This window comes from Acipenser ruthenus, chromosome 11, assembly GCF_902713425.1.
Source record: "Acipenser ruthenus chromosome 11, fAciRut3.2 maternal haplotype, whole genome shotgun sequence".
NCBI classification, from domain to species: domain Eukaryota; kingdom Metazoa; phylum Chordata; class Actinopteri; order Acipenseriformes; family Acipenseridae; genus Acipenser; species Acipenser ruthenus.
This window is the reverse complement of record NC_081199.1, coordinates 11,669,968-11,742,056: the sequence shown is the minus strand read 5'-3', so window position 1 is coordinate 11,742,056 and position 72,089 is coordinate 11,669,968. Positions and strand designations below refer to the sequence as shown.

General features: G+C 36.8%; 1 protein-coding gene across 2 annotated transcripts; it reads right to left on the bottom strand.

Annotated features, from left to right (window-relative positions):
* Positions 1 to 24,535: 24,535 nt before the first annotated feature.
* LOC117973349 (T-box transcription factor TBX5-like) lies at positions 24,536 to 65,031 on the bottom strand. 2 transcript variants are annotated; one of them, XM_059033357.1, is made up of 9 exons: positions 64,915 to 65,031; positions 58,162 to 58,328; positions 56,272 to 56,366; positions 53,066 to 53,185; positions 52,420 to 52,567; positions 45,079 to 45,231; positions 35,052 to 35,143; positions 31,444 to 31,667; positions 24,536 to 28,772 (listed from the first exon to the last, which is right to left on the bottom strand). In XM_059033357.1, exons 2-9 carry the CDS (start codon positions 58,303 to 58,305, stop codon positions 28,186 to 28,188), a joined length of 1,563 nt encoding a protein of 520 aa, XP_058889340.1. In that variant the 5' UTR covers positions 58,306 to 58,328; positions 64,915 to 65,031; the 3' UTR covers positions 24,536 to 28,185. The 2 variants fall into 2 exon arrangements, with proteins under 2 accessions (XP_058889340.1, XP_058889339.1); XM_059033356.1 differs by lacking the exon at positions 64,915 to 65,031 and adding an exon at positions 61,428 to 61,803.
* Between the last annotated feature and the right edge of the window lie 7,058 nt (positions 65,032 to 72,089).

Sequence of the window (72,089 nt, the reverse complement as noted above, 5' to 3'; positions counted from 1 at the left end):
TTTTTGGCAGGGCCAGGAATTGAACCCATTTCTGCCAACCACCACCAAAACTATAACACAATACCACACTTTATTTAAAAGCAGGGCTCTCACCCCACCACATGCTTATTGGAGGCCTGTAACACATGTGATTAGTTCTAATGAAATGCACACATTTCAAATTAAATATGGACCACCTGCTGTTGCATATCTTCTTCCTGGAACTGCTTCAGATATTGAAATGGCATGATACCTGTTTTTGCTGTCCAATGCACTTCACTATGTTATACTTGTGGTCAGATTAGCAGGCTTATTCAGTTGACAATGCTTCAGTCAATTTCACCTTTTTAGCATCTCTGAATGCTGATGGAACTGTTGACATCCTTAACCGTCCATAATCAATCATGAATCTGAGGTAAAAGTACAAGTAGTCAAGAAGGGAAATGTTTCTAATAATGGATCAGATTGTGTTTGTCTGTATCTGTTTGTTACAGTCTACACAGGGAACATGATAACTGCTTTGAATGTTCAAACATGACAGACTCCTTAACCCCTATAGACCGTTCAGATTTCTACATGTACAGTATTTGAACAAGTATGTAACATTTTAATTATCTAAACAGCTGAGGATCTTAATTCTGCCATCTATTAACTTATTAATTGGTTTCCATCAAGCTTTCACAAAGGACAAACTTTACATCCAATGAACTTTACAGAAAGATATTGTCACAAGTGGCTAATTTAGAGTGTGGGGTGGTATATCATTTATAATTATTATGTGTAGGTATCTCTTCCTTTGTGTAAATTGTTATTATTCTTTAAGATATCGTTTGAATTTTGCTGTGTGATTTCTTTTGATTAATGTACTGTGTGCATATTGTTTATCTTTTTGTTTGTTTCTCAAATTTATAATTGAGTACAATTAGTCATGTACCTTTCCCAGGATCCAGACTTGATTTGCCACAGGTGAATGTCATTCTGCATCAATTGACAGACTGCTATAAAACCGGAACCAAAAATACAGAGAGGAGTAGAGATGAGCAGGAATGAGAACAAGGGTGAGCAGGAAACCGGCCATGCTTTTTGGACTTCAGCAAGGAGATTGCAGGAGTAAACGATGCAGACACTGAACAGGAAAAACAAGTGGATAAAGAATCGCTTGAAAAACAAGGGAAGTATCATTATTTTTGTCACTGTTTGACAACGAATACTAAACTTTTGGCAAACTAAAAGGACTAGGATTGTTGTTTCACTGAATCAGAAACGTATCACTGCTGCAGTAAATTAAAGCATTGCTTCTAAAATCTACTGAAAGCATCCTGAGTGCTGTGCTGTGGAAGGAAATAGAAGATATCTGAGGAAACAGCAAAGACATCTCAACCTGTTCCAGCACTCTGATCATCTGCACTGCCACACCCCCTCAACCTGTTCCAGCACTCTGATCATCTGCACTGCCACACCCCCTCAACCTGTTCCAGCACTCTGATCATCTGCACTGCCACACCCCCTCAACCTGTTCCAGCACTCTGAGCACCTGCACTGCCACACCCCCTCAACCTGTTCCAGCACTCTGAGCATCTGCACTGCCACACCACCTCAACCTGTTCCAGCACTCTGAGCATCTGCACTGCCACACCACCTCAACCTGTTCCAGCACTCTGAGCACCTGCACTGCCACACCCCCTCAACCTGTTCCAGCACTCTGAGCACCTGCACTGCCACACCCCCTCAACCTGTTCCAGCACTCTGAGCACCTGCACTGCCACACCCCCTCAACCTGTTCCAGCACTCTGAGCATCTGCACTGCCACACCCCCTCAACCTGTTCCAGCACTCTGATCATCTGCACTGTCACACCACCTCAACCTGTTCCAGCACTCTGATCATCTGCACTGCCACACCCCCTCAACCTGTTCCAGCACTCTGATCATCTGCACTGCCACACCCCCTCAACCTGTTCCAGCACTCTGAGCATCTGCACTGCCACACCCCCTCAACCTGTTCCAGCACTCTGAGCATCTGCACTGCCACACCCCCTCAACCTGTTCCAGCACTCTGAGCATCTGCACTGCCACACCCCCTCAACCTGTTCCAGCACTCTGAGCATCTGCACTGCCACACCCCCTCAACCTGTTCCAGCACTCTGAGCATCTGCACTGCCACACCCCCTCAACCTGTTCCAGCACTCTGAGCATCTGCACTGCCACACCCCCTCAACCTGTTCCAGCACTCTGAGCATCTGCACTGCCACACCCCCTCAACCTGTTCCAGCACTCAGCATCTGCACTTGCACACCTCCTCCACCCGTGCATGCACTTTGGACTGTAAATATTGTTTACTATTTTGGGACTGCAAGCCCACCGTTTCATCCCCGATACCATTTCTGGTAGAGGATAGTTATTTAATATAAACGGGATGGTTATTGTAAATATCCTCTTTGTGGACATTGTATCATTACTGCACCACTAACATCCTGACAGTAAGTTATTGAGAATCAGATTCTGGGGAAATAAACTGTCGCCTGTCTGTCCGTACATCCGTCCACCTGTACGTCACACATCTGTGCATTTATCTGAAGAACCGCTTATCCAATTGTCATGAAACTTGGCAAGGGATTGATGTTACTTACATACTTGATAAGTTTACAGATAATAACCTAGGACAACTAATTAATTAGTTCCAGTGTCTTATGAGGAAAAACTCATTTACTGGTCTGCAGTTTTAAGTAGAATAATTAGTCCTATATGACAATCTTACAGCAGTAGTTAATAAAGAAATCGTCAGATTCATCAAAAGACATTGAAAAAGGCTTGTATTTGAAATGCTTGTAACTCAATTTAAGTTTATTTTAGTATTTCAAAATTCAGCACTATTTATTGTTTAATAGTTAGACTTGATAAAAGAATATCGTATAAACAGAATATTTAGTAAAATAACAATACAACATTTTCAATAAACTGGAACTACTAATCAGTTGTTAGACAGATTTGAAAAATCAGACTAATTGTGCATTTATTATTTCCATCATAATCATATAGATCTTGGTCCACTAACCACGGAATTAAAACCAATACAGTGTGAACAATCCATATTATTGGACGCAGCTTCCAATTGACCCAAAGCACACTGCCTCACACCTGGGGACAATCAGACACACCTGGGGACAATCAGACCATTGTCCTCCCTGGGGGAAGTGGTAGGCTTGGGTATCGATCCCATCACTGTTCTCAATACAGCTCCTTGGCCCTTCAGCTGTGATTTCCAATACTTCCATCATCTCCGTTCCCCGGAACACCATGTCATACAGGGTGTTTGCAGGGGAGCCCGCCGGGCCCCAGTCACAATAAAGGGGGGCGACTCACTGCGGCTTTCAGTGACCATGTTTGTTCAGCTTCAGATGCCCCAAGTCATTAGATTATAGACCTGCTAACTCACTCTACTGCTCTACCTGCACCCATGCATACATATAAAACTTTAGTGACCGATGTACAGAGCTTGCTTATTTCAAGGAGAGCCACCAGTCATGCCATCTTAACCCAGCTGAAAATTCCCAAAACTTCTGCTGATAGGAGTTGGAAATTAGAACACATATTTAATGGCCTCTCAGGTATCCCAGACAAGGTGTACAGTAAATAGACCTGTTTTTTCATAAACCAGTTTAAGGAGCTCTTCAACCAGCAGGACCAGCTGAAACGAGCAGCCATGGTCATTGATGTTATTTCCCTCATGGATAAACTAAAATATATTTTTTCCTCTTCCTGAATTGAATTTATTTTTTGACTGAAGGTTTTTGTGATACTTTTGTATTGTATAAAATATTAAGTAAAAACCTTCTATTGGGGTGACAAGCTTTTTTTTTATCAGGCTTTTTTATTTATTAATGAAAATTATAATACTTGTATGTATGCACAAAAACAATACAAATTACATTAATTATAGTAGGGGGCAAACACACACACACACACACACAAATCCCCATTGTCAATGCTGCCAATGCTTCCTCATTGAGTACTCAATTGAACATTGCTTTTATTGTTTAAATTGTGCTCAGAAGTGCAAGCGAGTTCTTTTTCTTCTACTTGGGTTTCTTCTAACAAAGCAACACTTCAGAAGTCGAAGTCTGAGGTCGACATTGTTACGTGCCTCCAATTGTCCAAGATCAGAAGCCATTGACTGCAAGTGTGTTCGATGCATTATGAAAAAACAAAACAAAAAGAAATAAAAACCATGCAAAAGACTGGGTCAGAGACCTGTGCCTGATTTTACTCCAAAAGTTTGCTGGCGTTCTGCGTTTATTTTCCTGAATTTTTCAGTTTTAGGATGGAAAAAATGTTATATGCTTTGACCCAGAAGTCACTACCAGATATCCTGTTTTAAGATTAAAATACATGTGTGCAGCTTTGAGACATTTTATCTAATGGAAGTGCAAAACAATGAAGGTGTATGACAAGATTTTGTTTACTCAGCTGTGTGTAAAAGTGAGTTTTAAAAAAATTAAATGCGACTTATAATTACCAGTGACAGAATACCATTGAAATGATACAGAAACAGTTCTCACAAAACTCACAGGGCCTTTTCTGCAATGTATTCCATATGGATGAAAAATGCAAGTGGATGAGTGTACTGTACAGTGTAACGTGCCTGGGAATGTACCTTTCCCACAGCCTGGAGAGAGGGGGAAAGAGCGCTTATCAGCTTCTCTGGAGAAAACAGCTGGAAGACATTTACAAAAGGAGACTAGAAATCTTCCAACTTCAAGCAGGGCAAGACACTGCTGTCTCGCTGGATCAGTTAATCTGATAGTGATGATAATGGATGAAGTCATTCTGACATCAACAAAAATATATTCAAAGCCAATATCCTTGGTATATATCAAAGCCAATATCCACTATTCCAGTTTTTAGTACACTTAAAATACCTTTTTCCATCTATATTTCCATGTGTTTAAAGGGCTTATTGAATGAGAAAGGGGTGATAACCAAGGCTTTAAAAGCAGTTTAATATTTACGAGCTAGCAGCATTATCAGTGTACGTATGACAGAAATACATATAGTTTTGGTTCCGGGTAGTTATTCACTTCCTTTGCTTAAAGGGAATATTTATAGCTCTGATAGTTTAGCAAACATAAGTGCACCATCATTGTGTGCAAGATTGTCCTTACTCCAGTGCATTGCATAGCCTTTAGGATGCAGTTTGAACATTAAGATGATAATACATCACTCTGCTCTTGCAAAGTAAACACATTCAGCCTCCTAGCCTTGGAGGACTGGGCAGGTCCAACACGAATGACCTCTGATGTGTTACCCCCACCATAGAGTTAAAAGAACTAGTTGTAAGATAGTTTTAACATTACCTATAGCAATTGTTACTAAGGGATTCAAAACAATCCAAAATCAGCACAGAAAAAAGAATCATGGATTTTATTATCGTTCAATCCTGTGATTTAAAAAAAAATGCATATAGTTTTAATTTAATGTCATGCTGTTTAAAATGAATACCAATCTTAAAAAAACATGACTCAAATACCATACCACAAGTGTTTTCATAAAGCATTTTCATATGCATGGCCCCGGGGGGAATACTTGTATCTTTTGACTTGTAAATCAGTGTTTTAACACACTTGGGTCAGAATCTGTAATTATTGACCTACAGCTTTTGTTGCTCCACTCAATTTCCAGCTGTGACCTCTGGTCCTGGTTCTGTGCTGGGCTGTGGTTAACTTTGTCAACTCCTTTTCAGGTCATGTTTAAAATAAATAGATTCCCTCAATCTTCAGAACTCATTCCTTTCAACCCTGGGGATAGTCTGGTTGCACTTCGCTGAACTCCAAAGTCTTCTTTTCAGTGTGGGGACCAGAACTGAACCTAATATCCTCTAGTGCAGTCTCACCAGTATACAGAAGACACATACAATTGAATCGAAGGAACGCTTTAATTGTAGCATTCAGTCAGAGACTGTCTTGATCAAAACTAATTAGGTGGCATAAAGGTTATTGCTAATTGTGATGATGAATTAGTGGCATGGTCACCATCTTGGAGTCTGTTTGAACTTCTTGAACCTGCAGCCGCTACAAACACATGCTGGAAGTGAACCAGCGACCTGAAGGTGAAAGGTGTCCCATGTGATTTCCGAACACAAAGCTAACTTGACTCTTATTTATAATGATCCTCTGAAGAAGGGTGGTGTGGTGGCCTGCCTCATTAAAAAGTCTAAGGTAGATTGATTTATGCACAATCCTTCTAGGTAGCAGTTAAATCTGGATAAATGTCTACCGGCTAAAATGACCCTTTTCATCTTGCTGTTCAAGTATTTTTTAAAACAGATTTGGTTTCTTGAATAATAACTCTTTCTTTTTCTGTTTTGAACTCTGATTACCCTCCACTAGAACTTTTATTTATTAATTGATCTTCTGTTATTGATGGTATATGACTCCTATATAGTATGTTTTAATTTGCTTTGTTGTTAATAGTTGTCTTGCTATATGGGAATCACCATAATGCACAATTTATAAATGTTTGTTTTGCCTTTGCATTACAGTTAATGTACATGTTTACAAGTATTTGGAAACTTGGAAGCCTTAAATAATTTACCTTCCAAAGCATCTGCACCAGGAAGAGTAACAACTTAAGAAATGACACCAGGGTAAGGGATTAAAACCAGCAAACCACACACCTGTCCTGGATAGTTCATTTAGTTATTACAATGGGCAACAAAATGATTCTTTTGCAACACTGTGAGTGAGAGCATCTGTGCAGACAGCCCCTGTAGTGTTGAGAGACCAACAAAATCCTCATTGGTGGGTCTTGACAACATAGAGGGCAGCAGTGTGGAGGGCAGCAGTGTGAAGTAGTGGTTAGAGCTCTGAACTCTTGACCAGAGGGTTGTGGGTTCAATCCCAGGTGGGGGACACTGCTGCTGTACCCTTGAGCAAGGTACTTTACCTAGATTGCTCCAGTAAAAACCCAACTGTATAAATAGGTAATTGTATGTAAAAATAATGTGATATCTTGTAACAATTGTAAGTCGCCCTGGGTAAGGGCGTCTGCTAAGAAATAAATAATAATAATAACAGAATACTGGTCTCTTCCACATTACCAAAAGAACAGCCCTGAGAGAGTCCAACGCAGAGCAACCAGACTAATCCCAGGGCTTAAAGGAATGAGTTCTGAAGATAGGCTGAGAGAACTGAATCTATTTAGCACAGACAAAGCAGAATCAGGGGGGACTTGATTGAATCTTTAAAATCTTAAAAGGAGTAGATAAAGTTTACCCTTACCAATACTTTAAGCACTGTAAGACCAGGGGATACACTATTGAAAATGAAGTGGAGATTAGGACAGAGGGAAAAAGACACTTCTTCACTGAGAGAGGTGAGGGTATTGAATGGGTTACCTAGCCACGTTGTTGATGCTGAATATTCTTATGTTCTTAGCCATTGTGCAGACCTAGTCCTTGAAAGGCAATGGTGGTTGGGAGGATGTTGCTTTTTACTTTAGAAGCTTATATCAGCATTAGCACAGTTTTTTTTTGTTTTAATGAAATACATTACTTCCTGTGCTTTCCTTTTCTGATAGCAGCCAGGTCTTTTAAGTTATTCTGACCTACAGCAGAGGAAGTGATGAGGTGCCAGGAAGCAAAAGACACTTTTCATATTTTTTTTACTTTTATTATCGGCATAAAAGTAAAAGTGCAGAATCATGAGAAGGGTGCCAGGGATTATGTTTCTAGTGCTGATAAGGAGTAAGATAATGTGTAAGTAAGCCTTGATTATCGCTCCCTCAGGGACCCTGATCCACTGATCGTGTCTCTCTGTCACACTCTACGTGGTGAACACGATAACTGCCTTGATGTTGTACCAAACTTCACTAAACTTGTATCATGTACTCTTTTAGACATTTCAGATTGCAGTTGGTTATAATTGGATAAACTCCAATGTAAACTGTACATTTATTTATTTATTTATTTATTTATTTATTTATTTATTTCTTAGCAGACGCCCTTATCCAGGGCGACTTAGTCGTTTAAAAAAAAAAAAAACCCTTCCCTCTCATGTTCTTTGATTCAAGTAGTGTGCGATAATGAGGACCATCTGAATGTCCCTGCACTGGTTTTAATTCTATAGAATAATATTGTGAAAGCCACTGAAGAACCTCAACCAGCCCTCTAACAATCAATCTGTGAGAATAACTAATATATGGAACGGTGAACTCTGAAATATACAGTAACTACCTGAATAATGTTCCAGTATTTTTCCTCTCTCCCTACATTAATTTTCTTTCATAATATTCCCAGAAGAGCAGCCGAGTTATCAGTGTTCAGTAAAGGTTGTTTTGGTGGAATAGTTTGCATGCCTGCCTTTCCATGATGGTGCTGCATATTTACGAAGTGAAAGGCCTGTGCAGTTCCCTCTCAATCAGGGTGATGTATGAGCTTGTTGATTGGTTGGACACATTACATGAACCAGAAGATGTGTTATCTGATGAAAATTGCTTAATTTAATATCCTGCTCCAACCAGTCTTTCGCTGCGCTTGGGATTTTGCCAGGGAATGATTTTACTTACCTGTCAACAGGATGAAATTCACTCTCGTTCACGTAGAGGGAGAAAGCACTGTCTTCAGCTTGAGCGAGGGTGGCAATGCATTGGTACAATAGCTTACCATACTGCTCCAAATCTGACCTTTTTTGCTTTAGTGGTGAGCAGAAATAGGGATCTGTTCAATTAATCTAAATGAGGGACGATAATTAAAATAATATTATAGTGGGTCCCTGAGTGGCTCGCCTTGTAAAAGCATGGTAGATGTCATACAATAAGGGGGTTGCATTCTGGCTGTGCCAAGTTGCCAGTCTTCATTAGGAACTCTACAGGGAGTGTCATGTTGGCTTTGGCACAAACCATCAGGGACAAACCATCAAGGACAGTTTCTCCACTTTAGCAGACCCTAATGGCATCCAGTGAGCTCAAGTGAACAAATTCAGGGCATTTGCTCTCGAGCTCCTGGGTGTAAAGAAGTGATTGGCTTGGTCATGGGATCGGTTGATGTCCACTGATCTTCAGTTTTCCCGAGATGCTGTGGGGAACTGCTGCGGTGAGGGAAAAAAGGGATCTATCAAAAACAATCCTGAGAGAAGGCTCATATTTCCCATCACTGAAGTAGTTTAAAAGGCAAACAGATTGCTGGGTTTAATAGTCATAAGCGTATGGTACAAACGAAAGGAGGTTATGATGAGGGTTATTAATGCACTTCTTTACACAGAGCGAAGATGCTGCATAGGTCATTGCATTCCCACTGGCTAGAGAGCGAAAATCAACTGGGGTTGCCTGGATGACTGCATTGAGCTATTTTCTTTCCTTTGTGTGTAGTTCAGTGGCTTTTACAAAAGCATGTGTTTAGCTTATATGTTGATTATGGTATACCATTGTTTTGTCTGCTTTTGAAAATCAATCAAAATTATTGATCACAAAAATAAGAAGAAATCATCCAGCAACTAGAATTAGAAAGTGCAAAAAAGGAACATGTTCCCACGTGGAAATGTTGCCAGACAATAGGTTAATAGGGTGTCCCAGTTCACAACCGTTGCTCTCCAAGTCAGTGGAAGAGAAAGAGGCAAAGAGGAACTGAGAAACAAACGAGCCTCATATCAATAATACTGCCGATACCGGATTGCAGTTTCACTACTGCTGTTCCATACTGTCATCTCACCAAAACCACAACAGAAACAAATTGGCCAGAATATCCATCATTGAAAAAGGCTATCTTCTTTAGCATTAAGGAAGAATAAATAGGATGTACAAAATGAAACCATTTTCTCACCCATGTATCATTGTTTGGTTGCCAATTCTTATTTTGTTTTTCATCACATCCTTGAAACTTATATTTTACAGGTTTCAGCTAGGTTCATAGCATAGACCTTTACAAGATGCTTCTAGTTAGTTCCACAGAAGGCTTTTCATCAATGTGAGTCTAAGGGTAAGCGAGTGAGAATATTATTATTATTATTATTATTATTATTATTATTATTATTATTGGTCTTGCTTTCAACACCTGTGCGACTTTCCCTGCTGACAACTTCGTTGTGGTGGGCTAGTTGAGTTAATTGCTGCTGCCAACGAGATGCAAACTTTTTAAAATATGTTTCTAGGATACCAAAGATTATACAGTGGCAAGACAAATTGAGCTCAGATTGGTCATCCTTCCATTAGCCCCGTGATGTTATCCCAGCATAATATCACAGATCTAATACCAAAAACCTCATCACTGAAAACCTAGACACTCATATCAATCCGCCACAACTGTCAATAACACAGAAAATAAATTACACAATTCCTGAAGTGAATTTTACCTTAAACAATTTAACAACTGTGTAAACCTCATTTGGCAAAGAATCTTCAAACACAGAGCAGCCAGGAGACCAGACAGCACCTCTCAATGAGAGAAAAAACATAAAAGAAGACACCTGGAGATCGACTCTGAGTGACTAGACAAGATAGAATCTGACAGAAAGGAAGCATCCAGGAAACAACAAACCAACTGGGCAGTCAAAGTTTTTTATGACTGGGTTAGTGAGTGTAACACAAATATATACTTGAAAACTGTCACGATAGAACACCTTAACACAGTTTTACGACAATGTTATGCCTGTCAGAAATTATGTCAGAAATAGCTTTGGTATAATACCATATAGTATAAGCAGTTACGTGGGGCTCAGAGCGGGCTTAATAGTTAATACTTTACTACAGCTGTATATGGAAATATAATGTTCTTTATGATGCCAGTGTCTGGTTATAAAGACAATAAAAAGAAAGATACTATATGGTAAGAAATAGCAGAACAATTGGAAATTGATGATATGTCTATCTCTTTATTTCACCTTAATTTTAGTCAAAGTGATGGGGAGCGCCACACACTGGTTTTGTGTTTCTGTAAAATTACGTTTCTCTGTTTTAATAATGTTGACCAATAATAATAATAACATTCACACACTAAATGAAGATTTTATTAAAACTGAAAATCAATTAAAAAAAAGTATATTAAACTAATTTTATCAGTATTTACAAAGAAATATGTGTAGATGTATTATTTTTGAATAATTTACATATTAAACCAGATCACATATAAACATTCACTGTTAAATGTCATTTTTTTAGTGTGTGGTGTACCCAGACTATTTCTTTGTTTTATTTATTGTATTTCATCTCCACAAAAGGAGCAAAAGCAGACATTTTTTTTTTTTCATGACTAGCTACAGTTGTGGTTTTTTTTTTTACTCGTGCTATATTCGTGTCATTTGCTTTACTCCCAGTGTACATAACCCTTAAGCCTAGGTCAGTGGCGTAGCTGTTAGCCATGTGCAAAAATCTTGATCCCCCCCCCCCCCCCCCCCACCCCCCAAAACAAAATCTAGTGGTCTAGGTTAAGGTTTTTCATCAATCCCAAGGTTTTTCAGTAGGGGTCTCACAGGTATGAACACTTAGGGGTTGACATGTCTGGACATGAATGAACCTGCTTGCAGAGGGAGGGGAGGGCAATCATTGGAACAGTACACCCCTTGTGGAGACTTGGGTTCAGAATGGGCTTTGTGGCAGTGAAAACACAGCCTTAGTTTATATCTGTCTTTAAAATACGCTTAAATAGACAAAGCTAATATAATAATTCCAGTCTTTGTACAGTGTATCTCACATCTTCCTATGTGAAAGACGCATACATTATGTTAAACGTGTTTTTTAACAGTATTTCTTTCATAGCGCTTTGTTTCACTTTTTTGGCCTCATCTTGAATAGTTTATCTGGGGTAGGTTCTAGCTGGACATCGGTGTTTCAATGACTCCTTAAGTGTTTTATAAAGAAGGAGGGTCAAGGCCACAGGGGAAAGGGTTAATGATCTTCTCTTCCTGCTGGACAGCAGGCCTTTCAGGTTTGATAAGAGGTTTTGGTGCAAGGCAGGTACCACAAAGATCAAAGTTTTACCCAGAACCACGCAACCCTGTGGCAGGTCAGGTGTCAGGGTTGAAAGGTGTTCTGCTGCGGAGGCTGGCTTTGGTTCTCTGCTGCTCTTTACTTTCTGTCCATCTTCTTTCAAAGAGAGATGCCTGGGAGTTGTCAGTAATGCTGGTCTGCTGTTCTGCGTAGCTTCTGGTGGACAGATTTCTTCTCCCCTTTTTATTTCAATTAACACAGATACAGTAACATATAAGGGTCTTGATTGATATAAACATGTATTAGCGATTGAGGGGGGCTCATTGAAAAGCAAGTTTGTTATACAATATTTGTTAGCAACTTGCAAGCTATTGCAATATGTGACCTGACCCTGTGATCTATTCCTCCATATACAGCATCTGCATTTTTCCTCAGATCTGCTATATGCTTTCCTTGGCATGCAGTGATGCAGTCAAGTGGAATAAATGTCCTTTTGTATGTAGACAGCGGGTTTGGTGCCTCTGCCACATACATGGGAAATGGGAAAACCCAGCGGGGAGCATGACAGCTGAAATTGAAATGGTAGAAATGACAAATGCCTGCTTCCTAACGCAAGTTGTCAGGCACCAACTGGGGAGGGAGGGAGGGAGAATTAAGCCTTTTCAAATAATGAAGACAGAATAAACAAAACAGAGGTCAGAGAACCATTGGCAAACTCAGATCACAACATGGTCTCATTTGAAGTGCTTTTTAAACCCCCCAAATTAATGACTAAAGCTAAGGTTTACAATTTTAAAAAGGCAAACTATGAAGGAATGAAACAGACTAACAGAAGTAGATTGGAGTAAAATACAGAAAACATCCACAGAAAAAGGATGGCTATTTTTCAAAAATGTAGTACAATTAATAGATCAATTAAAACAAAATTATTCATAGAAAAGAACTACACAGAAAGAGTACTTGAAACTGCAAGCACAAGTCAAAAAGGAAGTTAGAAAGGCCAAGAGAGAGATAGAAATGAACATTGCAAGGAGGCTAAAACCAATTCCAAAAAGTTTTTTCCAATATTATAACAGCAAAAGAACATTCAAAGAGGAAGTAAAATGTCTAAGAGATACAAATAGCAACGTCACAGATAAAGAGAAAAAAATAGCAAATTGTGACTGAAATACAATGATTCTTGGTTGTAAATCCCCCCCCCCCCCACCCTCCCCCCCCCGACCTGTGAGGGCGCTAAGCAGCGAGAACAAAATTCCCTGGACGGGCTGGTCTGACAGTTCTTTCCCAGGGTTCAAGGGAAGTCGACCAGCTAGGAAGGGGACGAGACTCTGTTGCAATAACACATTGACCCGGAAGCGAAACGACGTGGCAGCTGCAGATTGGAGAGGTGGTTGCACTCATTTACCAAGGGGTCATGTGTGACAGCACAAAAGGGGACGGAGAATCGCAATATGTTCCTTCGCATTGGTTTTGAAATACAAAGGTCCGAGAAGGAGTGTGAGAGACCCGGGAACTAAAAAGTGTATCGTGAGTGTTGTGTTTTGTTTATTTTTGTAATTGTCTTGTCTTGTTTTGTACGTTACTAGACAGCTAACACAGTTCCAGAGCTGTCGCCAAGGGCCAGCACTAACCCAGAACAGAACTTCACCATTGTCATAAATATAAACTTGTATCACCCACCACGAGCACTAGTGCACGCACCCAGGACTGGTGACCGTGTCCGTATTATTGTGGGGCGGATATTGTTTATTATTTAGGACTGCATTTCCCCTGTTATTTACCCCGTGCAGTACACATTGGTGTGTATTGCCAGGGGATTATTGTTTGGTCGCCAGACCTGGAATATAAATAAAAAGCACTTTCCAGACCGGATTACAAGGCTCTGTCTGTTTCATTACCGCACTGCATCACTCCTGCACCTGTTTCCACTCAGCCACACAAATATATTAAATGATTACTTTTCAAAAGTTTTTACAAAGGAGGATATGGACAACATGCCCCATGTGTCGACCTGTTCCTATCCAGTTTTAAACAACTTTAGCATAACAGAGGCAGTGTTAAATGGACTATGAGTCCTTAAAATAAACAAATCCCTTGGACCGGTCGAGATCCTCCCAACAGCACTCAAAGAAATGAAAGAAGTAATTTACAAACCGCTAACCAAGATCATGCAACAGTCTCTTGAGACAGGGGTTGTACCGACAGACTGAAAAATTGCAAACGTAATACTGATCCACAAAAAGGGAGACAAAACTGAAACAGGTAACTACAGACCAATAAGCCTGACTTCTATTATATGTAAACTTATGGAAACTATAATAAGATCGAAAATGGAAAATTACCTGTATGGTAACAGTATCCTGGGAGACAGTCAGCACGGTTTTAGGAAAGGAGATTGTGTCTAACTAACCTGCTTGATTTTTTTGAGGATGCAACATCGACAATGGATAATTTCAAAGCATATGACATGGTTTATTTAGATTTCCAGAAAGCTTTTGACAAAGTCCCGCATAAAACATTAATTCTCAAAGTGAACGCAATAGGGATTCAAGGAAATGCATGCACATGGATTAGGGAGTCGTTACATGTAGAAAACAGAAAATTACTCATTAGGGAGAAACTTCAAAATGGAGATAACCAGTGGAGTACCACAGGAATCAGTATTAGGTCCTGTGCTCTTCCTAATCTACATTAATGACTTAGATTCTGGTATAGTAAGCAAACTTGTTAAATTTGCAGACGACACAAAAATAGGAGGAGTGGCAAACACCGTTGCAGCAGCAAAGGTCATTCAAAATGATCTATACAGCATTCAGAACTGGGCAGACACATGGCAAATTACATTTAATATAAAAAAGTGAAAGGCATTGCACACAGGCAATAGGTCCCTTATAAATACCATATGGGAGACACTGAAATTGAAGAAGGAATCTATGAAAAAGATTTATTATTATTATTTATTTCTTAGCAGACGCCCTTATCCAGGGCGACTCGTAAATAAAAATACATTTCAAGAATCACAGAACAAGTATTAATACAATTAAGAGAAAGATAAAATACAATGACTTTGGTTCTAGCACGTACAAGTATATGACAAAATACGATTCAATAACGGAGCAGATAACAATGTCAGCGATAGTTACATCAGGATATAATTAAATAACACTTGTGACAGATTACAGTACATTGTAAAGTACAGGATTAAATGCAGTAAAATAGGGAGCGCATTAAGAAATAGTGATAAAGTGTCCAGAGGGAAAAGAGGAGTTCTACAGGTGCTGTCTGAAAAGGTGAGTCTTGAGGAGGCGCCGGAAGGTGATCAGGGACTGGGCAGTCTGACATCTGTAGGAAGGTTATTCCACCACTGCGGGGTGAGGGTGGAGAAGGAGTGGGCTCTGGAGGCAGGGGAGCGTAGAGGAGGTACAGCCAGTCTTCTAGTGCAGTAATCAGCCAGTAATCTACTCAGTAATCTACTCAGTCAACTATGTTGACTCAGAAATGTCTTCATCTAGAGAATGTGCGGAAGCTATAAAAAAGGCCAACAAAATGCTCGAATATATAGTAAAAAGTGTTGAAATCAAGGGAAGTAATGTTAAAACTTTCCAATGTGTTAGTAATACCTCATCTAGAATATTGTGTTCAGTTCTGGTCACCTTGCTGCAAGGCTAAAAGAATCAAATCTATTCAGTCTTGAACAAAGAAAACTACACAGCGATCTTATTCAAGCATTCAAAATTCTTAAAGGTGTTGACAATATCAACCAGGGGACCAGGGTTCAAAAATGGAGATTAGATAAAGGGGCGTTCAAAACAGAAAATAGGAGACACTTTTTCACACAGAGAATTAGGCTGTTCTTTTATAAACAGTAAAACTAAAAGTGGATCTTTGTCTTACATGGCAGCCACATATAGGAATAGAATATAAGGTATTATTTATTTCATTTTTTACTCATTTGTAAGCTAATATAAGGTTAACCCTTATACAAGTTTAACATGGTAAAAGCATAGCAAAGGGTAATAAAGCATAGTGAAAACATAGTAAGGCAGAGGTAAGCATTGTACCGGTAAATCCTGAAGAGGTATATTAAAAAACAGTGAAAGATGGCAAACTATGGTAAATGCATAGTAAAACCATGGGAACAGAGTATGAAAACTGCAAAATGAATGTACTAATTTACCATAGTAAACATTTAGAAGTGAGTGGAGGGAGTCTGGAAGCTGTACCCTATTTATGAGCTGTGAGTGTCCATGTAACCTGTACACATGGTACTTGCAGTTCTGTAACTCTGTTATATACTTATATATTATTATTTGTTTGTTTATTTAGCAGACGCCTTTATCCAAAGCGACTTACAGAGACTAGGGTGTGTGAACTATGCATCAGCTGCAGAGTCACTTACAACTACGTCTCACCTGAAAGACGGAGCACAAAGAGGTTAAGTGACTTGCTCAGGGTCACACAATATACTGCTTTATTTTTAATTTTCAAGTTAAATCTATCTATATGTGTTCTATTTATAACCAATCTTTATTTAGTCCATTGTTATTTCCATTGAAAAGAGGGAAGAGGTTGATGAAGAGAATACCATTATGGGTGATGATTAGTGGCCAATTGTGATGTCACTGTTTCAAACTGAATTCCACTTGAATTGTTAAAGCAGGTGTTGTTAAGCATACTGATATTGTGGAATAAAGCAGAGTAAAAACTCAATATGGAACGGGTGATGTCATGAATGGGTTTTCTGTGATGTGTCGTGGAATACAGCAGGTGTAATGTGCACTCTGACTGGCTGAAAGATCCTCTGCTGTCTAATTCAAGATATCCTCCTGTGATGTGCTGTAACTGAATGCTGCTGCTGTTTCCTGAGAACACCTTGTAAACATGATGTTTCACCATGTCAAGGGCTGATTTCAGTACAGAAAACACCACTCCTTAAACAGCTGGACTCATAAAACCACATCTTTACTGCTTGAGCAGGAACCTTTAAGCTTAGGTCATCAGATCATCTCTTACGCTTACGATACTCTTCACTATAGCCAAGAACGGTAGGGAGACTGCAGGAGTGTTTTATGAGTGGTATCTCCAGGGAGTGAGAAGGGTAGTCAGATCCATGTTTAGCTAATCACCTGGCTTACTGTGAGACTACCAGATAATGGGAGCAATTAGCAGTGACTGTAGAGAGGTTTATCAGGATCATAAAAAATGGAGACCGCTTGAACTCCTTCCAATAAAAACAAATGGAATAAATAATACACACAGTCTGACATTTTCACATTCAAAATTTACGTTAATGATGAGATTCTGACATGTTGCAATTTGCCTTTTAAATCAGCAAAAAAAAAATTAAAGGCACATCTTCTAATAATAATAGATATTTTGACTAATGGGGTATGAGATAAGAGACTACCACTAAGCATGGCTTTCTCAATACCGCTGGATTTTTTTACAGCACTGGGGAATCCTCTTGGATTGTCGCAGTCCCCTGTTTTCAGGGGTAGTCCCTGGATAACCTTGAAGAGGTGAGCAATGGATTCCAAAGTGGTGTAAAATGCTCCATTAAATTCCAACATAAGAACATAAGAACATTTCAATGAAAGGGCTCATCCGGTTCCTAGTAGCTGACTGACTGATCTCAAAACTTAGGTCAAGTTGGGTCTTGATTTTTATCCTGGCAGGGTATAGGCTGATCAAAACCAACACCTTAGTTTATGTCTTATATTTGTATTTTGGATATCGGTTTTACCACCAGCACAAAACTATAGCTAACAATCATATGTTTAGTAAATATACAGCTATGGCCAAAAGTATTTCAGCACCTAGAATTTTAGGATTGAGACATAATTTTTAAAAAATGTAAGAACATAATTTGTATCTTTTATTTAACATCATGTCATCAAAGAAACTACAAAATGATATTGCAAAAGTCTAGCGGAAGCCATAATAGTAGTACAGTTGACACAAAAAGTGAGTTTAACCACTGTTTTTACACCCTGTTTAGCACTAGTGGGCATACTGTACCTAAGTAACATTATTAATACAAGATTAGGGTTAATCAGGTTCTGTGAAGCTAGGCGATAGAAAATAATGTCTTTCCTGAGTCAAAATGAAAATGGTTCTGGGTCCCTAACTCTACTGATAATCTTCCAAAAGCCTGTAGCAGCTATTGCCTCCCACCTTTTCAATGCCAAATACTGATTTGCTGCCCTTTGTCAATTGGTGAGAAAAAACAATTCCATCACAATGTTCTATTGTTTTCTCCTGCATGGTAATTATACATTTGCATTTACCATAATTTACCATGGTTTATCATACCTCTCTAGTCTTTAAAATGCCTATGCTTTACCATGTTTTCACTATGCTTTTTATACAGTGTGTTAGGCTTTTACTGTGGTAAACTTTTATATGTGTAATATCATCACATTTTTAAGTTGAAGCACAATTCTAAATTTGTATGCAGCAGGCATGGAACAAGCCTATAAAAGTACTATTTTGTATCATGCAACAATCCTTTAGATCTGTGGAAATTAAATGAAAGTAGATTTGTTGCAATGGTTAGGAGCTCTTGGCTTTGTGAAGAAAGCCTGTGAGGATTGTATGTCTCTCAGGGGTTAAGACACTAAACCAAGCTAATCTAATTCTGATCCCAGGGCCTACTGAGTAATGGATGTGGTCAGCTGCTTGCTGTAAAGAAAGAAGTGTACCCCCCCCCCCCTGCATCTTGTCTGTAGGAGAAACATTCATGTTGCTTAAGCTGCCAGAGCCCCTCTCCCGAGCCGCCTGTCGAAGATCAAAGCACCTACTTCTATTAAGCAGGCCTGGGAGGCAATAGCAATACATTTTTCTGGCTTCTTTTTGTTGTGATCGATTGAGCATAATCAGTTAAACTTCACTGTTGCGTTTAGTATTTATTTTTATGTTTGAAATTGGCACACATTATCCTTCAAGCACTACAAAACTTATGTCTGCTTTCCCTTATAAAGTTTAGTAAAGCACAGTGTAAGCATTATAAAGCACAGACACATGGGAAAGCATTTTAAAAACATGGTAAACTATGGTAACTCATGGGTAAATCATAGAATAACCACAGGTAAAGCATGGGACAATGACTGTGCAAATTTACAATGATATTGTATAGGAATAACCCCTTAAGATAGCTTCCATTATCAGCCAGGAGATTTAACTTGGGTGGGTTCTATTGTAGTATGGAGAGTGCTGGATGTAGATCATTATAATAAACATCAAGTATTGCATTGATTAATATGGTATATTTTCATTCAGTAGTCTATCATGCTGTACACGTCACCATGATACAAAGCTATAAAGATAATTTGCAGTGCTATGTAAGATATACAGTATTTGTCTACTTTAGAACATTTCAATACTGTATAAGTGACATACAGTTCTGGCATTTGCAGTTTGATTTTGTATTTTTAAAAGACATTTTACTTAAGGTATTGGATGACGCCGGGGGGCTACTAATGAAGAATACATTTTACTGCTGGTATCTACTATGTTGGATTGGATCTGGACTTCATTTGGACTGTTGCACTGCAAGTGATTTGGGTAACCAGCTCCCTCCACTCAGTACAGCACGGGAATCCCACAATGTACTATTGTCTAGCTATCACTGCATCAGTGTATTCTTGGTTGTGAACTTGTCTTTTATTTGATGGATCTGTTTTAGCTCAAATGTGGAAAACTCAGCAGTCTGTACAGTGCTTTACCTGCATCATACATCATGTAGTGAGGCTGTTAAAAAGGCAAATAGAATGTGGTTACATTGCCAAAAATGGGGATGCAAGTCTAGGGAAGTTAGTACACAATGCTGTGGTTATAACCCCACTTAGAATACTTTGAGATGGTACAGAGAACTTCATTGCCAACATTATGAAACTGTTCAGAGGTGGGGCATCATTTGGGCGGGGTGGGGGGGGGGCGCCCCTGCCAAGCTCGCCAGAGGGGCCCCCAAACAGCAGTTTCTGTGGGAAGTTAAACGTTTTAAAGGAAAGTGTTCATGCTTCGGGACATCGAAAGTGCTGCGACTAGCCTGACAATGTAACGCTGTTGAATGAAACATTCTCCTTTTTCTTGCCAAAAGCTGCAATGCTACTATGTTTTAAAATTGTCTGCCTAAAAAGCTATAGCAACAGCCTCTGCCAAGTTATTGCAATAATTTGCATTTGTTGAAATTCTATGAAATTAATGATAGCAGCTGTTGTGTATGTTGTGTTACAAAAAGCAAAAGAGAAGGTAAGTTTGACTAATAATTCTGTTTAAGTTTTTATGATGTGTTTTGGGAACTTGTCAGTGAAAGTGCTTAGCTTATAAGATCTATAATGTCACAGCAACTAAGCAAATAGCAAAATAATAGCCAGGGCCAGCGTCAGCACCCAGGTAAGCGCTTGGGGCTGCGACGCTAGAGGGGACCCCCACACACATACAGATTTAAAAACTATTATTTCTGTAAAGTGTGTGTTCTGTTTTATGTTATGTGTGTTACCTGTAGGCTAAAGTAAAAAGAAAGTGTGCTACAGGTATTCATTTGATTTGTGTATAGGCCTACTGTACAGATGTATTATTATTATTTTAATTAGATCTTGTCTCAAGATGTCTGGTTTAGCGAGGGACTACTGATTATGAAAACCTTTTTGATAGAAAAATGTATGGTGTGGTCCAGTGGTTAAGGTCCAGGGCTTGTAACCAGAAGGTCCCCGGTTCAAATCCCACCTCTTCCACTGACTGACTCACTGTGTGACCATGAACAAGTCACTTAACCTCCTGGTGCTCCATCCTGTGGATGAGAAGTTCACAGCCAACCTCTGTAAAGCGCTTTGTGATGGTGGTTCACTATGAAATGTGCAATATAAAGATATTATTATTATAGGTGACAATTGCGGAAATCAATGCTGTCATGTCACATCACCGTGCCACGTGTGCGAAGTGCACTGAAGCTTGTCCTGGTTTGAACACTTTGTGCATCCCATCACAACAATAGGAGGGGCTGTAAAATATGACAAAAGTATTTGGAAAACATATTTTCTATTGAAATAAGTCTATATTCACCTTCAAGAAACGTATGTTAGTGAATAATACAAAAACATTATGAAATAGTTATTTTCACATTTAATTGTTAATTGTATGATGACATTTACTGCTTTGTCTCTGCAGTTTTTCAGTACCAATCAATGATGAGAAAGCCTCTCCCGACAATCTGAAAACTTATCTGTGCATTTTACATAGGCTAATAATTATGCTTATATTAAGGGAGACTAAATGGTATTCTTTCATATGTAAATAAGTGACAACATGTAATTTGATCAAAAAAAATAAACTCCAGTATTATTTATTATTATTTATTTCTTAGCAGACGCCCTTATCCAGGGCGACTTACAATCGTAAGCAAATACAGTACTGTTGATTCAAAAAAATAAACTCCAGCCAAGATCAGCAAAGAAATGAGCCTTTCGTAAAATGCGTAGTTATCTAATTTAGATTGTCAGAAGCCACTTTCTCATGCTCATTGATTGGCACAGAGAGATGGAAAGTGGAAATCAAATAGGGAAGATGCAGTTTCTTAGGCAGAAAAGGGACTAGATTAGCAGCAGTAATCAGCAATAAAAATAGGAAATATCGGAATTTTATATTATTGAATAGCTATTGTGTAATGTAATAACTATACTTGTGTAGAAATTAAATTACAATAAGATAATTTATTCACAAAAAAAGTTTTGAAAATAAAAGATTCCACTCTGAATATCACCATGAGTCTCTGTATTCACTTTCAATATGATATTAAATCAAACATTGCCAAAGTGAAAATACAAACCCTAGAGATTCCCTGCAGCTTGGAAGTTATTCATAATATTTCCATACTGTCCCAGTTTAATGACTTAAAAAGCTGGTCACCTTAGCTATGAAGGAAAGGTTAAGATAATCTTTTCAGCCTAGAAAAAAGAAGGCAAGCAGCATTCTGAAAGTGATATTTACAGGTGAAGTTAACCCAAGTTACAAATTTAACACACAAAGTAGCACAAGAGGGCATAACTGGAAGCTGAGTAAAAGTTTAGATCAGAAGGTTGGAAGAGTTATAAATGCATCGAACAGTCTGCAAAGTAGTGGCATCTAAAACACCAGAAACATAAACAAATAGATTCTGTCGAATAAATTGTCCAAATAGGGGCAAATAATGTCGTAGGAAGGAAGTCTTGTCTTATTCACATAGAGATCTGCATTTAATTCTCAAAACCCACCGACCCTCAGATAAGGATGATTCAGAAACAACGCATCAGAGAAAAAACATGACTAAGAAAACATATTTTTGGTTCCAGTTTTGCAAGGCTGACAGGAAAACAAACAGTGGTCATAAACATGTGAACTTAGTGATCATATACCGGTATGTACATTTTTTTTATTTAAAATTAGCCACACATCAGGGTCTTTTCTCTCATATTATGTAACCAGGAAAAAAAAATACCAAACCTTTTTAGAACCTTTTTACAGAAGTACAAGTATAAAGGATCAGCCAATCGGCTAAAATCTTCAGAGAGCTAAATCATTTTCCCAATGCAATTTCCTACTAAAACACAAACTATAAATATATAAAACATATATTATTACATGCAGCTTATTGTTTTTATCTCTACGTGTAGATGAATATTTTGAATGATGCTCTATACACACCTGGTTCAGCAGTCTCTATTTAATCACAGTAATTCCATGGCTCTTACCTGCTGGGCACTTCTATTCCTCCCAAGTGTACAGTTTCGAAAGAAACACATCATCATAAACATGGACCAGAAACCACATACAACGTGGTTTCTGGTACTAGACTAGATTCAATCTCTGTTTGCAAGCCATTCTTTCAACTTGTGTTTCACTTTCTTGGTCACCTGGAAGGTGGAATTGTCCCCACCCCTTCAATGACTTCTAACCTGTCATTAACCAGCTGCTTTCCCCAAACGACCCAGAAGACCCAGGAAGTGCTAGTGTAACAGGTTTCTTGAGAATGAGGCATACAAACTGAGAAATTCCTTTAACCTAGTATTGTAAAAGATATTATGTTTTATAAATGAAAATACATGTTTGTTTTCTTTCAAAACTGCATATTTGAGACCTATGTGGCTAATGGAAAACAGCAAGAGTGCAAAGAAGAGCAACCAGAATTATCCCGGGTTTAAAAGGCATGTTGTATGCAGACAGGCTAAAAGAATTGAATCTATTCAGTCTTGAACAAAGAAGACTACGCGGCGATCTGATTCAAACATTCAAAATCCTAAAAGGTATAGACAATGTCAACCCGGGGGACTTCTTTGACTTGAAAAAAGAAAAAAGGACCAGGGGTCATAAATGGAGATTAGATAAAGGGGCATTCAGAACAGAAAATAGGAGGCACTTTTTTACACAGAGAATTGTGAGGGTCTGGAACCAACTCCCCAGTAATGTTGTTGAAGCTGACACACTGGGATCCTTCAAGAAGCTGCTTGATGAGATTCTGGGATCAATAAGCTACTAACAACCAAACGAGCAAGATGGGCTGAATGGCCTCCTCTCGTTTGTAAACTTTCTTATGTTCTTATGTTCTTATATCTATATCCCCTTCAGTCACGATTTTATTATAGATTTTTTGAAATTTTAAAACAGTTTGTGTAAACTCTATAGAGTTTGAGAAGTTACCCTGCTAAGACTTAAAAAAAAAAGATACATAGATAGAAAACGTAACATGGTACAATAACTCACGCAGTGAAGGGCATATTTTGCTAAAAAAACGGGGGTGATATCAAAGCTATAGTAATTACAATTTTTAAAAATGCCTGTAAAATCAGATTGACAACATATTGAGAATATTTGTCTGCATTAGATTAATAAAAATGAGTTCCTGTGTGAGCAGTGAAGCAATTGATTTGTGTCTTGTTTCTTCTTTGAAGCAGAGAGCTGGGGCTGGGCTGCTGTTTGTTGTGTCTACTGATTCATCACATGAACACATGAACTCTGACTCATCGAGGTCACAGGCACAGTACTGTACAGCCAGATCTGAGGATAACTATTGATGCTTCTCAAATGCGTTAACAAGTGCACTTGGTAAGAATGTTCCTTGATAACTAAGTCTTCTTGGGACCCTGTAAGGCTAGTCTCCTGGATGCCCTCAAGTGTGTATTAAAAGTCAAATCTATGTTTAACAGACTGTAATGTGTGCATCTTTCATATAGGAAACTGTCAGCTCTATGAAGTGGTGGTATTGTATATTAGATAAGATTTAGTGAAATTATTTTGTTAGCTATGTGTAGTATTTCTGAAATATGACAAAAGTGACCCGAAATGGGTTAATTTGTATTGAACGACACTAGTAATTAAAGGTGACTGAGAGAACCATAGAAGACAGCTGTATACCAAATGTGAAGACACTATCTCAAAGTGTGTGGCCTGGCTAGGGCTAACATATTCATGTTTAGATGAGAAGTATTTGTCTTTATAACATTAGAAGATGAAACGTCCAAACCTTTTTGTGTCTACATTTTAATTATTTGTTCAATTGATTTGCATGTATGGTAGTGTTGCCCCATTGCCTACGTAATCATGTTTTAAGGCAGTAGCAGAAAAATAAAAAGATGTTAAGAAAACATGCAGTCAGTGTGAATAGTCCAAAACGTTAAATTTATTGCAGTTCTGTATATACATTTGTGTTTATTTACACCCAAAACAACAAAGTAATCCATCTCTTTATACAACAATTACATTTTAACCAGACTTCTATAACACATTTGTTTCCACTTCTTTTTTGTTCTTTTAAAAAATTCTAACAATATATGATTTCCAACAAACTAGAAACAATTGGTTTGTATAATGCTAGAACAATAAATACTATGAACAAGAACAATACTAATACTTAATACAAGCAACTGTTGCATTTCATTTTTCAATAAACAATACTTATTGCTTGATACATAATTTAATCTGTTTGTGTTTTTTTTAATCACCATTTCTCCTTACAATAACTCTTAAAAAAAAAAAAAAAAAAAAAAAACAAGCAAAACTAGAAATGTTATAAAAAAAAAGGGAACATACAAAGGTGTTTGAGAGAAACTGAGGCTGTACTTTGCAGATCTCTTTAAACACACTAATCGCTGTTATTATTTTTCAGGCATGATAATTAAGGAACTTAGCAGCTCCTCAGAATAAAACAGACATTCCCTGTGATTGTATATGATATTCAGTTGAAAGTACAAGGCCAGGATAGTTTTTTGTTTTTTTTAAATATGCTCTGTACAACGGGAATTCAATACCGATAAGCATGGTGAGTAGGTTAGAGTATCATAGAATGAGAAACACATTACTGAATGAAATCTGAATGAACCGTTAGCCACTAACTCTTTAACTAGTCACTAACTAGTTGCTGTTTTCAGATGCCTTCCTTTTTTGTTAGTTTTCTGTTGAACTGGCTAGTAAGACGGGTCTGACTGCAGTTGAATTCCACCCTGCTCTTTCTCTTTATCAATTCATCAGGGATTTGTTTCAATCAAGTTTAACCTGGATGCTCTTTTACTGTTGTAAACAGAGACTAACAGAGCCTGATCAGCACGAATCCAGGACAGCCTAATGTTATTTTAGGTAAGGTAGTCCAAGATTAGCGCTAAACAGGGTTTGTGAAACAAGTCAAGTATTTTTTTTTGACATCCACTAAAAGGTGAAAATGCTGTGTTCTGCCCTTTAGATTCAGTAGTTCAGGATGACTCCCACAACTAGTGGATCAGAAACTTAAACTGTCTGGCCACATTAGAATGACCTGTCCACCCGATTGGCTTAGGCATTGCCCTGGTATGGGGACAAGCAATTTACTTAATTATGGTTCAATTTCACCCAATGCTTTCAATAATGCACCTATCCACCGTGTCACAATTGTGCACAAATGGTCTGAGGAGCTTGACATCAGGCATCTTCCATAGCCACCACAATCCTCAGATCTCAATCTAACTGAGCATGTTTGGGATGAACTTGAAAGACGCATATGTCATTATGATCCTCTGCCTAGCTTGGCAATTGGGTAATGTCTTCAAGATTGAACCGATCCCTTGAGATATTATCTAGCACCTCATGGATGCTACATTGTTTCAAGGCTGTGATTAAGGGAAAAGAGCGACCCAACCTGATATGTGATACAGTGACCAGGCACTATATGTGTGAATGCAGCCAGGCACTGGCACCCTAGGACCTGCGTCATCATTCAACACCTTCCATGTACACTGGTAAACTGTGCGATAGATGTTTTTTTATTTATTTGTCATTTTGTTTTCCATTTTATGCATAGTCAGACATTTCTCCTTCAGTGTTCAAGTGCTTTTGATTACAGGTTTGGATGTTGAATTTCATAACAGAAATGCCAATCTCTAACCCTTGGAGTGGCTAGCTTGAAAAACGTATCTGGTTTTGTTTAGACTGGAAGAAATGCCAGCGAAATATGGAAAAGAAATCAGCTGTGCAAGAGCAGACAATAAAGGAGTAGAAAATAAAAAAAACAGCTTCAAGAACACTAGGACATTCATCAGCATCACACTGTTTATAAGTACCGCTGGGTTGTTTTAAGTGGATGAGCCATTTCAGCTGTTCCTTTTTCTTTTTTCTTCTTAGAACTAAATGTTTTGCTTGTGAAACACATCAGTTTATTTCATTTTTTGTCTTTTTTTCCAGGGGGGTTCAAAAATTCTATAGGACAAAAAACTGCCTGTTTGGTGACACTGTTTATAAAGACAGAGCTGTCTAAAACAGACTTAAACCTTTCTTTGGAGTGACATTAATGCCAGTATTTCATTCCCTTATAAGATATGAGAAATTTTCACTGCTGTGTATCATCCCCTCATGCGTGTACATTGGTTTACCATAGTTTACCACAGTTGTTATGCTTTTACCACAGTAGTTTGATGATTATGCTAGACTTGAATATCAATAATATAGCTTCTGTTTAGATTTATATATATCTTGTAATGTTTTTACTGTGCTTCTCTAGGCTTTTATCATTGTTGGTTAAAAGCAAACTTTTTAAGGGCTTTGTGATTTTTTTTAGAGAATGTGAGCAAAAAATGATAAGAAGACAAACATTTCTGCTATAACATTTCAACCTTTGTCATGCTTACAATGTATGATTGACTTGAACAATCTGATCCATGCAATTACTGCAAAAATAATATTTCATTTCTATATATTTCTTTAAAAATCCCATGAATCTATACAATGTATACAAGTTTACTATAGCTAACTAAACATGTAGGTAGATGTATGGTGAGTACAACGTAAACGCCTGACTTATCACTTAATAATACTGGTGTAGGCATGCTTGACTTTATCTCAACTGTAGCAATTGGCAATCATAGGGTAGAGTCAATCACACAGTAACTTTATTTCCTGTCCACTGTAATTTACATTAGACCAGAGATTAGCTATAAAGTAACTTTACACTTTGTGTCACTTCTGTGAAAAAGTGCAATTAACCTATTTAGTACCAAGAGAATCCTTTTTCTGATGCATTGAGGTCTATTTTATTGATCTTAACAGTTGCAGAGCTAATGCCATTCTTTAACCTTTATAGCCCAACTTTATAGATGCAACATCACTAAATATTACAAAATATGTGGGAAAGAGTTCTGCACTACAGCATGTCTCGTAGTTCTATGATCTGTAGCTGTCTGGATCAATAAAATAGTACCACAATGTATTTATTGTACCTGCAGTTGACTTGGCCCCTGTGTGTTGCAGACACAGATGCCAATAAATAAAAGTTACGTAGTGCCAAAACATACTAGGACCAGCTTGCCACACTTTGCAACTTAACAGTGTGAACGGAGTATAACGGTTCATAGTTCTAAGAAAAAAAAATGCAAAAGATTACAATGAAAACACAGGCAGGAGTGAAGTGAATACCATTTGGCCGTTTAAAGTTGCACGTCTCAGATTTCAGATCTGTGGCTCTTTTGCTGACCTTGATTCTTTTATCTGCAGGTAAAAGTTTTTGGCTTCCAATCAACTTGCGATGTTATTGTCCGATGGCAAATCAAAGCCTTCATCTGACACCTTTTGATGTCCTTCTTAAAATTGATTTTGTGGCTCCTGTTTAACATCTTTATATGGAGTCTCAAAAGGGCGGCGTATTGAAAACACAGTAGAAACCAAAGCAGATCTTCAGTGGCCGTTTAAGCAGCATTCTGTATCGTTTTCAAAGGCAGCTTTGTTCTTGTGAAATGCAAACATTGATTAACGTCATTTGATTTCACCTTATTTTTCTTGCCCTCCTTCCCCCTTTCTGATTAGCTGATCTCGTTCCACTCTGGCACGATGCTGACACCGTGGACGGAGTGATACTGATGGGGGGAGAGATTGCGTGGCATGCCGTGGGAGTACAGGTACTCACTGCCTTGGAGTCCACTGCTGGGGGACTGGATGCCCGTCTGGGGTATGCACTGCCGAGCAATGGGCTGGTGGGGCATGGAGCTCTGGTACATGCTGTGGGTGTCTGTGATCTGGGGAGAGGCATGGCTGGCCACTCCGCTAAGCCTAGGCATGAGTGGACCGGAAGTGAAGTGGGCAGAGAAGTGCTGGTATGGCAGCCTTTCCATCGGCTGTATGGCAGTCACTGGGCATCCACTGTAGGGTGGCACGGCGGCCCAGGTGTTGCAGCTAATGTCCTCCAGACTAGGCACAGGCTCTGCCGCTTGTGATGAGCTGGCATACATGCAGGCCTGGCGCTGTGCCGACTCAGTCCTGTAGGAGGCAGCACTCAGTCCTGGTGGATGGGAGTAGCCCCCTGCTCGGTAGTAGGAGTCCTCATCGCTGGGAGAGTTCTCAATGTACACTTTCTTGTAAGTGTGGTCTCCTGGCTGACACTCTTCCTCTACTGCAGAGAGACAAAACGACACCCAGTTAAGTTTGTGATTAAATGGGTAACCAGGTTTTCAGATTCACTGCTATGCTTAGTTTGAGCTCTAGTTCTAAATACACTTGAGCTTGGTGACCAGCATTCATAGTATCAGTTTCATTGAATCAGATTTAGACAGGTTATTATTATATGAATATGTTAACATGTATATGTTAACATACAACAATAACAACTCAAATCATTACTTTAGATGTATTTAAATTAACCTTAAACCTTAAAGTTATACAAATATTTCAAGAAGTAGTCTTTATCAATGTCACTTATTATTGTTAGAAATACTAAAAGTAATGTAATAAGTTCAATGACAAACGTTTTGACTAAAACTCTTTCTCCATGTCTTGCACCGACTCCTTGTTGAAATGCATTATGTTTCTTTCAGTATTTCTACCACTGAATGTTTCATCGTTATGGATGTTGTTAGAATTCTTCATAAGTGGTACCTCCCAATAGTTCTGAAATATTTTCCCACGTTAAACTATTTACCTATAGCTTTAAACAATCAATCATGACATACGAATGATACTAAAGAGACATTTTTCTTGTAGATAAGCTTTCTGACAACATGTATTTTTCAGTGTCTATGTAAGTGTGCCTGATTGCTTAGCACTATTCAGTTACCTTCCTGTGGTGAGGCCTTTCTCCTATAGATGGCACTATTCAGTTACCTTCCTGTGGTGAGGCCTTTCTCCTATAGGTGGCACTATTTGGCTGTACAGAACTTTAGACCAGTAACCAACAGGTTTCTGACTTAAACAGATTATTCAACTCTTAACCTTTTGTCTGAAGTTCTGAATTTGTTTAAATTTTCTGTATTGATACATTCACAAACGATTGAGCAATGAAATAAATAAACAAATACATATTGTAAAACTGAATACAAAGTAATTTAAGGATACATATTTACATATCATTACTCTTGAATGTTGACATATATTTGGAAGGAGGGAGGTTACTGAATTTACTTTAATCTTCACATTCTTTACTATAGGAAGTAAACTACAATCCTCTAAGTATATGGATAATTCCAAGATAAAGAGACAAGAACTAAGAAGAAAACTTAGGGGAAACTTTAGGGATTCTTCACTAAATATTGCATAACATTTTTAATAATATCATAAACTACAGTAAATAAAATTGAGTCATATGAGGAGTAATGTATACCCAACCGAACATTATAAGGCTGTACATTTTATAAAGGGATTCTTGTGACCCTATAAACTACAAGAGCATAGCACATTTTAATAAAAAAAACATTGCATGAAATTAAAAAATCTGAACTTGTAAGTTTTATTTTTTAACAAAGGAGGAACATTATTATGTAAACATTTACTACTAATTATAATATTGTCATTTGCACAGTACATTAGCAATAGCAATTCAGAATGATTATGATTATTGGTTTAAATCTTGCTTGTATGTGTCTCATGGGGGATTACGTACTGTATCACTGTCTCAATGAAAGACAGGAGTCTGGCACAGGCTGTTCCATATACAGCAGCTAGAAGTGTGACTCCCAGTGAAGAGAACAGAGAAGAGAGACCCCTGACCCAGACCCTGGCTCTACCAGGAGATCAAGGAGCTGCGACTGCTGCTTCTTCACTGGCCTTGGATTCCAGGGCTGGGGGGTGCTCAACATTTCATTCCTTGTTTTGCCTACTTTTAAATCTCGATTGAGACAGGATTATGGATTGATTTGTCTCCGTGCAGCGACCCCCATCAACTTCCTGACCTGCTGTCTCTATGGGTGGTTTCACTAACCCCAGATTATGTGTTTCCTTTGATTGTTAGGGAAAAGTCTGCTGATTGCAGCAAGAACCAGACAGTTATGCCGCACTAGTACATGAGATGCCAACAGCATCCTACTCAAGTCATTTCCATGGAGTGGCAGAGATTAAAGAACTCGTGCTGAGCCTCTAAATGACAAGTATTTACACAACAAAACCAATTAACTATGTCATAAAAAACAAGACAGACTATAGTCTTATAAGTATTGGAGCAATGACATGTACAATCTTATAACTATTAGAGTCACACCATGTACAATCTTAAACATATTAGAGTCACGCCATGTACAATCTTAAACATATTAGAGTCACGCCATGTACAATCTTAATAGCAATGGGATCATGCCCTATACAGTGTAATACATTATTAGCAATGAGGCAATACTACAGAATTGTCTTTTAAATTAAAACCAGCTATGCCATTACTGTGCTATCAGTGCTGGGCAAAATGTCTCTTTGGATTTCAAAGATTACTATCTGTATTAATTAGTATAGTTATAATTTTCTACTAAACTCTTACTCTTGGCTCCTGTTTAAATTGTATCCTGATATTTCTCAAGAGTTAAGTAGTTGAATAGCATCTTAATATATATATATATATATATATATATATATATATATATATATATATATATATATATATATATATATATAGGGCAGAGAGAGAGAGATCTACCAATTCTCTTCAAAAGAAAAAAAAATACTAGAAGAAGGGACTCAATCCATCTGTAACGTCTAGCATACTGGAAACTCAAAAGGTTGTTTCATCAATTGATGTACAATCTTACATGCTAGAAGTTATGCAGCTGTGACATTGTTCTGCTAAAACTAATCTCAGCCGTTACCTTTCCTCTTGCAATGGTAGATCTGGTTGTGCTCGTGGGGTAGGGGGTAGGGGCTGCTTTGGGGCAGCAGGTCCTGGGAGGTGCTGGAGACTCCATTTTCACACTGGTACTGGGAGCCCAGGTTAGAGGGAGTCGGCAGACCTCTCACATCACCCCCGAAAGGGCTTTGATTGGAGCCCACTCTCTGTCTGACTGTGCTGCGAGGGACCACTGGGTACTCCTTACTGAAAACAAGACATAACAGTATAAAGCACTCCTGCCATTCTGCACAATTTAATACAGCGATCCCTCCATACTGCACAATTTAATACAGCACTCGCTCCATACTGCACGATTTAATACAGCACTCACTCCAAACTGCACGATTTAATACAGCACTCGCTCCATACTGCACAATTTAATACAGCACTCGCTCCATACTGCACAATTTAATACAGCACTCCCTCCATACTGCACAATTTAATACAGCGATCCCTCCATACTGCACAATTTAATACAGCACTCGCTCCATACTGCACGATTTAATACAGCACTCACTCCAAACTGCACGATTTAATACAGCACTCGCTCCATACTGCACAATTTAATACAGCACTCGCTCCATACTGCACAATTTAATACAGCACTCGCTCCATACTGCACGATTTAATACAGCACTCGCTCCATACTGCACAATTTAATACAGCACTCCCTCCATACTGCACGATTTAATACAGCACTCCCTCCATACTGCACGATTTAATACAGCACTCGCTCCATACTGCACGATTTAATACAGCACTCGCTCTATACTGCACAATTTAATACAGCACTCGCTCCATACTGCACAATTTAATACAGCACTCCCTCCATACTGCACAATTTAATACAGCACTCCCTCCATACTGCACAATTTAATACAGCACTCGCTCCATACTGCACGATTTAATACAGCACTCTCTCCATACTGCACGATTTAATACAGCACTCGCTCCATACTGCACAATTTAATACAGCACTCGCTCCATACTGCACGATTTAATACAGCACTCGCTCCATACTGCACAATTTAATACAATTTAACAGTAATCCATGACATTGCTTAATTCACAGTTAAATCGTACATGTGTAAGAGTCATTCATTTGGCGTTTTCAATATTTCAGTATTTATTGGACAATAGTTAATTGTCATAAACACTAAACGATTTGAATGTAGTAAACTCAAAGCTTTATTTCTGGTTTACTAAAGTTCTGCCGATTTTTTATTTATTTTTATTTTTTTTATTTATTTTTTTAAATTTAGTCGTCGCCAATTTTTTTACCCCGGTTTTCTCCCCAATTTGGTATTCCCAATTATTATCTGTATCCTCGGCTCACCGCTCGCAACCCCCCCCGCCGACTCGGTAAACGGCGGCTGGAACACGCGTCCTCCGAAACGTGCTCCTGCCAAGCCGTCATTTTTCGCACTGCAGATCCACAACAATGCCACCAGACCTATAGTGCCGGAGGACAACACAGATCTGGCGGCTCCACTGCAGAACCACAGGCGCCCTATCGGCCACAGGGGTCGCTGATGCACGGTGAGCCGTGGATTCCCCTGCCGACCTAAGCCCTCCCTACCCGGGCAGCGCTCAGCCAATTGTGCGCCGCCCCCTAGGAACTCCCGGTCATGGTCGGCTGTGACATAGCCTGGATTTGAACCTGCGATCTCCAGGCTATAGGGCACATCCTGTACTCCGCGCGGAGTGCCTTTACTGGATTATTATTATTATTATTTATTTCTTAGCAGCCGCCCTTATCCAGGGCGACTTACAATAGTAAGCAAATACATGCGCCACTCGGAGAGCTACTACATGCGCCACTCGGGAGCCCCAGTTCTGCCGATTCTTGACTCTTGAAACAAAAACATGAAATGATTTTCTTTCCCAATGAATGTTTTAATAGTAAACAATAAACTTTGCAGAGTAAAAGAAAACTCAAAATCAACACAATACACTAGAACATAGAAATAAAGGGTGCAAATCTCTGAAGAGTAACACTCCCTCCCCATTTTGTCTCATCACTTATTCTTCCATTATATTTCATTTTAAGCCAAGTTCATTAACAAGTGTCAATGTTGTAAGGCTTATTACAATAGAGACTAACAATGGAAAATCCATAGTCTGGCTCCTCAGTATCAATGGGGAAAACTGTTTAGCCATGGAATTGCTGTTTAATCCACAAACCACAAACTGGAGCAGATGAAATTAATCTTAATTAATACACCAATGTATCTATGTAATTATAGGCTATATGATAAGTGTTCTGGGAAATACTGAAAGGAAACATATAGTTCAATATAAAATGAACAGAAATGCTAGTTTTATATAAAGTAATATATAAATCACAGATCAAGATATACTACCAGTATAGCAAACTGTATGATATTAGTGTACGAAAATCATAAGCCAATCATTTTGGAGCCTGTATAAAAGCCAATTTGCACAGTAATTTAGTAGTCTTTCTATGCTTTTCCTATAATTGTACGTTAATTAAAGTTAAACCAAGACACTACTTCAAATTTAGCACAGAGTGAAGAAGGGCATAGGTGGAAGCACCTTTTTACACAGAGAGTTATAAATGCATGGAATTGCCAACCAGGTGAAGTAGTAGGATCTAAAACACTCAGCACATTCAAAAAAAGACAAGATTATGTGCTTTTAAATTAGTTTCCCCCAGTAGGGGAGAATGGTGTGCTAACAAGGGATGACCCTTGATAGGCCAAATGGCCTTTTCTCGTTCTCAAACTTTTCTCATGTTCTTATTTTTCTTATGTTAAGATTTTTTATTTTATTGTATTTAAATTCATGTGAATTTATGACCATTATGTTCAAGAGCTAGCACTACAACTTCCATTTTGTATTGTTTATGCTGTGAAGCTTAAGCTTGGCCAAGCTAATTACTGGCTGTAACTAAAGAAAAAAAATGTAATAAGGGGCAGTGCGACATCTGTCTTAAGTCATATTTCCTACTTTTCTGCTTAAGGTTATACAGATCGTCCATACAAGTCAGCCTAGTCCTACTCTACTGTTTAATTTGAATTCTATAATTCCTGTAATATGTGACAGAAGACAAGTGTTTAAAATACACACATAAAAAAACGTTCATTCCTTTTTTTCCTAAAATCTAAAATCAATTTCCCAACAAGGGGGTTGTAGAAAGCAACAATGGATGTCAAATGACAACTTGTACATTTGAGACACTATTAATAATACAGTTTTCAATCTTCAAAGGGGAATTGTACATTGCAAGCTGTAAGACAATAACTAACAGGTGGAATCGGCTATCACACACCTGTAGAAACCAAGTCTTTGATTATCATGAGGCGAGGGAAGCTTTAGATTATGATACAGTTCTGTTTTGAAAAGCCATGACAGAATCCAAACATTTCCGAGAGGAGCAAAGTATGAGCTCGATACAAAACGTGACTGCAACTGCGCGATGTCCGTAAAACAGCAGCGTGTTTGTAAACTGTACAGTACAAAGACGGGTCGCATGACAATCTGTTGCACACAGTTGTGTTTAGGACAATGTCTTAAACCGTCGGTTTACAGTGGATATTTCTCAGCACTGCCCAGTGTGGTGCTTACCTTGGCATTCTTGACATCCTGTGCAATTCCATATCATCGCTTCCACGAAAACCTTTTGCGAACGGGTTGTTCTCAATCTTTAGCTGTGTGATCTATAAAACAAAGAGAAGAAGAAGAAGAAGAAGAAGAAGAAGAAGAAGAAGAAGAAGAAGAAGAAGAAGAAATTTAAGAATTTCTGATTCTCGTCCGTGTTTTCCCACTTTCTTTGGATTTTTACTATTTCCAGCGAAGAGACACAGCCCAAACTGTCCAGTGTGCTGAAATAAACTCATGTGTATTTAATTGTATAAAAGAGACAGTCAGCAATGTAAACCGAGTCTGTTGTTTTCTCTTGTCTACACGGATTGTGGTTTTGGACATTTCAATGTTGGCAATACGTTGTGGGCGTTTTTGTTTCATATTTTAATTTAAAATGTCTTGTTAAATAAATCCACACTTTGAATTGTTTTACTAAGAAGAAATATAAATATGAAATACTGATTTAATGACAGAAGTCTGCAAATATTCTACACCTTAATATAATACATGACGTAGGCCCACTGTAAATAGCCGAGTAACTAGTGGAAGCAATCGAATTAGCCAACATCATACAGTTGAATAATCGACGCGTTATTGTATCATTAAGCGTTTGTCAAGATCATGCATAGCAGGGTTCTTGTATAGGACTATTTTTTATTGGTTATCTTTGTGGACTTAAAATTAAATTCAACGTAAGATCTCCAGATTGATATACGCAGATATTGTAAAGTCGACGTTTGGTTGTTGTGTCTTAATGGTACCTAATAACTTAAGGTGCTGAAGTTCAATCTCCATCTGTCAAGCTGAAATCACAACATGTGACCCACATTTTTTTAAATTACAATCCCTTTACCGACTGCCTGCGTCGACTGACTCACGCTCTCACATTCACACGCAGATATCTCTACCATTCTCCACAGATTGATATGTCTTAGCTATCTCTACTTTACTATAAAATACCTGTCTTTTCCTTCCGTGCCACCAGTTGAAAGGGAGCTACACCTGTGCTTTCGCAGAGATGCTATACCTGTTTTGTGGCTCATACACATGTACATGATGACAGGTTTTACAAGCATCCAGTCGCATTTTCGTTATTTCCATTCGCTATGATTCCAAACGAATTCCACACTTCTGATTTACCTCTCGAATTATTATCCACTACTATCAGGGCTCTCCATCCCTGGTCCTGGAGAGCCCCAATCCTGCAGGTTTTCTAGATGTCTTTACATGATTAATGGCTTAAGATCTGGAACACCTGTTAATCTTGACTAATTTGGCCAATATTTGGTGGAATTAAGTAACTGAGATCTCGGCTGAACCGAAAACCAGAAGACCCAGTAGCTCTCCTGGACCAGGGTTGGAGCCCCTTGCGCTACATGATATAAAAAAACCACGCGCTATGTTGGTTCACTCCTCCTTCACAGACATTTTTAACATCACCAAGCAGACGTGATAAAATAATCTTGCTATGAATCAAACAAGCAGCTAAACAAACCGAGAACACTGCTTAGTGAGCCGACTCCTCTCTACTCGCCTCCTGCATTGGTACAGGAAATCCTTTTACCTTTTGAAATGTTATTTGGGAAAAGGTTACAGACGAGTACACGGAAAGGGCACACAAAGCATTTTTGATGATTCATACCCGCGCCTGACCCGAAAATTACATTTTTTGACCCACACCCAAAACGCAAACAGCGAAAAAGTTCACATTCCTGCATTGGCGGGGTGGGGGTGCGAGGGGTATCCGACCCGATGTAGGACTGCCTTGAACTACGTGTTAGGAATATAATTAGATTTGTTTTAACTCCTTGATCATGTTGCATGTTACACAAGATCATCAGAATTAGTTAATTGATTCTATGCTAATATACTGGACTACTCTCGTGCAGTCATTTATTATAGCCAATGTTTTGTGAATTTTTAAAAACGTTATTGTGTGCACGCTCGTAGTTTCGTTTAACGTGAAGAAAGTGTGTTTATTACAATACTAGAATATGTTTCTGCTTTTACAAATGTTGGTAAATTACAAACCAAAGAAGTTTTGAGGAGAGGCATGCTCTCACAAATGTAAAGTACACCCGTTTTAAACCATAAAAACAAATGTAAGAATGTCTGATTCTCGTCCGTGTTTTCAAATAAAATTCCCACTTTATTTGGGTTATCTATTTCCAGCGAAGAGACACAGCCCAAACTGTCCAGTGTGCTGAAATAAACTCATGTGTATTTAATTGTATAAAAGAAACAGCCAGCAATATAAACCGAGTCTGTTGTTTTCTCCTGTCTACACGAATTTTGGTTTTGGACATTTCAATGTTGGCAATAAGCTGTGGGCGTTTTTTTTTGTTTCATGTTTTAATTTAAAACGTCTTGTTAAATAAATACACACGTTGAATTGTTTTAATAAGAAGACATATAAATATGAAATACTGATTTAATGACAAGTCTGCAAACATTCTACACCTTAATACAATACATGGCGTAGGCCAACTGTAAATAGTTGCGTAACTAGTGGAAGCAATCGAATTAGCCAACATCTACAGTTGAATAATCGACGCATTATTGTATCATAAGCGTTTGTCAAAATCATGCATAGCAGGGTTCTTGTTATATGACTATTTTTATTGGTTATCTTACTGTAGACTTAAAATTCCATTCAACGTGATCTCCAGTTTGAAATACGTAGATACTGTAAAGTCAACGTGTATAGATGGTTGCCGTGTCTTCCTGGTACATAATAACTTAAGGTGCTGAAGTTCAAACTCCATTTGTCAAGCTGAAATCACACCATGTGACCCACAAAAAAACATTGCAATCCCCTGGTTAAGTACCGGGCTGTGATGTCATTTATATGAGGGAACCTGGCTGGCTGCATGGCTTGATATGAGATGTATCCACATCTAAAGGCTTAGGAACATCTAAAGACGTGTTAGGAATATAATGAGATTTCTTTTAACTTCTTGTTCATGTTGCACGTTACACAGGATCATTAGAATTAGTTCACGGATTCTATGCAAAGATACTGGACTATTCTCAAAACGTTTTAGTCCAGTCATTTACTAGGGCCTACAGTAAGCAGCCTCTATTTTTTGAAAGGTGAAAAATGTTATTGTGTGAACTCTAGTTGTTTAACGTGCTTTAATACTCGAAAGTGTGTTTATTACATTACCAGATATATTTTTGCTTTTAAAAATTTTGTAAAATTACAACCCAAAAAGCTTTGAGAAGATGCCCTCACAAATGTAAAGTAGCTTACACCCTTAAGAATTTAACAAAAAGCACATGCAACCGATAAAAAATAAACATTGTAATGTTTATTTTAAATATTTGAGGGTAGGCTTTGATATCAAAATAAAAATTGCAGTCTAAATCGAGTTCAATTGGAAATAGCCGATTTGTACCAGGTGTAATATAGTGACACATGTGGTAAGGGCATTCGCGACTTGACTCGCTTGTATTGATATATTTAAATGAGAACTGGACAATGCTTTTCTCTTTATTAAAAACAGTGGTGATTTCGTGGATATTATTTTAAAGCAAGGTTAGGGTTGGCGAAACCAGTCAATGCATGCATAAATACATATGACTCATGAAATGATGAACAACGTGTTTTAATACGTCCAACGGAGTGAGGCATTCAAATCCAAGTCCATACCATGTATGCGCCCAATAAAAAAATAATGTTCATGTGACAAAAAGAAATAACACAGGCGTTTTGTAAGTTATCAAAAATACAGAAAATCTAAACTACACGTAACCCCCTGAAAACAACAGCATTTACATGGTCTTGATTAACCCTTATGAACGGGTTACTTCTAGTCATTATGATTTCTTTCAACTGGCTGCAGAACTGTAACTGTAATCGTGTTACTATTGGACTGTATGCAATATTGTCTCTTTATTTTGCTTTATTGTCCCATCAGCCCTCCTTGCAATTGGAAATCGATAAAAAAAAACGGTTTAATGGAGAACATTAAGTTTCAAATGAAACGGCCTTTATTTGTAATTGTTCAAAATGTATAGGAGAACAGCGCTTTTGCAGATGTGGACATTTTAAAACTTAAGTGATTCCTTTTAAACGGCATTTTTCTATGATACGTGTTAACTGATTTGTTTTAAAAGCGTGGACTGTGGTTCAGCCCACTTTATTATTATTATTATTATTATTATTATTATTATTAGTATTATTAGTAGTAGTAGTAGTAGTAGTAGTAGTAGTAGTAGTAGTAGTATGATATACAAGTAATAAAACCAAACAAGCCAAATATATCATTTTAAGGATATTCACAAATAAAACATATACGACATATCTCCAATCATGTCCATGCAAGTGTGAAATATATATATATATATATATATATATATATATATATATATATATATATATATATATATATATATATGCAAGTGGTTTGTTCGCTTATCTCTGTTTCACACTTGGATGTTGGACATAGCCTGCAGTTAATGAGTGGGAGAAGGGTGTTGAACACACCTCGGCTGTTAAGGCTGGAACGATTACAAGTTCCACTGGTGGTTAACCAATAGAGGAAGAGCATGCACGAAACATTAGGAGAATGGAACCTCCTGATTAAAATGAAAAGCCTATCATCTTAAAATGCACTTCGACTACTGAATACATTTAATTGTCCTAATCTTTTCTTATTATTTGTGTATACCTAATTTAACACGATTAGTTTAATGCATTGCATGATTACTCACGAGGTGTATTCTTCCATCAATGCATGCATACGACACATACTGGAATACACACACACAATAATTAAATAATTAATTGGGTGATTGATTGATTAATTCAATAAATACGCATCTTTCGGATTGTAATTTGTGTCATAAGAAATGTAAGACCCGACCATTGTAACAGTAAATCATAGCATCTTTGGAATTGTATGTTGCTGTAAAATATGTACTTACTGCTAGATTCGGTGTCATACTCCATTAGATTTGGTCTGCCCTGACCAATATGTATCAATGCTACCTGGACTAATAGTCATAAAAATAATTATACTATGAAAAACAAAGCCCCTGATGCTAACACCCAAATGATCTCTTCAGAACTGATGTTAATCATTAAAAACATCTTAATCATATCAAGTTACACACTGGATGAATTTTCTTCCATTTCAATGTATGAAAATAAGTGCAAGGGGAGCCAATTCTGGATGAGACGTAAAACCGAGGTGTAAGTGACTTTACAGCAGCAGCTGTTCAACCACTAGCGTCTAACTAAGTGACTAACTAATAATAATTTCCATAGAAATATTGATGCAGGGGACCAAGGTTCCATAGAAATATTGATGCAGGGGACCAAGGTTTGAGAGGAAAACATGTAGGCTGACAGTTGCATCTGTGAATACTACTTGAAAAGTATTATTAATTATATGATACTGTTAATACTATTAGCCGTATCGATCTGTTTTTTTCAGGAGAAAAGGGTATTTTAGATAGAAAACACAATCCAGTCTAAAAAAGTATCCCATACAACTATTATTTCCGACATTGCGCTTTATTTTGGAGCAGATTTTCCATGTAGGCTAATAGATGACTTGAAATGCACAATAACATGAACGACCTTTTTTGTTCCTTGGGAACCTGACCTGGTATGTAACAGCGTCTCTAAGCAACAACACCCTTGTTCTTGAGCTCAATTTGGGAAAAAAGCACCATTGTGGATATCCCAAAAAAACTACAAATACATCTTGGTGATTTCCAGCCCAAAGCTATAAAACTTAATGAGAATAATTGCCAAGAAATCCCCGGATTCTGAAAGCCCTCCACGGAAGAAGAGGATATCATTATTTCTTCGCTTTGGATGGCTTACGTTTACATTTCCTGTTTTAAATGGGATACATCGTTTTGATTGGCAGGTACACTGTTCATATACGTCTCACCTCGCCCCTTTATTACCGTTCCCAAGCCTTGAACAATTATTATAAGATACACACACACACACACACACACACACACACACACACGCAGGGCGCAATTTGAATCAAGAATAAACAGATTTTCTTTTTGCAACTGCAGTGAATTTGGATTACATCGCAATCAATTGTAATAAACAACTATGTTGGGGCAGAAGCCATATTGCTGATGATCTTGGTCTCTGTAAGTTTTATTTACGGGAAAAACAGCTGTCTAATTTTCAAGAAAAGAGATAAACATGTTGTGAACAAGTGGCAGCCAAAATGATTTATTTACTACAGAAATTGTTTTATCTTCATTGGAACTACCAGGGTATAGGTAGATCTGTACCTTTCTATTGTCTATTTGAATACCATCTTTAAACAATTTCAGTCTTTAGTATGTTATCATTATGAGACATGATCAATATAAAAACGATTTAAAATTATAGTGTTTATAGTACTCATATAAAAAAAGGGTTATGTAGAACAAAGTATTAAAAAATTGCTTTAAAATTAGCACAATTCCACAGGGTTCGATATTAATGGGACAAAAAGACAATAGACGCGTTATTTTCTCCTGATATGCCCTGGCGATTCCATTAACGGTGCAACAAATTCCATAGTAAATATTCTTTTTCTTTTTTTTTTGACCGGCACTATAGGTAAAATGCTCATCTTTCTCCCCTTACTTTCAACGCGTGTAGATGTTTGGAATAAACTAAAAAAAAGAAACACGCATTAAGTGATTGATGGTGTTCATTCTACTTTTCAACATAATGATAGTCATACCCGTAGAATAAAACACATCTTTAAAATGAACTGTGCTTTGTGGCAAAGCTGAAGTTCCAAATAAACTTTTATTGTTTCGATGCTTTAAACAAAAAGTGATTAGTTCATTTTTAGGTCATTTAGAAATAGCATATACGCATATTTATATTCTATGCGATCTTTACACTATCGAGTTGAATTGATTTGTATATGCAAGTATGGGATACTTGTGTTTAAACTAATTTAGTTAATACATAGCCTATTGCATTAGCACAAACTTTTTTACTCAAACTACTTATCATGGCAATTTTCCATTTTAACCAAGAAGAAAAAGAAATGTGAAAGTTACGCAGTTTATCAACCATCTCGAAATGTGTTGCTGTCAATAGAAAGTGTTGTAAACGAAAGCCTCTGTAACCGTGCACTCGACCGATTAGGCAAGATTTGAGGATCGCCGTGCGTTTGTCTACAGGACGTAGAACTTTCTGATAGTAATTTGAATCTTTTGAACTCGTCTTAAACACGTTTATATTGTATAGGCCTGCATAGTATATTTTGAAAACAATTGGCAACTATGAAATTAAAATAAATCATTAAAATATATTTAAAACATATTGCCTACACCTTGTGTTTATATATTAAATATATTTTTCTTCAGATTTTAATACATATATAACGATTTAACAAACTATCCAATCTGTTGCGTTAATTTTCCTTAAACTAAAAGGTAACAAACAAAAGTAAGTGTATTAATTCAAATGACCAGTTAGAAAATCTTGCTGCCTAAAAAGTATTTTCATTACCAATTACTAATTTACAGTTATGCCCCCATCAACGAGGTTATTGGTTGTTATATACAGCATTTGCAATGTCAATTATCGAATGTATAGAGGTTAAAAGACCAAATGCACAAGGAAAACACCCTCAAGCAATATACAAAATTATTGTAGAAAACACCATTTATTATTGCAATGCAGTCGAGAGACTCCTTTCCGAGTAAAAGCACACGCTCCTTTGCTTTGAGATAACAGCGGAATTGCTTGTCGACCCTTGCAAAAATACAATACTTTATCTCGTTACATTTGTCAGTGTTGAATAAACCTCTTTCGTGCGGTTTGATCTAAAAGGCATTATTATTATTATTAATTTATTAGCAGACGCCCTTATCCAGGGCGACTTACAATTGTTACAAGATATCACATTATTTTTACATTCCATTACCCATTTATACAGTTGGGTTTTTATTAGAGCAATCTAGGTAAAGTACCTTGCTCAAGGGTACAGTGGCAGTGTCCCCCACCTGGGATTGAACCCACGACCCTCCGGTCAAGAGTCCAGAGCCCTAACCACTACTCCACACTGCTGCATTCTAGGGAATCAATTATATTTGGGTACAGGTGCTTATTTTTAGTTGCATTGTATTTTTAAGCTATATTTTACGTAGGCTGCTCAATGCAAACAACGTTAACACATAGCAATAAATACTCGAATTAAAACGTGTTCTTTCAGGAGGGGTAAACAGGGCGTTTGGTGGGTAGGAAGTTAAATTATTTTATATAAAATCAAATCGTATTTCATTTTTCAGTTTTTCAAGGAAAACAGTGAGAATTTCGGGCCTGTGTACAATTGCAATGTTCCATTTTTGACACATCGTTATCCAAACCAAAGGAAGTCAACTTTATACTATTCAAGAGACGGGATCCTCACAAATGGAAAGCAAATTAAACAACCTTTCAGTGATTTTCAAAGAAAAAAGTCCTAAGAGTCGAATTGATATCGCTCTGTCTAAAATCTGGTTCCTTTAGATATGATGCTTGTGGATGTGTTTGAACATTGCCAGTTTAGGAGATATATATATAATGACAATTAACGTATAGATTGACATCGGGTGGGTGTTGCTGAGTACTGTGTCATTTTGATTCTGATAACCTGCTTTTGCTGGATTTTTTTTTATATATATATCTGTATTCCTAAAATTCTATCATGGGTAGAGAATTGATTACATTATATAGGTTGTAATATCACAAATGTACGAAGTGCAGAGTTTTCTACAGCCTTACCTCAGTAAAATAACAAAACATGTCTCTGAACTAGAAAATAACAACACAGGATTTTTTTTATTATTATTATTATTTTAAACTTACAACCCCCCCCCCCCCCCCCTAAAGTTAACAGCTGTTTCACAGGCTAGATTTTTGAAGCGCTCCTCTGATTCTACCGTCGTGTAATTGCTATTTAAATCAACACGTATTGTACTAATATAAAATGCCTTGAAGTAGATCTGTTTACATGCGATGCTGCCATTATTAATTCGAGGTGCTAAACCACCAAACAGCTCTGGATTAATCCTGCCCCGGGACACTCAATAACTCCAGATATAAATGATGGCTTTTTCATAGTGCTGTATACTCCGGGTTGGGATTTAGTAACCGGTTTATGTGAATTATGTCTTACTAAATTGTATTTCACAGCTGTATCTGTTGCCCGAAACATAAATATAGAAAATGGACTGTTAACTAAAATGTTGTCCCAGTACCTAAAATCAAATATATGGCCAGTGAGAACAACATGACTACCAGATTTCGAAAATACCCACTAACTAATACACAGTGTCCTATTTGCTTAGCATATGTAGTTATAGTAGTACACCACATGTTTAAAAATAAAAAATGCATCTTTTACAGATGTTAAGCACATTTACTATTTAATCGATAATGTTTATTTGTGCAATATATATATATATATATATATATATATATATATATATATATATATATATATATATTGGAGCGTGTAAAGTATGTTCTAAATCCATACTGTCAATTCCAGGCACTACTGTGTTCAGGTTTTATACAGAACCATTTTTATATATTGCACAACATAAGCCTGTATTAGGGGATCCATAATGTGATGCTTAATATTTGAAACCTATAAAAGATGCTTACATTCAATTTAATTTTTTATTATTATTTTATTTAGAACCAATAATACTGTCTAACGAATCATACTTCGTAGGACTTAAACACATGTTTCTAGATACAGATTAAATTAACTATACTATGGTAGAGTATTATATTGAATGAAAAGTACAAAAAATCCATATTAATGGAAAAGCACAATTAACAGTACGTCCATTGCAGTGTATATTGATCTGCGGTCTTTTAAAAGTGTGCTACAATGTGCAATCGGTTTTTATGTGTTATTGTGTTTCTATGCATATTTAATAGCTATTTAACCTCAATAAATATGTTTAAATACATGATGTCACGTCTCAATTTCTCCATGTTATGTTTAAAACAGGTTTCAAAGCATTTTCTTACCTTGTGGTTTTGGTAGGATGTGACAGCGATAAAGGCCGTTTCAGGAAAGACGTGAGTGCAAAAGGCCGTGTTTTTGGAGCCGAATCCATTATTTTCGTCTGCTTTCACAATGTGCAGTCTTGGTTGATATTTGTGCATGGAGTTTAATATAATCTAAAAAATAAAGTGAAATATATAATCGAGTTAGTGCAGTAAACAACGAATATGTCACAGTATCCTAGCCGTATGCATTCGGATATTAATAACAAAATCGAATCGGTCCATCAATTTGTAATACTTTTTTTTGTTTTGGACCTGTAATTGTTTTTTTCCCCTCTCTTTTAATATGTGATTCATGCATAATTGATATTCTACTGATATTTTGAGTGATATCAGGAGCTTCGTTATTATTTATTTCTTAGCAGACGCACTTATCCAGGGCGACTTACACTTGTTACAAGATATCACATTATTTTTTACATACAAATACATAATTTTTTACACATTATTTTTACATACAATTACCCATTTATACAGTTGGGTTTTTACTGGAGCAATCTAGGTAAAGTACCTTGCTCAAGGATACAGCAGAAGTGTCCTCCACCTGAGATTGAACCCACTACTCTCTGCTCAAGAGTCCAGAGCCCTAACCACTACTCCACACTGATGCCCTACACACTGCTTCAGGTCCAGACTTTTCTGCACAGGTATCGCTTATATACTGAATTATTCACAGCTAACTACTAAGAAGGCAAGACGACAACTGTAGGTTGCTTTCTTTTTTGGGGGGCCGCTATTCACAAACATTTAGGACGGTTTTAAAGAATGCGTAAAAATATGAATCTTGTGTTTTCTTTCTTCTTTTTAAGGGACATGTCTACAGTATCCTGCATGTATATATATTCATTGTCAAGGCTACTATATATATATATATATATATATATATATATATATATATATATATATATATGGTAGCCTTGATAATGAATGTATCAATAGTAACTCACGGAGGGATAAGAGAGAAGGACATCTACTTATAGATTAACCTATTTCTATGTAGTAATTAGTAATGAACCAGTTTTCATTGATGATCGGGAGTTGACAATCATTAAGTAAGAGGGGTTGGGTCCTGTGATGAGCTGTAATTCTACATTCACTCTTTAACTCTGTTTCTCACGACATTACACATATCGACAACAATGTCCATTGAATTACTGGAAATGTTTCTATTTCTGTTAACATGTAAGCCTAATAGTAGTTAATTTGCCAATTAGAAACATTTTACACTTTACATTGGAGCTAAATCTCTCTCCCCTGTCTCTTTCTCTCCCTCTCGTGTGTATTATTTCATCATTATGGTTGCTGGAGAACTTGGCGACAGAAAGACGCGGTTGTCCCGACAGGCCTACGCCGTCCACATTCCCAATAAGTCATCTTTTCTTGCGAGGCCCTCTCATCCCAGGTCTAAGCTATATTGGTTTGACATCTTGGGCAGCCGTAGACATCAGCGGTGAACGAGCTAATGATTTTTAATTTCATTACAGCGACTCTAATTGAGAGACTAGCAGCGCAGTTTGTTCTGAGAAGTTCCTCATAGTTTGCTGGGCATCAGTATGTTTTAAAGGTTCGTTTCATTAGCCGCCTCCTCACAGTAGGAGGAGATTGGCCCTCGCTTTCAAGGCATCTTATATCATTACAAAGACATTTTACAAAGCTACTGTTTGTTCAGTTAAAGGAAACGCTTCGACCACTAACTAGTCTTTTAATTATTGCAGGAAACACCATTGCAGATTAAGTCATTTGCCCAGGTAGAACTAAATAATTAATGGATATCAAAAATACACACTAAATAGCCGTGCTATACCAACCAGTGTTATACAATAATAATAATAATGCCATACTGTTAGCAGAAATTTGAAGTAACACTTAATTGAAATACAAACATACATTATTATTATTTATTTCTTAGCAGACGCCCTTATCCAGGGCGACTTACAATTGTTACAAGATATCACATTATTTTTTACATACAATTGCCCATTTATACAGTTGGGCTTTTACTGGAGCAATCTAGGTAAAGTACCTTGCTCAAGGGTGCAGCAGCAGTGTCCCCTACCAGGGATTGAACCCACGACCCTCCGGTCAAGAGTTCAGAGCCCTAACCACTACTCCACACTGCTGCCTGTACCTGTACATACATACATTCATACATACATACATACATACATACATACATACATACATACATACATACATACATACATACATACATACATACATACATACATACATACATACATACATACATACATACATACATACATACACATGCGCCCCTCCCCCCAATTTATGTTACTATGCTGATTTTATTGCGTAGCTTTAGGATGGTATTTAAAAGATGAGGCACCCGTCACAGCACCATGCTGTTCAAATTCCTGCAGTAACTCGAATTACTTCATTCACGTCCCGTTTGTGTAATTTCGTGTCTTTCAATCGGCCCCCAATGATCCTATAAGCCTGATGTTAAAGGGAGCCTTGTTTACTGTTGTCACGCTGTTCATCTGATATACTACATAAAAGTTATCGACCTTGCTTCATGGACCATCAATGCAATTAATAACTGGCTTTTCTCACAAGACCTATTCTGTCACATAATTGCACTTCCTCTCCCGCTTCTGCCCCTGTGATAACTGGTTTCCCCAAACCTATTGATTGGCAAAAAATCGGTCTACTACAGAACAGTTTTTTTTTTTTTTTTTTTTTTTTTTTTGTGACAGCTGATCCACTACTCAGTGTCTTCAAAATGCTGCCATTAACCAAGAACGGCGGGTTAGACTTTACTTATTATTGTACTGTTTAAACAGCAACGATAGAACCAGACTAATTTACAGAGTAATGGGATTATTTTACCGTTCCATACAATATATATATATATATGATGACTGAATGTTTAAATAGAAAGAAATATCGTTACATCATTAACTATGCACTAAATTGCATCACAAACACACTAACAGATTTAAATTAGTTGCCGTGGTATCAAAAGCGTATAAGTAGTTCCACTGTTTGTTTTCAAACACACTTTCCTTGACAAAGGCATGTCAAGTTCATTTATAGTTTTGAGCAAAAAAAAAACCATAGCATAGAAAGGAATTGTTGAGAATGGGATATTGTTTCGGTGTTGTAACCCGGAGGGCGCTTATCTTTAACGGTCCCGCTCTCGGTTTATCATATCACTCGGTAGATCATTCTTCCAGCGCGTAAATCAAGTGAGAATAGGGCCCTAAATAAACGACCCTGCTACGTATGCAATATTCAACTGGCTCTAAATGAGAACTGCCTTAATAAACATAAGTGAAAATGAATTCAATTCTAGTTCATACAATAACGTGTATTGAGTGTATTGAGATCAGCTGTTTACGACTGAAACACAAAATGCGAAACTAGCAATAGGCTATACATATATATATATATATATATATATATATATATATATATATATATATATATATATATATATATATATATATATATATATTTCTGAAAGCGCACGAGGGAGTAATAGGCTGAACCCTGTTCAAGCAGTGCAATGCTTTATTTGTTATTTTTGGATGGAGGGTCGCTCATTATAGACACCACATTAGCAGTGCTTGGCTGCCTAATGATCTCATTAGAATGAGCAGCCCACCTTCCTTCCTCAGTACATCTGGGACTTGTGTAAACCAACACTAAACAGTCTTGTAACCTCACTACATGTACGAGAGTCATGGATTACTAGATCCAAGTCGAACATACAATATCTTTAAGGCACTATTCATTCTGACCATGTTACTGCTATTGTGGGATAAAATACAAACCATTAGAATTAGCCATATCAGGCATAATAGAATAATAGAAATGAGTATACATTGTAGTAATAGGTTGTTTTCTAAATATACCAAATACATTTGTGATTAAATGTAGAATGTCTCTGCAAGTCCACGTTGAACAAACTTAATACATAAACAATCAAAGGACTGGCAGAATCACTGACAGTTCAAAAAGTTTTAAACAGGGCACCTGGCTTGGAGAAACTAAAACATACTAACAGTTGGCATGGCATAGACTAACCTAGATGTGTCATTAGCAATGGCCAAGGAAGATTGGGCCTATAAGAAGAACAAGGCAAGAGGTGGTCAATGCAACACTTGAGCTTGAACAACTCAGATGATGCAATTAACAGCACGCGACGAGTTTAAGAATTACAGAGGTTAAATAAACTTTGGTAGGCATATACATTTAACTGGGGCAGCTGCATGCATATAACAACGTTTTTAATCATCAAAACTTAATTTAAAACAGAAATGGTAACAACACATTTTATGAATAAGACCTGATGCATCGATAAAAAGCACAATAATAATAATAATAATAATAATAATAATAATAATAATAATAATAATAATAATATTTATTTCTTAGCAGACGCCCTTATCCAGGGCGACTTACAGTCGTAAACAAAAATACATTTCAAGAATCGCAGTACAAGTATTAATACAATTAAGAGCAAGATAAAATACAATGACTTCGGTTCGAGCAAGTACAAGTATATGACAAAATACGATTCAATAACAGAGCAGATCAGTGTCAGTGATAGTTACATCAGGATATAATTAAATACAAAATACTACAGATTAAATAACACTTGTGACAGATTACAGTACTCTGTAAAGTAATAATAATAATAATAATAATAATAATAATAATAATAATAATAATAATAATAATAATAATAATAATAATATACTTGTGTTGTAACTGATAACAAATAAGACACTGACTATTTTAAACTTGCTTTTTAATATGACTGACTGTGTTAAACAGGTGTCAAAACAGATTTAGGTGTATGTATTTTTAAATGCCTGATTGAAATGCACTGTAGGCCTACTGCTTGCATCAGTATTTGAATCATCTTTGCCTCCATGTCTGCGATGAAGTGTACACATTAATCAGATCACGATATATTAACAAGATTTACATGAAATCCCATTGTTCTTATAAAGGCATGCACACTTTCACCTCCAGTATATCCCAGTACTCATATGTTCACAACAGTATATACGCTTAGCGTATCTGGGCTGGCCCTCACAACCCACACGTCTCACCCTACTGGTGGTTTTATTCCAGTTTTTTAACACCTAATGTGTTAGGCAGATACGATATTATTTGTATCAAATATCTGATAAACTTGCTTTGCGACACATGTAAATATAACATAATGATGCTCATTCTTGCTCAGAACCTAATCCAAGGGTTGCAAACAAATCCATGACTAATATATTTTAGAAATACATTTACAGTTTATGGATATGTGTATATTGTCAACTGGAACTACACAGCAGAACTTCATAACCCAAATCTTACAAAGATGTACTGCTATTGACATGTGAGAACTGAGCTGATCTGCTTGTGATCTCCCCTCCCATGGAACTGTTCTACAGCTACCCCCATTCTCAGAGACCCTTGACTTCTAAGATACTATACAGTTATACTATATACCTAAGTCATTGTGTTAGTCTTTTGTGAAAAGGTGAAAATGAAAAAAGCCACAACCCCTTCTCAAAATCCCCATTAAATATTTCCAAACGTTCTGTGGTTACATGGCACTGTGATTTGTCTTGTTGGCACACAAGTCAACGGCCCTTCAAAGTCTCCAGTTTAGCATCATATTCATTCTTTGCTTTGATAAAAACCACATGCATTTGTTTAGATACTGTGATATTTAATGTTCTGAAGATACATAAAGCATAACATAAGTGATTCGTCAGCTTTACAGAGTAGTTATTCTTTGGACAGCACTGTGCTGTGGTTACCAGATGAAAACAAGGGCATGTGTTTTAGGTGTACTGATTAATTTAGAGATGTATATCGATATAGACCACTAGCAGAGAACGTTACTCTCCTCATCACCAACAATACATTTCAGCGGCTTTTTTCCAATTGAAGAAAAATATGGTATTTGTTTGTCATTCTAACTCTTCAATGCAGATCTAGGAACGTTAACTCCACTCACTAACAATACAGCAGACCTCTCTGGTAATATAGAAAATAAAACATCACTCAAAAATGCATCTTAATAAAGTAGGGGAGACCGGGGTCGGTCCTCACACGGGTTGGTTGTCACAGTGCTCATAACTATGACACTAGATGGTGCAGGCAGGTGACACTAACACTGAAATGTTTGTTCTATTGTCTGGAACGCAACCATCTTGTAATTTGAGGTCAATTCCATCTAACATAAAGGTTAGCACATATTTCATTTTTTTCATACCCAAAGTAAAAAATGTATATCTTGTTATTTATATTATGACTTAATAGTATTGTAGTTTGTTTGAACTGATGGCCATGTTAATAGAACCAGATACTGGCTATCTTTTGGTGTAAAAACAAACCTAGTAGGTTCTCCCAGTAGTACTGAGAGAATTAAATTGTCATGTAAAGTCTGGTTGGGACAGGTTGTCTCATAGTTTTAGGGGTTGGTTGTCACATGTAAATCCTATAAGAAGTCATATATTTTTTCTTTCTACTTTTTTTTACACCAGCATGTGGGATATGTCTCCATATGATGCTTATTTAAGTTATTCACTGTTTGTTCTCCGGTTCTGTGGAGGCTGTGGTATTATTTTGTAGCATGGGGCAACATTTCATATATATATAGGTCTATATTTTTTATGTTCACATAAAAAGTTAAAATACAGCTTTTTCTCTCATTGTACACAGAAGAAACTGTATGACAGACAACCCCATATCGTGTGACACCCAACCCCAGTATGGGGCAGGTTGTCACAGGTGACCGGCGCGTTTTTGACCGGCTAAATATCGTATTTGGAATAAAGTTATGCTGAAATTATATATATATATATATATATATATATATATATATATATATATATATATATATATATATATATATATATCAATTTGTACGTGAAGAGTTATTCTTCAATATAAGGAGGAATACCTAAACAGGCCAATAAGACAGTTGCTTAGTCATGAAAGAGTTAAATTATCCTAAAAACAGGAAACAATAGTACAAATAAAAATAATTTAATTACGTTATAAAGGCACCATCCCCGGCCTATATTAATGTTTTACTTTTCATTATTATTATTATTATTATTATTATTATTATTATTATTATTATTATTATTATTATTATTATTATTAACAACAACAAACAACAGTAATACTTAGATAGAATGGACGACTCATCTACTTTAATATTAAATATGAATTGAACAACAAAATATAGTTTAGAAATACATCACATTAACCATGAGAAAGCTTAGTTTACATGAAAAATGAGAAACATAATATACTTACGTGACCAAACGGGTCGAGGTGGTTGTTGGTGAGCTTCAGTTTCTGGAAAGAGACTAGTTGCCTCATCCAATGCGCTCCTGTCGCCGGCGAGTCGGGGTGCACGTACAACCTTCCGGGCATTGCTGGCTCTGCCTTGCCAGTCACAGACCTGAGTCACACAACAGATGACCGGAATTCATTTTATGAAAGGTTAACTTTAACTCTAAATAACAAAATAACGAAAACTTATTAAAACGAAAAAACGTTATTTGCCTTTTAAGTATAATTGAATAATAATTGTGTTTGTTTCTGCGATTATAGTTTTTTTGAATAAGGCCCTTTCTATAGCAAAGCTTAAACCACACTTTGAGTTAATGCTATAACTTTGCAGCATTGACAGTGTTTATTTAAATTCACAGCAGACTTAAATATGACCCAACAGTATGTGTGCAGCCTGCGTATATCTCAATTACAAACTGGGCAATACTGTATATACCTCCCAAAATTCTAACACTGTACAGTGTTTATTTACAATAAGTGCAATTCCATTTCAAGACTTAAAAGCAAAGCGGTTCAACACATATACATACAACTCTCACAATCTCTCTGCTCTGTTTCTATGGTATTCCATTAATTCGTATTGTGCTATATATAGTGATGTTCATACCACTTGTTATCAGCGAATTTGTAGCGGTGGTCGTCTGCTGGAACTACATCCATCAGGAGAATGTATTTCGTTTTTGGATTGAGGCCAGTCACCTTTACTTTGTAACTTGGAAACATGCGCCTAAAAAACACAAGGCAAGACAGCTACAAATAGAGACGGATAACAAAATACAGCACAATAATAAATGACAACAGTTTTAGAAACTTTGGTTTGACAAAGTTTGATAATGAATTCCGCTGGTCTCTTTAGTGTATTTCAGAAATTAAGAAAAACAACCAACATCCCAGATTTTAATAAAAAATAATCCCTATATAATAATAATAATAATAATAATAATAATAATAATAATAATAATAATAATAATAATATGCGGAAAGAACTATAGTCTTCAGGCACCCGATACGCATGCCAGCGTCAGTGACACACTGTCGCTGGAGGTGAAAAGCGCTCAGTGCCTACTGGCGCTGGTGTATAACACCTGTAACATGTTAAACCAGCGCTCAGTGCAGCACCGCCACCGTCCAGCAGCCCATTGCAAGATAGCAAGCCAATATAGAAAGTGTCACATGACAATTGTTCGTGTGGTGTTTTAGATTGCTGAAATCATCTTCTTTATAAACTTTATTTTTATTTTTGATGGCGTACATTGTAAGTGATATTCTGGAAGAGAGACTCCCTTTTCAAAGCGCGTAGAAACAAGCAATCAGCAGCGACAGTGCTTCCCGGCAGCTTTTGTCGAAATTCATTTTTTATATTTATTTTAACATTAGTTTATGGATAATCTTGTTTGCTTTTAAACCAATTAAATTCTTTAAAAAAACCAGACTATTCTATAGTCCGTTCATTTTAATTCTGCACATGGTCTTTTGTACTAGTGCTAAAATATACACTCCTTTTTTTCTTTATATATTTACCTGAAACCTCGCTTAATATAATTTTAGGAAATGACATATCAGCACTGTACTTGCATCCAGAGAGCGTCTGCCGATAAAAATAAAAATACGGCTAAAAACAAAACAGTATTCGGTTCAACAGAGACAGTTAGTAACTTAAAAACAAATAAGCTAAGTGCTCGGTGTCTGTCTATACAGTTTGAAATTTGAATGTGCCGCCCCTGCTTGCTCTGCGACGTTCAGCCAATAGGCAGGGACGGGACGTTGAAAAGAATTGTGGGAAATATGGGAAAAGGCATAGAAGCAAAGGTATATTTCAAGGTCTTAAAACGACATTTCCCACAATTCTTTTCAACGTCCCGGCATTTGCATGCTGAGAAAACCATAACACACAATTCTCATTATTGCCATTTCTTGAATTTGAAAGTCGATTCTGTAAACATATTTTATTTCCGAGGTCTCCAGATAGCAAGTCTGAATAATGCACCAAATCAATATATTATTGGAGTAGCCACATGAAGTTCTTTAAGACAAAGTGTTGTCTGAAAACTTGTATAGTCAATAGTGTAATATTAGCCGACATCTACTGCAATTAAAGATGATTCAATAGAAAACAAAAGCTGAACAATATTGCACAACTTGAATATAGCCAATCGTATTCCATTTGTATTCTTTCCTTTAACATGTATTTATTGTAGTTTGCCATAAGTGTGCTGTTTTTATGCCAGGTAGACTACATGGCTTTTAAGTTCTATTTTAAATATTATATTCAAAGATAAAAATACAAGTGTTTCCAATGCATTGTAATATTGGGGAGTTCTCATCCCCCAACGCTGTAAGAGAAGGGTTTGTTTGAAAGTTTTCAAGAGTTCTGTTCACATGTAGTATAGGTCAAATGTGTTTTCTATTATTATAGAATTTCATTCGGCAAGTGACTTTTTTTTCTTTTTTTGCATTTTTGTTACATTGACGAATGTGTCTTTGACCACAATACAATCTGGCATCTGAGACGGACAGACCCTTTTCTATTTAAGAGACGCTTGCCAAGAATTAATATCAGACTGACTTCAAAAGTACAGGGGCTCCACTTTGCAAACTTTAGAGCTCCGGAGTCTGGAAAGGGGGTTTGGGTCCCCCAAATTAACGCTGACCAGGTGGAAAAACGTTGTGTTTCATGTTCCTCTAAGGAAGGAGGGGGGGAAGCGACACTTTATTAAATGTTTGAATTAAAGGAGGGGACGCCAACGTATTTTCAACATAATATACACCTTTGTGTAGTTTTGTAGGGGATAAAGGAAATAGTTACACAAAACAATTAATCATTGAATCAAAATTAAAACTCAACAACAAATCACATTCCCCCATTAAACATTAAAGGGAAATGGCATCAATTGGCCACTGTGCTATTTCGCAAGACTAGTTCAAGTGATCATTCATAACACTGGGCCTCAATTGCACACAGATCACAATCATACTAAATATGTTTTGCCTTAAGAAGCATACTTCCTATTTATTACAAATAAAGAATGTATTCCATTTTGATTTAGCCTTTGTTTTAGTTTTTCGTTTAAATATCTTTGGAGCCTGTATACTTCATATAGAAAGAAAGAAAAAAATAACATGAAATAAAATAAAACGTTCGTACTTTACATTTTTATTTTCATTTTGTTTTAAGAACATAAGAACATAAGAATGTTTACAAACGAGAGGAGGCCATTCAGCCCATCTTGCTCGTTTGGTTGTTAGTAGCTTATTGATCCCAGAATCTCATCAAGCAGCTTCTTGAAGGATCCCAGGGTGTCAGCTTCAACAACATTACTGGGGAGTTGGTTCCAGACCATCACAATTCTCTGTGTAAAAAAGTGCCTCCTATTTTCTGTTCTGAATGCCCCTTTATCTAATCTCCATTTATGACCCCTGGTCCTTTTTTTTTTTCAAGTCAAAGAAGTCCCCCGGGTTGACATTGTCTATACCTTTAAGGATTTTGAATGTTTGAATCAGATCGCCGCGTAGTCTTCTTTGTTCAAGACTGAATAGATTCAATTCTTTTAGCCTGTCATTTTAATATAATGTTATCTTTGGTATTATTGGAGAGAATTAAAATCCCGCACACAACTTCAAATACATTCTAGACTATTATTATTATTATTATTATTATTATTATTATTATTATTATTATTATTATTATTATTATTATTATTATTATGTAGGGCTCGATACATGATTTCAACCACTGGATTAACTCGCCATTAGCATTGAGCTTCCTATGCAATTCCTGTACAATTCAGCGTGTGCATGTTGAACAGGACCTACCTTCCCGCCTTGGTTATAATCATCTCTGTCCCAACGTCATCGAATTTTACCCACAGCTCTCGTTCGTGTAAGTAAACTTTGATTCCTTCCATTCCCTGGAATACAGTATTACTGTTGTTATTATGTTAATAAATATGCATAACAACATTAAAACCCGAAGGCATCCATTTTCAACCCCCTCTTTGTAATTTACGGCGGTAGGCTACCATCACATTTATCGATTGATTGACTGTATGTATGTAAATATGTTGTATGTGTTTATGTAGCATTAAAGAAACGTTAAATTCTACATAGCAAATGCAGTTGTGTATGTGTAAAACATACATACATACATACATACATACATACATACATACATACATACATACATACATACATACATACATACATACATACATACATACATGCATGCATGCATGCATGCATTTCTTCTTTACTTTTATTTTAAGCGTACGTCCCATCTCTTAGAGTATAGTAACTAACTAACCAGTAGTTTAAGCAAGAACAGCATTCAGCCGAGTTTGATTGTAACGAGTACCAAGTTCTTTCATTCAAATTATTCATCAGCATGCAGTTCCATTGATAACTTGACTAACAATACTCCACAGCAAACGTATTTATTAATAGTACTTTTGTTTCAGTATAACATGTTCGTGCATCAATCCGATATGTGCAAAGCATGTAAACCAACTAAATATATTAAAATAACAGGACCACAATTTTTAACCTTTGCTAAGTAGAAAAATGATCTTTTAGATTAAACTGTATTTAATGAAACTACTACTACTACTACTACTACTACTACTACTACTACTACTACTACTAATAATAATAATAATAATAATAATAATAATAATAATAATAATAATAATAATTTACTATTAACTTCGACAATAACCGGACAATCGTACTCAATGTATTATTAATTATATTGCTATAAAACAAACAATATATAAAGAAGTATGTGCATAACGTTACACTTCTGTATAAATTGACCGTTTATGTCATGATAAAGGTATCGGCTTTATTAACTACCCCAATTACTTCAGTCGGTCCCTCAAACCAAAAGAAAAAACCCTGTTATTTTTGTGATACTCTATGCACGCACTCTGTGCACACACTGTAGACACAATTCATCATTTTTTAGACCATGCATGTCTTTACCACGGCAGAAAGTATTTTGGGCCTATGAAATCACATTATTTCTTCAATACATTTGCTTGTGTAGGTTCCTTTAATACATTTATTAATGGAGCATCACTTTCCACACGCTGAAAATAATATATTACTCCTGCCACAAAACCATTTGCATTCCAAACGGACTTTTTCCTGGTTAAGTGAGGTCGTTTTTGAGGCTTTTACAAGCAGCAATGGTAGCTGATCCGAACAATTTCTATAATGTAAATGAAGCTCAAAAGAAACTGAATTCACATTATACGAATTTTCAAATAACCAATGAATAGGCAAAAACCTCCAAGTTATCTTAATATATCTTTTATTTATTTATTTATTTATTTATTTTTTGGATAGGACAAAAAATACATTTATATTTATATTTTTAACTGACCGAATAATAAAGTTTTTTTGTTGTTTGTTTGTTTGTTTTTTGTCCAGGGTTATAGATACCAGCATTTTATAATGAGCATGAATGTGTATACCGCATGCAACAATGTACAGGAATCATGCTGGGGAGAATAACACATTACACCTCTGACAGTAAAGTGAAAGAACACATCGGTTAATTGAATTCAAATGCATTGCACCAGATTCCCCAGATTCCAGGACACTCACCTCCCACTGGGATAGTACAGTGTTTTAGGCAGTGCATCGCAAAGAATCTCTATATAATACACGCTGCTCTCAGTTATAAACCCGGCGAGTGCTGCTCACCTGTTGGGTGTATGTTGTCTGGGGAGAGGGAGATTTGCTGGAGACTCCGATCTGGCTCTCTTGTTTGTTTTCAGCCTGCAGCTCCTTTGAATCTGAGTCACTCGGGGTACTTGGGAGCCCAAAGCCTTCCTCGGTATCCGCCATGACGAGCCTTGCAGCTGAGTCCGCTGTGGAAACAACCAAAATCCTTAACATTTACAGCAGCGGCACAGCACTGATACTGGAACCTGGGCTTTGTGAATAGGCTACAAAAATAAAATAACGTTCCAGTGGACGAGTGTCATGTAATATAAAACGTGCTGGGAACCTACGCACCCGTTCAGGCGACATTATTAATGTCAGTCTCTGCTTAATCGAAAAGAAAGATACATTCGATTTGACCCAAATATTCTAGACTTCTGGGTAGTCTAATAAAGAAAATAAAACAATCTACAATGCAAGCTTAAAAAACAAAAACAAAAACAAAAAAACAAAAAACAAAGCAACCGGAAAAAAAGTGATTTGCTTCTGTAGTAGCAGGCCACTGGCCATTAAGTAACTGTTTTTCCCTTGATGAATTAAATATAAAAAATATAGATACATTCATACAAATAAATACATAAATACACGTTCCATTTCTGCTGTAATGCTTTTAAAATTATCATTTCTTACTCATTTACTGACTTTGTTGAATATGCACATTAAAGCTATTATTAAAAAGATATATTCTTGAAAATGAATCAGTTTTTGGTAGGAAGGGTTTCAACAACTTCCTATACAATACCGCATTAATCAGAGCGCGTGTATTTTAAACATTAGTTAAACTGATGCATGAATGAATAAACATCGAACAATGTTTAAGTTGTATACAGAAGAAATATAACCCTGAATCTTAAACTGATTAAATATAATAATAGTAATCAATGAAAATGCGAGTGCACGAGGTATGGCAATGGCTCTCCCCTCAATATGATTTAATACAGACTCACATGTGGTCTAAATCCAAAGACATGTGTAAGTAACTAACTCTGGAGGTTTTTATTATAACTGTTTATAAACAATGTTCTACACCCTAGTTTCAAAAACGTGTTATATACCCGAATAACAAAATATTATTATTTATTTCTTAGCAGACGCCCTTATCCAGGGTGACTTACAATTGTTACAAGATATCACATTATTTTTACATACAATTACCCATTTATACAGTTGGGTTTTTACTAGAGCAATCTAGGTAAAGTACCTTGCTTAAGGGTACAGCAGCAGTGTCCCCCACCTGGGATTGAACCCACAACCCTCCGGTCAAGAGTCCAAAACCCTAACCACTACTGCACACTGCTGCCCAATTCAAATGTATTGCACCAGATTCCCCATAATAACCTCTTTGCTGTTCTCCTGGCCCCTCCCCCTCCCCCAAACGAAGCTGTATTATTTCTGACATTTATTTATCTATGTATTGATCTATGTATTTGTTGAAATTACTATTTGCAATGTATTGGTATGCATAACAACAATTGTGGACCGCATTCTCTGACCGTTTCAATGTCTTCCTATACTGAAAGTGCAAAATGTATTTTCAAAAAGGCCCTAAATATGTTGCTCAAAAGTATGCATTATCTGTTGCAACTGTGTAAGGCTACAATATAAGCACAAACAGGCCGCAAAAAACACAGCGTCTTTCAGTGATCTTTCAACTGAATATTCACTGTTTCTGTTTTAAGCAAACTCAAATGTCCCAATACTTTCTTTATACTTCATAAAACGATATTAACACAATCTGCAAGCGTTACATTTATTACATGTATTTTTCAAAATAAATAATAATAAAAAAATAAAAAAGGTTACACGGACTGTTTGAAATATAGGACTTCAAGTATAACCGAGTAGGCCTATATTAAATGTTAATAATACAACAGATTACAGTATTATTATACAAAACAATACTAGTCATGATGTTGTAATAGTGTCGCCATGCAGGCTATATTAATAATGTACACCTTGAGTTTAATCATATATCCGAATTTGGTTTCTCTGAGTGCTTAGTAAAATAAAACATGGTAAGTGAGCTCAGTTTTAAAGCTGAAGTAAAAACAAAGCTGGCACACACTGGTATTAAAATAAAGAGGTCGTCCATGCTAAAAGTTTGCCATGAGAAATACGGAGTTTTCTTTTTTTTCTTTTTAATTTGCCGTTTTCCCCTAGTTTTATAAGCATTGGCTGCGTTTTATCATTATTTACCATTGCTTACTCTATGTACCTGTGTCTTTGCTTGGCTGCTCCATAGGCCTCTGCCTATTTTTTTGAAGCTAAAATGTCCAAAACAATAGGACATAAGGTTATGAAAATAAGTTCATATAGTTACACTGAAAAGCATATACAACAAAAGCATATAACAACTAAGGAACCACAGGCAATGTTATAATAACATATTTGATTAACATTTACATTTTTAGATTGTCAAACATGTATCCTTATTTAAATTAAATTTTGTTTAGGCATTTGCTGTAACTATATACTGCCATAAAAGTCATTAAAAAATCTTTCGACTTCAATAATCACAATCTCAAAGACCATGCCAATCCGTATACTGAGCGCTTAGTAAATTAATTAATAAATACATAACTAAATAATCCATGTATTTTTACATATTCTAAGGAGGCTTCATAAAATCACATTAAATCATGCATTAAAGCTCATTGGGTCTGTACAGTGTATGGAAGTTTTGCATTGATCAAGTAAAGCAATCAGGGTTGTGTGCGTGTAGGAATCTGAGCATTTTGCTCAGCATGTATACTGTACTATGAAATCAGCCATACCCATTATACCACGTTACTTGTGATCAATACGCGAGTTCTCGTTAAATTAAAAATCCATGTGATTTATGGAACAAAGCATAACTGGAGTCCATGCGTTAGTCACAATAATAAACAAATATTGTTTCTTTTAAATAGGTCTTATGTTGATTCATAAAATATATGAGTAATGTTTTCAAAAGATAAAACATTTTATATATTGCAGATAAATACACAGACTACTACTACTACTACTACTAATAATAATGATAATAATAATAATAATAATAAAAATAATAATGTATTTGAATCATGAAAAACATTTTTGAGCATGTGTACTTAAGTTAATTAAAGGATAAGATAACTCTAATTTCGTTTAGTAGGCCCTGCTATTCTCTGCGGTTGGATTGTAATAACAATGACCCCTGTGAACCGCTTTCACTGATCATGCTCGCGAGGAAGCCTGTGCGTCGTAAGCGCTGTAAATGGATTTACCTTGAATAAAGAGCGAGGTTAAATAGTTAAATAACGGTATAAATCCTGGGCGGAATATGAATATTTCTCCTTTAAAAAAAATACATCCAGCAGTGCCACACTGTGCTTCTCCACAAACACTTCCAGGTTGCCAGACGCAGGGATTCTGAGAAAATGATAAGGTCCCCCTTATCTGTTCTGAACGGGAGATCCTACTTCTGCGTGTACCAGTGTCCGGTGATTGTGGTGACTGGGAAATAACTATTTTGCCCCCAAAAAGCAGATCTCTCTCTCTCTCTCTCTCTCTCTCTCTCTCTCTCTCTCTCTCTCTCTCTCTCTCTCTCTCTCTCTCTCTCTCTCTCTCTCTCTCTCTCTCTCTCGCTCTCTCTCTCTCTCTCTCTCTCTCTCGCTCGCTCTAGCTCTCGCTGTCACTATCGCAGTATCCCTCTCCCTCCCCCCCCCTCTCTCTCTCAATTCAATTCAATTCAATTCAATTCAATTCAATTCAATTCAATTCAATTCAATGGTGCTTTATTGGCATGACTTACAATAGCAGGTGTTGCCAAAGCAATTATACAATACAGACATGTATATATACCATGCATCATGAATACATATATATAAACAAACTGATTTATAAAGTACAGTAAAAAAAAAAAAAAAAAAAAAAAAAAAAAAAAAAAAAAAAAAAACCATATCACTACTAACAATAAATATGTATCAGGACAATAAGCATTTACATAATACATACATGCCTACATACACAACAACATACATACTGTATATACATAAGTGTGTGTGTGTCTCTGTGCAGAGCTCTCATTGTGTGTCCCTCAGTCTATGACACGCAGACACATACTGGGCTGCTAGTTGGGCTGTGCTTCTCTCCTCTCCCAGGAGGATTGGGACTTTTTCAGGGTTGGACATGTTTTGGAAGTTTGGGAGGGAATTTGCAAATTTTTTAAAATAAGTTTGTCTATTTTCTGAGTATTTTTTACATTGAAGAAGGAAGTGCATCTCTGTCTCGACCTCTCCTGTCTCACAGTGACCACAGAGCCTTTCTTCTTTAGGAAGCCAGGTCTGCCGGTGACGGCCTTTCTCAATGGCCAGGCTGTGGTCACTGAGCCTGTACTTGGTCAGGATCTGCCTCTGCTTTGTATCTCTGACAGTAGAGAGATACTCTGCCAGAGTGTAATCTCTTTTTAGGGCCCGATAACAATCCAGTTTATTTTGAGATTTTGTTTCTGTGTCCCAATGTTTCAGATAGCAGTTTTTGGTTAGTTTTATAATTTGGTTGACTCTGATTGGGGGCTGGTAAGCAGTGCTGACCTGAAGCTGGTTTGTTTTAGTATTATTAGTTGGGTTCAGTGCAGTGAGCTTCAGGGCCAGCTGGCTTAGAGGACTCTTTTCAGGGCTGAGCTCTTGGGTTTGCATGGCCTCATACTGGAGGGAGTCTGATTCACTTTTCTTTAGGTGCATCCAAAACTTTAGTGCTCTTTTCTTTATATTTATGAGTGTCGGGTAACGGCCTAATTCTGCCCTGCATGCATGATTTGGTGTTTTTCTCTGCACCTGTAGGATGTTTTTGTAGAGTTCAGCATGCAGGGTTTCGATTGGGTGTTTGTCCCATTTAGTGTAGTCCTGTTGACTGAGTGGACCCCATATCTCACTACCATACAGCGCAATGGGCTGGATGACACTGTCAATTAATTTTAGCCATATTTTGATAGGAATATTTATTTTATAGAATCTTCTTTTGATGGCATAGAAAGCTCTTCTGGCTTTTTCCTTTAGTGCATTCACTGCTAGGTTAAAACTCCCTGACGCACTGATAGTCAGGCCCAGGTAAGTGTAGTCTGAGGTGTGTTCTAGTGTAGTGTTGTTTAGGGTGAAGTGGTATCTGTTTCCCTGAGTTCTGGCCTTTTTTTGAAAAATCATTATTTTGGTCTTTTTAAAGTTTACTGCCAGGGCCCAGGTCTGACAGTACTGCTCCAGCAGTGCCAGGCTCCGCTCTCTCTCTCTCTCTCTCTCTCTCTCTCTCTCTCTCTCTCTCTCTCACACACACACACAATCGGTAGAAAACATAAGGTATACAATCTGAGCGCTGTGAAGTGATGTGGAGGCAGGTTTAGTTGCTTTCAAAGTGGTGAGAGCCTATGTCCAACGCGCAGTGATCCAGTCCCAAGCCTTCTATTCAAACCGACCCCCAGTCCCTCCCTCTCTCTCTCCCTCTCTCATACATGCATCTTAGTACTCCTACAACTACATGCCACAAAGAAACGTTACCCTCGCGTCTTCAGTACATATTTTTAATCCCGAAAAAAATAGCAAACAATGTCCTTCCATTCAGTACCACGACGCCAGCTTCGTGTATAACAGTATAACAACAATACGCACATGTCCACTTTAACTACATCTGACATTTGTATTGTAAATGACGTCTCAAAGACAAGAAGAGGACGGTCGCCAAAACCGGCAGGGTAAAACGGAATAATTCTACGCCTTGGAAAAATACGGCACTTTCAGGAATGCTTTAACCATGTATACAAATCTGGAGGTTTTCCTATATTCAAATAATCAAGCCGTCAGGAAAGCAGGGAGATTTGTTTTATCTCGATGCGCCCTCGCTCTGCCGTCTGTAAAATGTATTATTTTGAGGGTAAAGTTGAATAGGTCAAAGCGAGGTAAACAGCCGCGCTGTCTCATTGTAGCCGCTGAGGAGAAACAGATTGGGATGTATTTTTTAATAAGACAGGGAATAAATTACATGGTTTGGATCATCCAGGACCCCAGCACGGCCCTTCATTTCAATAAAGGCTTTTGCAAAAAGTTAGAAGAAAGTGCGATTTTATTTGTGTGAGCTATCAGCTGGATGGTTAAGATATGGGTTTACACATTTCACGTGACAGCATTGCCACGAAAGAGTTCAGTTAACCTTATATAGCAGAATACATACAAAGACATATCAGATAGAGCCACATAGCTGTATTTATATACCTCCATGTATTCCAGACAAGCATATATATTATTCCTATTATTTTCAAACAAGGCGCTGTTTTATTTTCCTTTCTTTAGGCTATATGGTTAATGCGACTTAAACATCTAAACGCAATGCTATATTTCCACACCTGTATCGAGTAATCTGTATCGTTCTTCTGTGTGATTAAACTAAGGAAGGATTTACAATATGTATACTGCATAAGACATTCAATTTGATCAAACCATGATCCCATGCTTAATTCCCCACAGGAGCGATGCGATTTGGAAATGTAATAATGGTATAGGAAACTAAATGGGGTTTAATAAACGACTAACATTCTTATGATTATGATTCTTATGTTCGATCAATATTATTGTTTTTTTGTGATTTTGTATGATCACGTTTTAGAAACCAACCTCCATTAAATAAGGCGTAATGCCAAGAATATCTCCGTGTTTGTTGTTTTTTTTTTTGTTTTTTTTTAATGAATGTGTATACTATTATTTTAAAAAACCTTATTAGTCTTACCTTTATCGAGAGATCGTCGATAGTGTTATTTTGCAGTACCAATTTTCCACTCCTTTTAAATGTATGAATCGATTGTCCTGTTGGAACTGTGGCAAATACAAGAACATTCCCCGTTTAAATTCATCTGCGGCTCTCGATGGTATTAAACATTGCTCGCTATTTCCAGCCATATACTCCAATAAAATAAGATCTGTCCGGGGTAATATTTGCTATCTCACCAACCTTCCCGCCTATAGAAGTCAAAAACGTCACCAACCACGCAACTGGCCTTTTTGTAATGGTTGAGTGCATAACAAACAGGCTTAATCCATATGGGTGCGCTATTAAAACCACGATACCCATAATATAAGGAAATAGTCGTCAAACAAACTTGGAGTAAGATGCAGACCATTGATTTAGCTTGTGTGAAGTAGTGTGAGCAAGACAATATATTCTCTATTTAATACATACAAATAAAACATGCTTAACTGCGCACTTCTTATTTCTCCATTCCATACATGTATTGTTCTAAATGTGAACTGCCCTGCTTATTCATTGTATTTTATTATTCATTGTAAGCTGAAAACTTGTCAAATGAATACTCAGACACCTCCGTGACAAACGGGCTCTGTTATATATAGTTCATGATAACCTCGTGGTTCACACATTGAAGTCTGGGAACCAATTATTTGCAATGATAAAAATGTAACCCAACCAACCCATGCCAAGATAAACTAATAATCGAGCCGCCCGGGGCAACCCCGAACTCAAGAGCTAGCCGCGAGATACAGTATGCGCTGTGAAATGCATGTGACGTCCTGCCACCTCGAGAACACCTACATTCTACTTCCAGTATAGGAAAAATTGGATAAAAAAAACAACAACAACAAAAACAGAGACAAGGGCTGACCACGTCTAAAAAAAGATAGTGAACAAGGAATGAGACGCTTCTGGTAAAATCTCTCATGAGTAGAATGTCGGTAAGTGGACCTCCAATACATTTGTAATGGCCTATTTATTTATTATTATTATTATTTTTTTTATTTTTTTTTTTTGTAAAGATTATAGAACTAAGACGTATTGGATTGTATACGGTTCGTACTACACTACAAGTTAAATGGTCTCTTCTGCGCTACCACCGCTATAAAAAAATGTGCCCGTGTAAATAAATGAAACTATGCCCCCACCTAAATCTATGTCTTTCTATGTTGCAGTCCATAAGCGGGTAAATAAAAAGTTATGTGTATAACCGCCGTCCCCCGCCCCAAGTCAAAAAGCTGTCCTTCCATTTTTATCCGGTCGAGAATGTATAGCTTTTATTTCCCTTTGTTTCTTTGCTCGCGCCATGTAGACGGCGAGTTCCACTGACAGAAAGGCATGCGCTCGGCATCGGGTTCGTCCAGCCTCTGTCTGTGTGATACAGCGAGGCTTTCATAAAAGGACCGCTGACAATGTGGAGAAGTGGCAGAACTGAGCTCCGTGTAGATGAGCACAAGCACAGAACAATGAGCACACGCGTATTGTGCTTTAATAGGTTAGTGGCATTTGATTTTACTTCAGAAAGACCGAGTTCCAGTCACTTTCCGGAACAATGCTGAATATTATCTGATAAGCACATACTAGACGGGCAAGGACATTTAGCCTGTGTTGAAAAGCATAGCACAACTAGTATCCTTTGTCTATTTATGTCACCTGCAACTTTTCAAACAGTTAAGAGCAAATGTATGTATGACAATAGGCAACGAGTGTGTATTGTATATATGTCCACCTGTATAGAAATAAACGTATTTCTCTCTTGGATGTAGCCACTAATCAATGTAAAGAAAGCCAACATGGCGTTTATGCAGTTTACATACATGAGAACAAGTACTACCATTAAAGTGTTATACTATAGTGTTTTTTTTTATAAAGTCAATTAAATAAATAATACTAAACTATATTAAACTTCGTGTAATGAAACAATCCACTTTTCTTGCACTTTTGAAGTACCTCGCATTCCTTACGAAAGGTTTGTGACCAGATATTGTTTATTTGTGACAGTCTTGAACAGATATGAAGCACATGTTTCTCAGTGCAGCAACAGCACTGCATCTTAAATCACAAGAGCTTACGAGTCAAAGGGAGCCGCTGTGAAGATAATATACTATATATATATTTATATATTTTTAAATCCTTTAGACCACCCCCCTTTCCCATTTTAGCTCCTGCTTATTCTCCAGTGTTTAAGTATTTAAGATCATGCAGCTTACATGAACCCCCTCATTGGCGCCTTATGACATGCTATTAATCAGAACTTGTTCCTAATGTAAAATCATTAATGAAGAAATACCTCGTTATAAGCTTTAGAATAACAACTTGTTTAAAGTGATGTCATGTGCCCAGAAATAAGTGTGTGTGTGTGTGTGTGTGTGTGTGTGTGTGTGTGTGTGTGTGTGTGTGTGTGTGTGTGTGTGTGTGTGTGTTTGCTATTATCGGACCAAAATGTTCTTCTATTTTTGTCATATATATATATATATATATATATATATATATATATATATATATATATATATATATATATATACTTACAAATGTTCGCATACACATCAAAATACAGCTACAGTTAAATAATATATGTTTGCAGGTCTATTCACATAATTGGTCAAGTGCATGTACAGCTATGGCGAAAAGTTTTGCATCACCTATAATTTTAGGGTTGAGACATAATTTAAAAATATATATGTAATTACACACACACACCCACACACACACATATACATATATATATATATATATATATATATATATATATATATATATATATATATATATATATATATATATATATATATATATATATTCGATATTTTATTTAACATCGTGTAATCAAAGAAACTACATAATTATATCGCAAACGTCAACCGCAATGTTAGATTTCAGAATGTCTCATTTTTGTTCAATTTGTGTCAGTTTTCGTTAAATACATAGAAAACTACTAAGCAGTATGTAATTTAATATGTTAATATAACATTATTCAGCAGGTTTCATTTGACTTTATAAAGCAAAATTAATTAATTCTAGGGTGATGCAAAACGTTTGACCAGAACTGTAGTAAATATCAATAAATGGTAACTACGGTATTATTATTATTATTATTATTATTATTATTATTATTATTATTATTATTATTATATAGTTAATGTACCAGTACCTGTGGATCGAAATGTTCTCCACCTGTTATTGTATCTGATATGGACAGTAATCTATAGAACGTGTTGTGTTACCTCTTATATGCCTTTTACAATGTATGTTTTCTCGACTGTGTTTGTCTTCCCTCGTCACCTATTTAGTTTTACCAGGCGTGTTGCGTGTCCTGCCTTCAGTCAAGCACACAAACAGGCTCGCTCTGCACAAACACTCGTCAGAGAATAGAACACAAACAAGACCGCCACGCTCACAACACAAATAAACCGAGGTTGAAGTTCACACAAACTTCAGTGATTTACATCGAGTATCATTGCTTTGCATTTTAACATGACGTTTCATACATTAACAACACGATTAGTAAATACAAGCACATCACTTTCGAAGCAGCTAGTTTAAGCCAGGTATATGACCTACCCCACAGTTTCTACAGCTGTAGCCAATCGTTCTGCACCACACTATATAATTAACATATTTTGCTTCATTAGGTCGAATGACACATGTTGAATATTGTTACGTTAACATATTGAATTACATAATGAATTACATGATGTTAAATAACATATCTAAATTATGTTCATATATATTTATTATGTCTCAAATTCTAGGTTATGCAAAACGTTTGGCCATAGCTCTATAGCTGTATAGCCTATAACCAAGGTCGAGACCTGAAAACGTCTTCTTTTCTTTGTCATTCTGTTACATCATGGCCGGTATGTTTTGTAACAACGTGTGTCCTACTATCCATCTTAATTAAACTCAGATTAACAATAACATATTAATTGCCATTATCATTATAACCCCCCAAAAATCTCAATAATGGGGTAGCTATAATACACCATGTAAATCAAAACTACTACGACTACTACTACTACTACTACTACTACTACTACTACTACTACTACTACTACTACTACTATTAATAATAATAATAATAATAATAATAATAATAATAATAATAATAATAATAATTTACTCAGACAAGGAATTCGAGTGTTCTTTCTTTCTTTCTTTCTTTCTTTCTTTCTTGCTTTTTATTTTACATTGTTAACAAGTAAGATATGTGGTTTCAAGGTAATTGCATATGTTTAGAAGAAGTTTGTCGAATTGGAGACCAACATTTACCTTAAATTAAACGAACCTGTCGCTTTATAATCTTCGGGATAAACACAGGCTACGATTGAAGTCAATGTTCTAATCAAATATGAACAATTCAAAAGAAGAGTCCTTTTAAATATGACTTGTTAGGAATCTGTTGGGAAGCTTCGTTTTCTGGGTGGAATAATATAAATGTAGCGGTTTACAACGAGACAAAAACACTATTCAGAACAAACTGATATTTCTTGGTCTGTTCCTAGAGGGCTTTTAAAAAAAATAAAATAAAAAAACAACAAATACAAAAAAACGATGTGCAATAATTCAACACGAACACTGCAAAAATGTAATAAAATCTGGCATACTTTGAATATTACTCATATGAATAAGTGGCGATAACAGATATGCCACACTTAACTTCAGCAGCCGATGCTAAAGAAGACGATGAATACAGGTGTAACAAGATATGATTATTTTGATTACTTGGCAGATCGGTGTTTTGAACAAAAGAAAAAACTAGGAGTGCAAGCAACAAATCAAGCTCCCTCTTTTCTCGTCTCTCTTAGTCTTCTTTCACGGATTTGCTTTAAGCCTACACGTTACCCAGCCATAGCAACACGTGGCAGATCACCGAGTTTTTTTTTCTTTTTTTTTATGTACAACTCAGAATTAGCAACTTAAGTAGAACCATAGAAAGTGGTGTTGTGCTTTTTGAACCACGAGTTTTTGCTGGAATTCTGTGTTTAATGAAACACCAAGCAAATCTAATTTACACGGATTTTATTTTTTACACAATGCATTAAAATTAGAATAGCGTTCTTGCGTTCTTCAATGGGAATTAACAAATATGAATTCCTACACTTTTGCTAAAGAGGTCGATATATGTAAACAAAACAATTTAGTGGAAGTTTAATACGTGTATCAGAAAAAAACCGAAAAAAAAACTAGAATATAGATGTTTGATTGTTTTTAAACGCAACGTGATTTGCAACACAATAACTAAAGGAATGTCGTAGAACACACTCTGTCACATGGGTTGAGTTTAAATACTTCCAAAATACACTTGTGTTTAAGAAAAGGCCAATTAAAAATGATTGATTACGCCAGATTTGGTTCAACCACCCTTTAGCAGGTTATTAGCCGAGATTCCACTAAGCGGGTCGACTCTCACCGTGATTGCAAGTGTGTTCGCCATCTACACTGTAAGACCGAGTGTTTGTAACACTTTTCAAACACTTCACTACGTTTATAATTCTAAATGTGTTAAGGATTTAAACACCTTGTGGTGTTTATTTTGTAAACTCTTGGACGTGTTTATGATTTGTAACACTTTTTAAACATTTGTACGCGTTTATAAGAGGGCTGGTGTTTAAAATATAAAGCAAAAACGACACAGATCAAACACATATTGTTTAACAATTATTTAGAGTTCCAAATGACTAAACACCAGCGTTACACCTAATTACGTATACACACTGCTGTTTAGGAATAGAACGTTCCATTTAGATAGTAAAAGCGTCACACGTTCTTTGGTTTTACAGTGTAGAAGCCATGTGCTCTTACAACATTTTGCAAATCAGAATGTGACGAATTTCAGCCCATTCATGAAAAATGATCACCTATATCTATAGTTATTTAATATCTGTTAAACTTGTTTCCGATAGACGAGTGGTGCTTTTTGTGTACTTCCACTGTCAACTCACAAACCCAATTTGATGACTGTAAACGTTGAATAGAGATTGTCACGTGTTCGCTCACCAGTTTGCTCTTTTGGTTTCCCTCTAAATATGGTACATCCTGAGACGCTTGGCTTCTCAACCATGTCATTTGTGACAGGTTTACTTTGCTGTTACATTAAACGTTAAATATAACTACTACTTAATAATAATAATAATAATAATAATAATAATAATAATAATAATAATAATAATAATAATAATAATAATAATAATTGACAGCTAGGCGGAGTGATATTATCCATTCCATCGCTTGATCTGACATCATGACATATGGTGACTTCGTGCGCATCTGTTGTTAAATGTTATTGTAATCTGTACCTTCGTTTGAGTCTCTTGAAAATGCAGAGTTTGTTCGCTGCCTAATGAGGCGTGGAAATGTATTATATTCTCTGGAGCCGAAACAAGGGGATGCAGTTCACTATGGGTCATAAGTATGGGGACACTTAATTCCTCTTTAATTTTTTATTTCCTGAAAGAGCATTCATTATAGACTTCACAAAATACACACATTCCTGTGGCCTTTACATAATTGCACATATTGCACGTTATTTTGAACAGATCTGTGCGAGCAACAACATACATAAACCAATTCAAAACGCATTCCCTAAACTCTGGTGAAAGTATCGTCTTGCAAAGAAGGATTGTGAAACTGCCAGGAATGTCTGATTGTTTTTTGTTCTTTATTTCTTTCATTTGTTTTAATGAATAGAGTCTGGTCTGCAAAATGGTCTCGGTAGAATAAGTTTCTCGAGTGCTTCCAATACATGAAACGTTTAAACAAATGTATATTGAAAGACAACTAATGTTGCTGAAGTCCGTCACAGTACCAAAAGACACTCAAGCACGGAATCGTAGTTTTTGAAGAAATCTTAGTGCAGCAATAAAGCGCCACCTCTTTCACGAATGGGATTCCCTCTATGTCTTGTAAAAGAGCGTTCCTGCGGACGTCCTGCGTGCTGTTTCAGACGTGAGAGGAATACACAGCGCGTGCCTCTGCATAACCCACAATGCGGCAGGTCTTTAGATACCTCCATCTAGAACCCTTGGGGTTTCACTCAAATCAACATTTTGTTGGGTCTCTATAAATAATTATTTTTAGAGCTGAGAACCACACTATTATATCGCTGTACCTTGTTTGAAAACATTTTTTTTGTTTCCTTGGTAAATGTGCCACAAACG

Coding starts and splice junctions, on each gene's coding strand:
- LOC117973349 (XM_059033357.1), bottom strand. CDS start 58,305: ATGGCGGATACCGAGGAAGGCTTTGGGCTCCCAAGTACCCCGAGTGAC. Junction 56,367..58,161: donor AGACAACATACACCCAACAG/GTGAGCAGCACT, acceptor ACTGTATTCCAG/GGAATGGAAGGAATCAAAGT. Junction 52,568..53,065: donor AAATTCGCTGATAACAAGTG/GTATGAACATCA, acceptor TGTGTGACTCAG/GTCTGTGACTGGCAAGGCAG.